General features: G+C 40.6%; 2 protein-coding genes across 5 annotated transcripts in view; one reads left to right on the forward strand and one right to left on the reverse strand.

Moving 5' to 3' along the window:
- Positions 1-10001: 10001 nt before the first annotated feature.
- LOC112263447 (actin filament-associated protein 1-like 2) lies at positions 10002-50016 on the forward strand. Of its 2 annotated transcripts, XM_024439689.2 has the most exons (17): positions 10002-10196; positions 12413-12512; positions 16546-16674; positions 23839-23922; positions 24062-24144; positions 28898-28994; positions 29543-29754; positions 30055-30231; positions 30963-31055; positions 31195-31285; positions 44234-44445; positions 44986-45107; positions 45856-45976; positions 46473-46563; positions 47632-47798; positions 48500-48610; positions 48786-50016. In XM_024439689.2, coding segments are annotated over exons 2-17 (1818 nt in total). In that variant the 5' UTR covers positions 10002-10196; positions 12413-12511; the 3' UTR covers positions 48813-50016. The 2 variants fall into 2 exon arrangements, with proteins under 2 accessions (XP_024295457.1, XP_024295456.1); XM_024439688.2 differs by lacking the exon at positions 12413-12512.
- Positions 50017-67289: 17273 nt separating this feature from the next.
- ranbp3b (RAN binding protein 3b) overlaps positions 67290-72089 on the reverse strand; it is a 14204-nt gene continuing 9404 nt past the window's right edge. For all 3 annotated transcript variants that reach the window (XM_024439687.2, XM_024439686.2, XM_024439685.2), the window contains exons 14-16: positions 70637-70779; positions 69851-70031; positions 67290-69505 (exon numbers count right to left, since the gene is read on the reverse strand). In XM_024439687.2, the coding sequence (XP_024295455.1) occupies positions 69462-69505; positions 69851-70031; positions 70637-70779 (368 nt within the window). In that variant the 3' untranslated portion in view covers positions 67290-69461. The remainder of the gene's footprint in view (positions 69506-69850; positions 70032-70636; positions 70780-72089) is intronic.

Consider the following 72089-nt stretch of genomic DNA (forward strand, 5'->3'; position numbering starts at 1 on the left):
GTTTAGTTGGAATAGGGTCCAGTATGCAGCTTGAAGGTTTAGAGGCCATGATTATTTTCATCATTGGCAGGTCCTGGCAGAGTTGTGCAGGCTCAGGACAACAGAGCTTTGAAGGAATACGCAGATTTAAAGAGGAGTCCGTAATTTGCTTTCTAATAATCATAATCCTTTCCTCAAAGAAGTTCATGAATTTATCACTGCTAAAGTGAAAGTCATCCTCTCTTGGGGAATGCTGATTTTTAGTTAGCTTTGCGACAGTATCAAAAAGGAATTTTGGATTGTTCTTATTTTCCTCAATTAAGTTAGAAAAATAGGATGATCGAGCAGCAGTAAGGGCTCTTCGGGTACTGCACGGTACTGTCTTTCCAAGCTAGTCGGAAGACTTCCAGTTTGGTGTGGCGCCATTTCCGTTCCAATTTTCTGGAAGCTTGCTTCAGAGCTCGAGTATTTTCTGTGTACCAGGGAGCTAGTTTCTTATGAGAAATGTTTTTAGGTTTTAGGGGTGCAACTGCATCTAGGGTATTGCGCAAGGTTAAATTGAGTTCCTCAGTGAGGTGGTTAACTGATTTTTGTCCTCTGGCGTCCTTGGGTAGACAGAGGGAATCTGGAAGGACATCAAGGAATCTTTGTGTTGTCTGTGAATTTATAGCACGACTTTTGATGTTCCTTGGTTGGGGTCTGAGCAGATTATTTGTTGCAATTGCAAACGTAATAAAATGGTGGTCCGATAGTCCAGGATTATGAGGAAAAACATTAAGATCCACAACACTTATTCCATGGGACAAAACTAGGTCCAGAGTATGACTGTGACAGTGAGTAGGTCCAGAGACATGTTGGACAAAACCCACTGAGTCGATGATGGCTCCGAAAGCCTTTTGGAGTGGGTCTGTGGACTTTTCCATGTGAATATTAAAGTCACCAAAGATTAGAATATTATCTGCTATGACTACAAGGTCCGATAGGAATTCAGGGAACTCAATGAGGAACGCTGTATATGGCCCAGGAGGCCTGTAAACAGTAGCTATAAAAAGTGATTGAGTAGGCTGCATAGATTTCATGACTAGAAGCTCAAAAGACAAAAGTCATATGGTCACTAGTGTAGCCAGGAGGTGAGGCCTCATTTAACACAGTAAATTCATCAGGCTTAAGCCATGTTTTAGTCAGGCCAATCACATCAAGATTATGATCAGTGACTAGTTCATTGACTATAATTGCCTTTGAAGTAAGGGATCTAACATTAAGTAGCCCTATTTTGAGATGTGAGGTATATTGATCTCTTTTAATAATGACAGGAATGGAGGAGGTCTTTATCCTAGTGAGATTGCTTAGGCGAACACCGCCATGTTTAGTTTTGCCCAACCTAGGTCGAGGCACAGACACGGTCTCAATGGTGATAGCTGAGCTGACTACACTGACTGTGCTAGTGGCAGACTCCACTATGCTGGCAGGCTGGCTAACAGCCTGCTGCCTGGCCTGCACCCTATTTCATTGTGGAGCTAGAGGACTTATAGCCCTGTCTATGTTGGTAGATAAGATGAGACCACCCCTCCAGCTAGGATGGAGTCCGTCACTCCTCAGCAGGTCAGGCTTGGTCCTGTTTGTGGGTGAGTCCCAGAAAGAGGGCTAATTATCTACAAATTCTATCTTTTGGGAGGGGCAGAAAACAGTTTTCAACCAGTGATTGAGTTGTGAGTGTTACGGTTTTCTTCTATCTCCTCCTCTGACGAGGAGGTGTAGCAAGGATCGGACCAAAATGCAGCGTGGTAATTTTGATACTTGTTTAATAAAGCGAATAAACACGAACAATACAAAACAATAAACGTAACGCGAAAACCTAAACAGCCTATCTGGTGCAAACTAACACAGAGACAGGAACAATCACCCACGAAACACTCAAAGAATATGGCTGCCTAAATATGGTTCCCAATCAGAGACAACGATAAACACCTGCCTCTGATTGAGAACCACTCCAGACAGCCATAGACTATACTAGATAACCCCACTATACCACAATCCCAATACCTACAAAAAAAAACAAGACTAAACACACCACATAATAAACCCATGTCACACCCTGGCCTGACCAAAATAATAAAGAAAACACAAAATACTAAGACCAGGGCGTGACAGTGAGAATCTGCTGTAGAGCTCATCACTCCCCCTAACTGGGAGGGGGCCAGAGACAATTACTCGATGCCGACACATCTTTCTAGCTGATTTACACGCAGAAGCTATGTTGGTGATCTCTGACTGTTTCATCCTAACATCGTTGGTGCTGACGTGGATAACAATATCTCTATACTCTCTACACTCGCCAGTTTTAGCTTTAGCCAGCACCATCTTCAGATTAGCCTTAACGTCGGTAGCCCTGCCCCCTGGTAAACAGTGTATGATCGCTGGATGATTCGTTTTAAGTCTAATACTGCGTAATGGAGTCGCCAATGACTAGAGTTTTCAATTTGTCAGAGCTAATGGTGGGAAGCTTCGGCGTCTCAGACCCCGTAACGGGAGGAGTAGAGACCAGAGAAGACTCGGCCTCTGACTCCGAGTCGCTGCTTAATGGGGAAAACCGGTTGAAAGTTTCTGTCGGCTGAATGAGCGACACCGGTTGAGCGTTCCTACAGCATTTCCTTCCAGAAACCTTGAGAAAGTTGTCCGGCTGCGGGGACTGTGCCAGGGGATTTATACTACTATCTGTACTTACTGGTGGCACAGACGCAGTTTCATCCTTTCCTACACTGAAATTACCCTTGCCTAACGATTGCGTCTGAAGCTGGGCTTGCAGCACAGCTATCCTCGCCGTAAGGCGATCGTTCTCCTGTATATTATGAGTACAGCGACTGCAATTTGAAGGCATCATGTTAATGTTACTACTTAGCTTCAGGTGTTGGAGGTCCTGACGAACCGTGTCCAGATAAAGCGTCCGGAGTGAAAAAGTTGAGGGAAAAAAACAAAAATATAAACGGTAATTAAAAAGTAAAAACCGTAAAATTGTCAGGTAGCAAAATAGGTTGGCAACAAAACGCACAGCAACTCGTCAACAAGTCTGCAAGTTGTGACCGGAAATGACGTCTTGGATTGAAATGATGAATGCACTGATAGCAAGTCACTCTGGATAGTAGACAAAACACCTGTTTGAGAGGTATAGGAAACATATATGTTAAACAACTTCTTTGGGACTGGGGGGCAGTATTGAGTAGCTTCGATAATAAGGTGCCCAGAGTAAACTGCCTGCTACTCAGGCCCAAAAGCTGGTGTTGTTTCAACTTTGTTGACGGACATTCCCCTGGCTGTTTTGGGCTCTGATGTCACGCCCTGGTCTTAGTATTTTGTGTTTTCTTTATTTATTTGGTCAGGCCAGGGTGTGACATGGGTTTATTTTGTGTTGTGTTATGTTATGTATGGGGGTTTTTCATAGGTTTTGGGATTGTGGCTTAGTGGGGTTTTCTAGCATAGTCTATGGTTGCCTGAGGCGGTTCTCAATCAGAGGCAGGTGATTCTCGTTGTCTCTGATTGGGAACCATATTTAGGCAGCCATATTCTTTGAGTGTTTCGTGGGTGATTGTTCATGTCTCTGTGTGTGTTAGCACAAGATAGACTGTTTAGGTTTTCACGTTACGTTTATTGTTTTTGTATTGTTCGTGGTTTTTTCGTCTATTAAAGATGTATCGAACTAACCACGCTGCATTTTGGTCCGACTCTCTTTCGACGGAAGAAAACCGTAACATCTGAGCGCCGTTCTCAGATTATGCTTTTTCCGTAAAGAATATTTTGAAATCTGACACAGCGGTTGCATTAAGGAGAAGTCTATCTTTAATTCTGTGAATAACACTAGTATCTTTTATCAATGTTTATTATGAGTATTTCTGTCATTTGATGTGGCTCTCTGCACTTTCACCGGATGTTTGTATGAGACAATGCATTTCTGATCATAACACACCAATTTCAATTGAGGTTTTTGGACATGTAGATTAACTTTATTGAACAAAACACACATTTATTGTGTAACATGATGTCCTGTGAGTGCCATCTGATGAAGATCAAAGGGTAGTGATTAATTTAATCGCTATATCTGATTTTTGTGAGCCCTCTCCTTGGCTGGAAAATGGCTGTATGGTTTTCTGTGACTAGGTGCTGACCTAACATAATCATTTGGTGTGCTTTCGCCGTAAAGCCTATTTGAAATCGGACACTGTGGCTGAATTTACAAGAAGTTTATCTTTAAAATTGTGTAAAATACTTGAATGTTTGAGGAATTTTAATTATGGGATTTCTGTTGTTTTGATTTTGGCGCCATGCAATTTCACTGGCTGTTGGCGAAGTGGGACGTACCATCCCACATATCCCAGAGAGGTTTTAACACATTGTTATCATTTATTGTGTCGTAAAGAACATACACACTACCAGTCAAAAGTCTGGACACACCTAATCATTCAAGGGTTTTTCTTTATAATACTCTTTTCTACATTGTAAAATAATTGTGACTACATCAGAACTATGAAATAACACATATGGAATAATGTAGTAACCAGAAAAGTGTTACATCTAAATATATTTTATATTCTTCAAAGTAGCCACCATTTGTCTTGACAACAGCTTGCACACTCTTGGCATTTTCTAAACCAGCTTCATGTGGTAGTCACCAGGAATGCATTTCAATTAACATGTGTGCCTTGTTAACTGTGAACTTATGGAATTTCTTTCCTTCTTAATGCGTTTTAGTCAATCAGTTGTGTTGTGACAAGGTAGGGGTGGTATACAGAAGATAGCCCTATTTGGTAAAAGGCTAAGTTCATATTATAGCAAGAACAACTCAAATAAGCAAAGAGAAATGACAGTCCATCATTACTCCTCTACGGGATCGGTGTCCCCCCGCTGGGTGGTTGACCTATCATAGGATAATGTGATTAGCATGAGATTGTAAGTAACAAGAACATTTCCTAAGACATAGACATATCTGATATATAGAAAGCTTAAATTATTGCTAATCTAACTGCACTGTCCAATTTACAGTAGCTATTGCAGTGAAAGAATGCCATGCTATTGTTTGAGGAGATTGCCACAGTTATGAAATTGAAAATTACAGTGCCTTGCGAAAGTATTCGGCACCCTTGAACTTTGCGACCTTTTGCCACATTTCAGGCTTCAAACATAAAGATATAAAACTGTATTTTTTTGTGAAGAATCAACAAGTGGGACACAATCATGAAGTGGATTTTGTATCCAAATCCGGCTTCACAACAGTATCTCGGATCTGCCTGGTGTGTTCCTTGTTTTTCATGATGCTCTCTGCTCTTTTAACGGACCTCTGAGACTATCACAGTGCAGGTGCATTTAAACGGAGACTTGATTACACACAGGTGGATTGTATTTATCATCATTAGTCATTTAGGTCATCATTGGATCATTCAGAGATCCTCACTGAACTCCTGGAGAGAGTTTGCTGCACTGAAAGTAAAGGGGCTGAATAATTTTGCACGCCCAATTTTTCAGTTTTTGATTTGTTAAAAAAGTTTGAAATATCCAATAAATATCGTTCCACTTCATGATTGTGTCCCACTTGTTGTTGATTCTTCACAAAAAAATACAGTTTTATATCTTTATGTTTGAAGCCTGAAATGTGGCAAAAGGTCGCAAAGTTCAAGGGGGCCGAATACTTTCGCAAGGCACTGTAATTAAATAAACCATTTAGGCGCATTTGAGCAGTCTTAATACATTCTGAACAGATAAGCAATGGTTCAGTCTAAAGTTTTGCACATACACTGCTGCCATCTAGTAGACACAATATAATTTGCACCTAGGCTGGAATAATACATTGTGGCAATTCTCTTGCATTTCAAAGATGATGATACAAAAAAATATGTTTTTTTCTATGTATTATCTTTGCTAGGTCTAATGTGTTATATTCTCCAACATTAATTTAACATTTCCACAAAGTTCAAAGTGTTTCCTTTCAAATGGTATCAAGAATATGCTTGCTTCAGGTCCTGAGCTACAGGCAGTTAGATTTGAGCAGGTCAATTTAGGCAAAAATTGAAAAAAAGGGTCAGATCCTTCAGGTTTTAAGAGTCTTTTAAGAGTTTAACAGTTCATAAACATTTTAATACCACATGTGTCATACATTGTCACGACTTCTGCCGAAGTCGAAGCCTCTCCTTGTTTGGATGGTGCTCGGCGGTCGACGTCACCGGTCTTCTAGCCATCATTGATCCATTTTTCATTTTCCATTGGTTTTGTCTTGTCTTCCTACACACCTGGTTTCAATCCTATTGTGTATTTAACCCTCTGGTTCCCCTCATGTCTTTGTCAGAGATTGTTTGTTATTCAGTGTTGTGTTGTTTTGTATTGGTGTGCGACGGGTCCTCATACCCACATTGTTTATTGTTTAAGAGTTACGCCTCGTCTCGTGCCTCACCGGGAAAGCCCTGGAGTGGGCCAGCGCTGTGTGTGGAGAAGACGATGCGGCGTTGGACCATTTTGAGGAGTTCATCTGCCATTTCAGGACAGTATTCGACCACCCACCCGAAGGCAGAGCGGCTGGTGAGCGCCTTTACCATCTGAGGCAGGAGATGAGGAGCGCACAGGAGTTTGCTCTGGAGTTTAGGACCCTGGCTGCCGGCGCTGGATGGAGAGACAGGGCCCTGATCGACCATTACCGCTGTAGTCTACGCGAGGATGCCTGTCGGGAGCTGGCCTGTAAGAGACACCTCCCTCACCTTCGACCAGCTGGTGGACATGTCCATCAGGCTGGACAACATGCTGGCTACTCTAGATCGGGGTCTGGTTGTTCTATCCTCCCGCACCCTCTCTCCTGTACCCATGGAGTTGGGAGGGATGGTGCGCAGGGAGACCGGAGGGGGTTCCCGCTCAAGCACCATATGTGGTCGCAGAGGTCACACTGCTGGTCGGTGCCAGGTTGGTTCCTCTCGGAATCAAGGCAGCAGGTAGGGCACTCTGGCATCACCCCAGGTGAGTAGGCACCATTCTCATCCAGAGCCCTCTGAGCACATATGTTTGTCTCTGTCACTTTTCCTGAATATTCCCCGTGTTCCCAGTATAAGGCGCTAGTAGATTCAGGCGCGGCTGGGAATTTCATTAATAAAAGTTTAGCTCATAGTTTAGTGATCCCCATTGTTCCTGTGGATATGCCTTTCCCCGTTCATGCCTTAGATGGTCGACCATTAGGGTCAGGGTTTATCAGGGAGGCCACAGATCCTTTGTGTATGGTAACGCAGGGGGGGGTCACAAGGAAAAGATTAGTCTTTTCCTTATTGATTCTCCTGCGTATTCTGTGGTGCTAGGCCTACCCTGGTTAGCTTGTCATAACCCCACTGTTTCTTGACCACAGAGGGCTCTCACAGGGTGGTCGCTAGAGTGCTCAGGTAGTTTTTTAGGGGTTTCCGTTGGTGCTACTACGGTGGAAAGTCCAGACCAGGTCTCCACTGTGAGCATTCCCCCAGAATATGCCGATTTGGCTCTCGCCTTCTGTAAAAAGGAAGGCGACTCAATTACCATTCCATCGACGAGGGGATTGTGCGATAGATCTCCTGGTAGACGCTGCATTTCCCAGGAGTCACGTGTATCCCCTGTCGCAAGCGGAGACGGTAGCTATGGAGACATATGTCTCCGAATCCCTGCGTCAAGGGTACATTCAGCCCTCCATTTCACCCGTCTCCTCGAGTTTCGTTTTTGTGAAGAAGAAGGGTGGCGGTTTGCGCCCGTGCATTGATTATCGAGGTCTCAATAAAATCACGGTGAGATACAGTGGGGCAAAAAAGTATTTAGTCAGCCACCAATTGTGCACGTTCTCCCACTTAAAAAGATGAGAGAGGCCTGTAATTTTTATCATAGGTACACTTCAACTATGACTGACAAAATAAGGGGGAAAAATCCAGATAATCACATTGTAGGATTTTTTTATGAATTTATTTGCAAATTATGGTGGAAAATAAGTATTTGGTCAATAACAAAAGTTTATCTCAATACTTTGTTATATACCCTTTTTTTGGCAATGACAGGGGTCAAACATTTTCTTGTAAGTCTTCACAAGGTTTTCACACACTGTTGCTGGTATTTTGGCCCATTCCTCCATGCAGATCTCCTCTAGAGCAGTGATGTTTTGGGGCTGTTGCTGGGCAACACAGACTTTCAACTCCCTCCAAAGATTTTCTATGGGGTTGAGATCTGGAGACTGGCTAGGCCACTCCAGGACCTTGAAATGCTTCTTACGAAGCCACTCCTTCGTTGCCTGGGCGGTGTGTTTGGGATCATTGTCATGCTGAAAGACCCAGTCATGTTTCATCTTCAATGCCCTTGCTGATGGAAGGAGGTTTTCACTCAAAATCTCACGATACATGGCCCCATTCATTCTTTCCTTTACACGGATCAGTCGTCCTGGTCCCTTTGCAGAAAAACAGCCCCAAAGCATGAGGTTTCCAACCCCATGCTTCACAGTAGGTATGGTTCTTTGGATGCAACTCAGCATTCTTTGTCCTCCAAACACGACAAGTTGAGTTTTTACCAAAATGTTATATTTTGGTTTCATCTGACCATATGACATTCTCCCAATCTTCTTCTGGATCATCCAAATGCTCTCTAGCAAACTTCAGACAGGCCTGAACATGTACTGGCTTAAGCAGGGGGACATGTCTGTCACTGCAGGATTTGAGTCCCTGGCGGCATAGTGTGTTACTGATGATAGGCTTTGTTACTTTGGTCCCAGCTCTCTGCAGGTCATTCACTTAGGTCCCCCCGTGTGGTTCTGGGATTTTTGCTCACCGTTCTTGTGATCATTTTGACCCCACGGGGTGAGATCTTGCGTGGAGCCCCAGATCGAGGGAGATTATCAGTGGTCTTGTATGTCTTCCATTCCCTAATAATTGCTCCTACAGTTGATTTCTTCAAACCAAGCTGCTTACCTATTGCAGATTCAGTCTTCCCAGCCTGCTGCAGGTCTACAATTTTGTTTCTGGTGTCCAGAAGAGTGTTTGAGGTTGTGGACAGGTGTCTTTTATACTGATAACAAGTTCAAAACAGGTGCCATTAATACAGGTAACGAGTGGAGGACAGAGGAGCCTCTTAAAGAAGAGGTTACAGGTCTGTGAGAGCCAGATATCTTGCTTGTTTGTAGGTGACCAAATACTTATTTTCCACCATAATTTGCAAATAAATTCATAAAAAATCCTTCAATGTGAATTTCTGGAGAAAAAAAATCTAATTTTGTCTGTCATAGTTGAAGTGTACCTATGATGAAAATTACAGGCCTCATCTTTTTAAGTGGGAGAACTTGCACAATTGGTGGCTGACTAAATACATTTTTGCCCCACTGTATGGTTACCCGCTACCTCTTATCACTAGAGCGATTGAGTCAATGCACGGGGCGCGCTTCTTCACTAAACTGGATCTCAGGAGTGCGTACAATCTGGTGCGTATTTGGAAGGGAGACGAGTGGAAGACGGCATTTAGCACCACCTCAGGTCATTATGAGTACCTCGTCATGCCATATGGGTTGTTGAATACTCCATCATACTCCGTCTTCCAATCATTTGTAGACAAGATTTTCAGAGACCTGCACGGGCAAGGTGTAGTGGTGTATATCTGTAGATGCTCTACAAATGGTAATGCCAATAACAAACTATCTGCTGATAAGTGACTGCTTGTTGAGGTTAAGTTAGGGTTTGGGTTAGGTTTAGAATAAGGGTTAGGGTAATGGTTAGGGTTGGGTTAGTAAATAGTTGAACTGTTAATGATACTGTGTAGATAGTATGTAGAGCATCTATAGATGGACTATCCAAATAAAGTATTACTAAATATTTTTGTTTGAGGAAAATGCATCTTCTATATTTGTGTAGGCTATATCTATAGAGCAAAAGTTTTTCTGTCTGGTCTTTACTTACTACCACACACCACAAACACCACTTCCCCACCAGTGGCCCCCGTCCCTAGGGGTCGCTTTATGTTGATTTTTGTAATTGTGCAAAGGGGAGTGAGTTTTCTTATGGTCCGTACTGGACATCGAGTTGAGTTGAATGTTGACTAGACTACTCTCACCACCTCAACCTACAGAACCTCAAGCTGAGATTGTTGTCATCAGAGAGAAGAACTGCAGCTCATATTGGACAACTATATGACATTAGGAAAATAAATAAACTTCTCAGTGACGCTTTGAGCATTGCCAGGGATGGACAAACAAAAAGGTAAGCTGAAGGAACATCAGTGGGATAGCAAGGCAAGACTACTTTCAAGCAAAATAATGTTTCAGCAATACCTAGACATGGTCATTTGCTGCTCCGATTTTTTTGTAAGATCACTAGGCTCCTAGCAAAGCGTCTCACGTCATAATTTATTTTATGTGGCTTAAACTTTCTAGTAAATTCTCTACAAGTTTTATCCATTTTTACTAACATCTAGCCTACCTTACATGATGTTTAGGATTTAAATAAATGTATAATATTTTGTGTTAATTAATCAATTAGGCTAACTAATTGGGATATAATGTACTAGCCTATTATGTATTATTGACATATCACTTATATTAGATAAATGTAGAAATATTTTCCAGGTTGTGCATTTTCAGTTGTGCGCGAACGGTACAACTGCAAAGCTACAAAATGTTGCAAATAGTAATGTGATAGAGCTCCTTTCTTCTTGTTCAACATCAGTGCGCAGCACTAGGCCTGTTTTACTAGGCCATCAGTTAATAATCTATCAGTCCATCAATCTATCTATTTTGTCTTCTATCGATTTAGTGCCACTTTACTCACTGGCTAATGCAGGAAGTTTTATTGACACCATGGAAGTCCAAAAAAAAGACCTCCTGCAAGTTCCACTGAATCGATGTGTTTTCCGTGAGGCTTTATGACTTTGTGGCTTTTATCATGCAATGTAGCCTATTTAATAGCGGAAGAAAATCAATAGGAAATAATACCCTCCTCTCTTTTCCCACCACTATGAAATCTACAGAGATTTTAAGGTTAAAGTCTGTCCCATTTCACTTCTCAGCGAGTTCCTGAGAAGTATTAAAGCAATTTGTTTTAACAGTCCTTTTCTTTAGCTTCCAATGCCCCAAAACGTGATTGGAAATAAAATGACACCATGGATAATATTACATACCGACCAGGCACATGGCCTGCCTCTCTTTCACCACTCACCCAATGCTATTAGAGCAGATTTTTCTTCCACACTTTCCTTCTTCCATCTCATTGCTGCCATTATCTAGTCACCACTGGATAAAAAGGAAAACAAGCCTCTCCACGACAGACAGACAGACAGACAGACAGACAGACAGACAGACAGACAGACAGACAGACAGACAGACAGACAGACAGACAGACAGACAGACAGACAGACAGACAGACAGACAGACAGACAGACAGACAGACAGACAGACAGACAGACAGACAGACAGACAGACAGACAGACAGACAGACAGACAGACAGACAGACAGACAGACAGAACAGACAGACAGACAGACAGACAGACAGACAGACAGACAGACAGACAGACAGACAGACAGACAGACAGACAGACAGACAGACAGACAGACAGACAGACAGACAGACAGACAGACAGACAGACAGACAGACAGACAGACAGACAGACAGACAGACAGACAGACAGACAGACAGACAGACAGACAGACAGACAGACAGACAGACAGACAGACAGACAGACAGACAGACAGACAGACAGACAGACAGACAGACAGACAGACAGACAGACAGACAGACAGACACCTTCCTTCAAGAGCACACACACAACCCCAACACAGAGGAGAGTCATTTACATACTAGGCACAACAGATCAGGAACTCTTCTGTCACCAGTGAAGTCTTTTGATAGCTTTACATCAACAACATGTTCAGTATCCTACCATAGCTTTAGCCACTTCCTTCACATTTTGGAGTTGGTGTCTCAAGCATTTTTGAAATGTGGAAAATGCTACTGGTTTAAGCAAATTTAGTTTTGCTAATAAATAGTTGAAAAGTTCCCTCTTGAAAAACTTTACTTCTGTATAATGAGTCCACTGATTTAGCACATCTGATTTAACATATCTGTCAATGGTCTCTCTGTTTGGTTAGAAATGAATGGTCACCTACTTTGAACATTCTTTGAATATTCTTTGTTTGCCATCACAGCTTAACATTGCCATCAGGTTAACAGACAGTATTTGTTTAGTGACTAGGTTTTAGCGCTTTCTTGTCAAATCTGTCGAGTCTGAAGGTTGCTATGTGCAGTCCAAACAAGTGAGGTAACAATAGAAGTCCTTTATCTCAAAGGGTTAGTAGTAATACCACATTGAAGGGTCAATTTGTCTCCTTTTAATTAAAGACTATTACTATATTATGCAGGTATATTCTTTCAATAACAATGTTTTTCTTATGTGAAAAAAAACAATGTTTTTTGACTAAAGGGTTGCTGGCAAAGTTGGGAGACATGAAGTGAAGCATCATTGTAAATCATTTATTCCTAAAAGAAGACAAGCACATAGAAGAGGTGAAGAGAGTGAGCGAGTGAGTAAACAGGGGGGAAAGGCTGATTGCCCTGCATGTCTTTGGTCTCTATGTAATTCCCACTGTGTTTTTCTGTGTACCTGCCTGGAGTGATGAATTAATAAAAATCAACTGAGCTCGTGAGTGAGAGGGCTTCATTCAAGACAAGTCCTCAATGCCGCCCAGGCACTAAAGAGTTATTTTCATGGCGCCATTTAGAGACCATTGAGGACATCACATGTTTTATGTGGTCAATGTTGCAGTGGCATTACAGAGTAGAAAGGCCCCCAAGTCCCTCCCATAATTTTCTCTTTTTGGTAACAAGTAGAGATAATGGGATACTGCAGCACAAAAGGCCTCTGATTGCAAGTGCCCACATACTGCAGGCTGCAGAACTGGGCCCTCACTGTGGGGCTAGAACAGTAGCACTGATCTATTCCCTTTGATGCTCTTCTACATATAAAAAAAAGTCATCACACATACATGATTGTTGCATATTCACATAGCTCTTATATTGACATCTTCTTGAGTCTATTTGTGTTTGGCCACATATGGTATGCCTATACTATGAGGGTCAGTTTCCCCAGTCACAGAATAAGCCTAGTCCTTGACTAAAAAGCATTTTCAATGTAGTCTACTGTCTGTACTGAAAGGTATTTTGTTGAATGTCATAAGAGGTTAATTGGTTAAGCTTTGCTTCTCTATTTGGAATCATGAATCTGCACTAACCTCATTAAGGGAGTCGTTCCTTCTCTAGTAAAGGATGTTTAGCAAATTAGGAGGGAACATGAAATTCAGGGAATGCCAAAACAACTCTTCAAATCAAACCACTTTCTGTGTAGACACATTCACAAGCTCTGACCTTGACGTAACAGAAGCGAGGATATGAGAAAAAAAATTCTCTGTTCATATGGATTTTGGTTTTCCAGGATCCATATTCATAAAACAGAGAGCTGATCTATGACCACTTTTTCCTTAAGATTACATGGACAGGAAAGACCTGATCCTAGATCAGCACTGCTACTCTGAGGCTTTATGAATACGGCCCTGGCTTTCAGAAGGTTTAGAAGGTTCTAGTCCTTGTTGACGTCCGGGGGTGTAGAAGACTTGGAACCAAAAAGAAGCATACGGCCGAAATGGGCAGGGACTAACCAACAAAAAGGCTAGTTTTCATTTACCAGCAAACTCCTTTTTTTCTAGTTACAACTTACGTCAGCTATGTTGCACTACGGATCCCTTGGGAAATGCAACTACCAATCCAGCCAATGATGGAATTTATAAATAAATTATCTGGGCTCCCGAAAGGACTGATCTGAAAAAAATATATAAATGCAGCATGTAGTGTTGTAATACATTTAGCTAGCTTGCTTGAAGGTGCAGTCTGGGATCTTAAAGGGATGCTTCGGGGTTTATGCTTTTATGATTTAGGCCTTTTAGGGTTTTATTTTACACATTTCTATGTTTCATGAGCTGAAATTAAAGATTCCAGAAATTTTACATAAGCACAAAAACCGTATTTATCTCTAATTTTGTCCACAAATTTGTTTGCATCCCAGTTAGTGAGCATTTCTCATGTTCCAAGATAATCCATCCACTTGAAAGGTGTGACATATCAAGAAGCCGATTAAACAGCATGATCATTACACAGGTGCACTTTGTGCTGGAGACAATAAAAGACCAGTCTAAAATGTGCAGTTTTGTCACACAACGCAATACCACATGTGTATTACCAGTCATGTGAAATCCAATTTTTTTTTTTTCAATTGACTGATTTCCTTATATGTGATACGTTTCAGGAAACTAGGCCTACGTCGCAGGTAACCATTTCACAGTAGAGCCTTTTGAACATAAACTTTTTTTTAATAAATTTTTGGGGGGGCAGAAATGCCTTCTCGAACATGTGAATTTCATGTGCCTTCATAACAAACGTGTATGCCATCTGTAAATACGAATAAAATCGTTAAATTACGATCAACAGAAAAAACCAGCAACCTTCCCTCTAGCCATGATTGGCTGAGAAAATGAGTGGGCTGGAGATGAGTTTGGATTGGTCTGCCATATAGCACACTTCTGTCTATTTGAGCTGGTCACTATGTCTAGTAATCATGTCTAATGCAGCTTTTTTTGAAAGGATATCGAAAGGTGTCGTGGAGTAAAACGGCATAAGTGTTTCTCTCCACTTTCTGGAGGACCGAGTTTTGAAATCAGTGGAATTCAAGTATGATAGCTTTTTTGTATTTTTTATTTAACTAGGCAAGTCAGTTGAGAAGAAATTCTTATTGACAATGACGGCCTACCCCAGCCAACACTGGGCCAATTGTGTGTCACCCTATTGGACTCCCAATCACGGCCGGATGTGGTGCAGCCTGGATTAGAACCAGAGACTGCAATGAGATGCAGTGCCTTAGACCGCTGCCCCACTCGGGAGCCCTAGTTATGGACGTGGATGGACGTGTCTCCGAATTACATCTTCAAACTAAGGGAAACCAAGGCATCCGTCCATGATGTATACGGGTATTACACATTTCTAATTTTGACAGAAAGTGGTTTAATTTCAAGTTAAAGTGTACTGCTGGCTCACTAGCTAACGTTATGTGTATGATCTTATTATTCGTATCTCAGAGCCATTTACTTGGCTAGTTATAACCTATTGTTGCCATCAGCATAGTTACATTCACCAACACTCTTGATAACATGAAAACAGCCTAACCAGCTCTGCTTTGGCAAGTAAAATGGTGGGGTGTTTTCTCAATTCTAACTGTAAGTAGCTAACGGTAGCTACAGAAGTTTTGTACTTCACACTGTTCTATACAATTGACCTTATTTTAGCGGCCAGGTCAAGTGTAATATGAATACAATTATAAAGCACTATTTCTCCCCTTTCCAGCAAAATCAATGATGAGACCTTCATGCTGCTTGTCTCTGCATGATTGAAGAAGGCAATGAAGAAGGCTCCGTTGGGTCTTTTTAAAAATTGAGTGTGGGGAAGCGAAACCTACTGTGTGATAGTGAAAGGGAGAGATATGCTGTGTGGGGAAATGGCTTTTTTCACCCGACCTGTCCAACTTATTGCCTCTAAAATGTAAATAAAACACTACAGAGTTTATATAATGTGTCATTACATACCTATTTGACGGTGTGTGTCGAATTTGAATTAGGTTTTTAGGGTGGCGCTAAAGTTATCTTCAGAAGTAAACAGCGGCTGTCACGGCTTTTGAGAGGCATGATGGCTTGCAGTGATGACGCAAAAAATGAATGCATTCAATTGTACAATTGACTAGGTATCCCCCTTACCCTGTCCCTATCCCTTTCTTGTTTTTAATTTGTGAGAGAAGTTCTAAACCTGGTGGAGAGAATCTAAATTACACATAATGAGTTGCATGCTGTATGTTACGTCATGACACGTCACAATTTAACGTACAGCGTCAGAGATAACATAACAGCCTAACCAGCTCTGCGTGGGCAAGTAATGTTTAGTGAGCTGTTCTCTCATTTCTGTCCGGAAGTAGCTGGCAAGTTAGCTTGGGTGCTTAACTGATGTTAGTACGGAAAGCTTGGATCAACCCATAAAGAGATGGGTGGGGATATAGCTTAAGAGGGTGTGAAAGATGCTGAATGGGTGTAGACAAAGAAGGGCTCTCCAGTAGTAGTACCAAAACATTCAAAGGTCATTTTATCAAAAGTAAGTTTCCAAGTTAATCAGCTTTCAAAGCATAATTACTTTCCCATTGTTCCTCAACTGTAGTGTGTGATATAACATTTTATAGCTTTGAGTCTCTACTTTTATCCAATGTAAAAAACATAATTTAAAATGTTGCTACATAAGACCGATTTGAGCCAGGCAGTCACATATGAACTGCAACTCAGCAGAATCTTTGAAATTGTTGCATGTTTTGTTTATATTTTTATTCAGTATATATAAACAACTTTTGGGCTAGCTCATATTCTGAGCTAGCCATTAAAAAATATGGTCCATAGATCTACTTGAATCTAAAAAAAATATGCTTGTTGTTGCAAAATGTTTACGAATGAGTAATGAATGTTGTGTCAACAGTGCTGAACCGGCTGATTACAGCCTTGCATTCATTCCTGGTGGTGCTGGACAGTGAGAACCTCAGCTATATCGCTCAAGCCCAGAAGATGTCCATCTCAGAACTGCTGTCAAAGCTGAAAGACACCCCTGGTAGGTCACTGTTGTTACTTACTTACTTCGGCACATTTCCCAATGAAGAGGATTGGCCATCAAAAATGCCTGTAATGATGTATGTAGAGATTCGGGAAGCAAGTTCAGGGAGTGAATAGATTTTAAAAATAAATTAACAAAACAGGAACATAAACAGCGCACCGACATGAAACAGCAACAATGACGACTGGGGAAGAATCCAAAGGGAGTGACATATAAAGGGTAGGTAAATCAGGGAAGTGATGGAGTCCAGGTGAGTGTCATTATGCGCGTAACGCTGGTGACAGGTGTGCGCCCTAACGAGCAGTCTGATGACCTAGAGGCTGAGAGCACACGTGACAATGCCTCTCCAGCAAACTTGGCAAAAGATGTGGAATTGCGGGAAATTTGCTTTAAAACAAACATTTTCTCTCAGGCTCATGGCAAAATGTAGAATAGCAGGATATTTGCATTAATACTGCAAAATGTTATATCATCCGCATAGCAAAATGTGAAGAATAGCATGAGAAGAGCTACAGGGGGGAAATAGGATTGCCCCCCCCCCATTCTCATTTGGTCAGAGAGCTGTTTATCTGGTTTAGATTGTGTTGGTTTTCCTGTTGGCTGTAATAATTGTTTGGGCTGCTCCATCGAGTTTAACAAGATGAAAATGGTGCTGCCACTGGAGCTGACATGGGACCCCTGGCAACCTGAAACAAACACACCAAAACAGTACTCCGTCGTTGTCTGTGTTTCTGTTGTTGGAACATAAACATTCAACAACACAAGTGTCAGTCTTTGTCCATGGTAGGTTCACACTCTATATATATATATGTATATAGTATGTGGACACTTGCTCATTGAACATCTCATTCCAAAATCATGGGTTTAATATGGAGTTGGTCCCCCCTTTGCTGCTATAACAGCCTCCACTCTTCTGGGAAGGCTTTCCACTAGAGGTTGAAACATTGCTGTGAGGACTTGCTTCCATTCAGCCACAAGAGCGTTAGTGAATTCTGGCCCTTTTTTTAAAGCTTTTTTTTGTACATTTAAACACAATCTACTTGTAGTGAAGCCGTTCAACATTTAAATTACATTCAGTCATATAACAGACACTCATGCAGAGCGACACACAGAAGCAACCAGGGTGAACGCCCTGCTAAAGGGCACTTCGACAGATTTCCCACAAGGTCAAAAATGGAGACCCGAACCTTATCAGTCACTGGCCCAAGCTCCCAACTGCCAGGCCACTAGCCATCCAAGACCCCCTCACACGTTTCCCTCAGAGCTGCCGCTCAATCATCCAAATGAGTTCATTTTTTTACTTTTATCTTTGACTGTCATTTTATCCCCCGCCCAGCAACTCCACTCCCTCTTGTCTCCATTTCCACATCCCCACCCTCAGTTTATCTCAGCCCATCCCATCTACTGTATCTCTGCTGGGCACATTCTTCAGATTTCTTTGCCCCATATATCTTTCAACTATGCTGTGATGTTTAACAAACATTTTGAATCTATCTAATCGAATAGAATCCACAGATTGCGAGTTTAATATAAATAATTTTACTAAGAGTATTAGTAATTGACTTACCGTGTCTCTCTAGATCGCTGAACAATGCTATTTCTAGGGTCAATTTTAGATTAATGTTATGCTTTTTCAGCCATTCCTGAACCTGAGACCAGAAACATACTACCTGAGGGCAATACCAAAACAATTGGTCTATTGATTCTGTATGCTCACAACAAAATGTGCAGAGCTGTGTCATGACTCTCCTGACAGTGGATCAAAAGACCCATCAGCTAGGCAAATGTTTGAAGAGATTGCCAGACCTCCTCTCTCCAACAGAAGAGGAGCAGGGGGCTGTGCCTGTCTTGACACCTTAACACTGGGTCATAAATCTCTTTCTTGCCCTGCAGTATTGGGAAAGGAATCCCTTTGTCTACTTAAGACCTTTGCAGCCAAAAACTCTAACGGCCAAAGAATGAAGGTTGGAACAATATTCATGAGATAGGAATATTAAGAATGGTCCATGGGGATCTAAAGAATGTTTATTATTTTGTGATGTCATTAACCTGTTGCGACTCTAGGGGCAGTATTTTCATTTTTGGATAAAAAACGTTCCCGTTTTAAACGGGATATTTTGTCACGACAAGATGCTCGATTATGCATATAATTGACAGCTTTGGTTAGAAAACACTCGGACGTTTCCAAAACTGCAAAGATATTGTCTGTGAGTGCAACAGAACTGATGTTACAGGCGAAACCTAGATAAAAATCCAATCAGGAAGTGCCGCATTTTTTGAAAGCGCTTCATGCCAATGACTCCTTATATGGCTGTGAATGGGCTACGAATGAGCTTACGCTTTCTACGTATTCCCCAAGGTGTCTACAGCATTCTGACGTCTTTTTACGCATTTATGTTGAAGAATAGCCGTAAGGGACCACATTGAGCAAGTGGTCACATGATGGCTCCCGCAGAAAATCTTGCGTAAAGTACTGAGGTAGCCATTATTCCAATCGCTTCTAATGAGAAACCAATTGTCCCAACGGATATATTATCGAATAGATATGTGAAAAACACCTTGAGGATTGATTCTAAACAACGTTTGCCATGTTTCTGTCGATATTATGGAGCTAATTTGGAAAAAAGTTTGGCGTTGTAGTGACCGCATTTTCCGGTCGATTTCTCAGCCAAACGTGAAGAACAAACGGGAGCTATTTCGCCTCCAAAAATAATATTTTTGCAAAAAAGGAACATTTGCTATCTAACTGGGAGTCTCCTGAGTGAAAACATCCGAAGTTCTTCAAAGGTAAATGATTTAATTTGATTGCTTTTCTTATTTTCGTGAAAATGTTGCCTGCTGCTAGCAGAGCCTAGCATAGCATTATGCCATGATAAACTTACAAATGCTTGTCTAGCGTTGGCTGTAAAGCATATTTTGAAAATCTGAGATGACAGTGTGATTAACAAAAGTCTAAACTGTGTCTCAATATATTTCATTTGTGATTTTCATGAATAGGAAGATTTTCTAAGAAGATTTATGTCCGCTGCATTATGCTAATTAGTTTGAGGCTATGATTACGCTCCCGGATCCGGGTTTGAGAGTCACAAGAAGATGGTATATCCAAGTAAAACCGTAACTCTGAAAGTGTACGCAGCCTATGCATCAAGTTTACATCTAAATGTTGTATAAAATATATCATTAAATATGAAAATACTTTGAAGATGGCAATGTGATTTTAGCCTTCTAAATGAGATAATTGCTTTTCATATAAGTGTGCCCAGTCAGTAACCATGCCCAAGTGAGCACAGACATTGTGTTGGCATGATGGAACACCCCTTTTGGCCAGAGTGCTTAAAAGGAATCGGTAACAAAATTTACATTACACCAGCTTGACGGAAAAATTCTACAGACCAGCCGACGTATAGCATGAGCTAAACGTTACAAATGGTTAAAACTACCAGACCTGAAAGCGTGGCTACAAAGCCGAAAATGGTGAGACCTGTACACCTGTACATTACGTTACTGCTGGCGTGTAAAGTGGTTGGGAGCAGAACCCTGAATAATCAATCATTGAGACCACTACGAGTCCAAAAGACTTGAGACTGTGGTCCACACGTTGAAATTGTTAGAAACTCTGAAGATCTCAACCTCTACACGAGAAGATAACCTTACCTAAGGAGACCAGAAACATTCACAGTCTGCAGCTGTGCATGTAAAAGTGGTCCTAGAATTTGACCAAAGACATGAGGGGAAAGAAAGATCCCTCTTAGACAACCATTGGTGATGTATCTGTATGTTGGTAGATAAGATGAGAGCACCCCTCCAGCTAGGATGGAGTCCGTCACTCCTCAGCAGGTCAGGCTTGGTCCTGTTTGTGGGTGAGTCCCAGAAAGAGGGCCAATTATCTACAAATTCTATCTTTTGGGAGGGGCAGAAAACAGTTTTCAACCAGCGATTGAGTTGTGAGACTCTGCTGTAGAGCTCATCACTCCCCCTAACTGGGAGGGGGCCAGAGACAATTACTCGATGCCGACACTTCTTTCTAGCTGATATGCACGCAGAAGCTATGTTGCGCTTGGTGATCTCTGACTGTTTCATCCTAACATCGTTGGTGCCGACGTGGATAACAATATCTCTATACTCTCTACACTCGCCAGTTTTAGCTTTAGCCAGCACCATCTTCAGATTAGCCTTAACATCGGTAGCCCTGCCCCGGGTAAACAGTGTATGATCGCTGGATGATTCGCTTTAAGTCTAATACTGCGGGTAATGGAGTCGCCAATGACTAGAGTTTTCAATTTGTCAGAGCTAATGGTGGGAAGCTTCGGCGTCTCAGACCCCGTAACGGGAGGAGTAGAGACCAGAGAAGAATCGGCCTCTGACTCCGACCCGCTGCTTAATGGGGAAAACCGGTTAAAAGTTTCTGTCGGCTGAATGAGCGACACCGGTTGAGCGTTCCTACAGCATTTCCTTCCAGAAACCGTGAGAAAGTTGTCCGGCTGCAGGGACTGTGCCAGGGGATTTATACTACTATCTGTACTTACTGGTGGCACAGACGTTGTTTCATCCTTTCCTACACTGAAATTACCCTTGCCTAACGATTGCGTCTGAAGCTGGGCTTGCAGCACAGCTATCCTCGCCGTAAGGCGAGTACAGCGGCTGCAATTAGAAGGCATCATGTTAATGTTACTACTTAGCTTCGGCTGTTGGAGGTCCTGACGAATCGTGTCCAGATAAAGCGTCCGGAGTGAAAAAGTTGAGGAAAAAATAAATAAATATATGAACGGTAATTAAAAAGTGAAAACCGTAAAGTTGTCAGGTAGCAAAACAGGTTGGCAACAAAACGCACAGCAACTCGAAAACAAGCCTGCAAGTTGTGACCGGAAATGACGAAGGCACACCTGTTAATTGAAATGCATTCCAGGTAAGTACCTCATGAAGCTGGTTGAGAGATTGCCAAGAGTGTGCAAAGCTGTCACCAAGGCAAAGGGTGGCTATTTGAAGAATCTCAAATTTAAAATATATTTTGATTTGTTTTACACTTTTTTGGTTCCTACATGATTCCATATGTGTTATTTCATAGTTTTGATTTATTCACTACTATGTTACAATGTAGAAAATAGTAGAAATGAACAAAACCCCTTGAATGAGTAGGTGTTCGAAAACTTTAGACTGGTAGTGTATGTATAGTCTTCTTAATAATAATAAATACATACGCATGTCGGCATCACTATAACACAACTCAGTCTTCATCGTTTGTGTATACTTAATATTTGCCTTGGAACAGTCTAAGCCCCGTCTAAACCGGGGCTGGGGGAGGGTACTACTAAGCTATATGGAATTGTTTTAAGAAGGTCATACCAAGGATCATTTAGCTACTTAATTTTGAATTGTCGAAGTTTCTCAAAAATATATTTAAACAAATGACTGCTATTAGCCCATTCAAACACATGGAATAACAGACACGAGTCTTGTGAGACCTGTGGGCATCCTAGAGCAAATAAACCAATATGTATGTGTTTGTGATAGTCTCACCTTTACATAGAGGGGTGTATTGTGTGTTTTGTGCATAGAGTGTAGCCCAAACTGTAAGGACGCTACAAACAGAAGATGGCAGATTGGCTAGACCGACTTAAGACAAGTCCCAAGACAATTGTGGGATCTTAGAGAAAGAACACCATCGTGTTTGTGAGAGTTTCATCTTCCATAAAGGTTTGATGTCCCTTAATAGTTCTGTAGGCCAAACAGTTCGGATGCTACAGACGATTTTGTGAGAAGACCGATTTTCGGAATGTCTCATGGTCTGACAAACACCTCTCTGTCACCTTTCACTGCCGATGTGGAAGTGTCACATAGGTGGATGTGTTGGATTGAGATGCATCCAAAGCAAAAAACTGAGCAAATTTTATGGAGATTTCTTTTATTATTCTCATTATATTTCCACGGGTGCCCGGATATCGACCATAGGGGCTTAATGATGGTGACAACTTATCCTTCCACCTATCCTTCTACTTTATATTGTGTTTTTAAAATACCCTTCAAAAGAGGCATAATAAGTAATGTCAAACTGTGCAGAATTGCAGGAAATGAAATTTAAATCTATCAAAACAATTCCAGAGGGAAGACCCCGGGACCCCCGTCTACATACATAAAAGAGCAAAATTGTGATGTGGATATTGGTGGGAGGGACAAACAGTAGATGGGGGGGCCCGGGGGGTCCTCCCTCTGGAATTGTTTTGACAAATTCAAAATGCATTTCTTGCCATTCTGCACAGTTTGACATGACTTATTATGCCTCTCTTGAAAACAATATGTTTACTACCATGGCTATACTTACTTATCTACTAACCACGTACTCTACTGTTGTTACCAATCTTGCCACCTTTACCACCTCTAATGCCAATGAAAATTCAGTCATCATGCATCTGACCATTGAATAAACACACTGCTGTGTATCTGGAAGTGGCTGTAATGACAACATAGTGCCGGGTCCTTGTCTGCATTTCTGTCATTAGAAGAAAAACTTTCAGAATGACTGAGTTTATGCTGACAGAATAGTCGAGAGACATACTTGGAATCAACCTTCGGGATCAACATTCTACTGCACTTTATAGAAGATTCCCCTGTCCTTGTAAAGTCCTTCTGTGTCCCTGTTATCCTGCTGGCCACTGTATCAGCGTGGAAGGAAAATCTGGGCCATGGATGACAGAGCACGCTTCTTGGAGCTGAACCAGGAGGATTCTTCTCCAGCTCTCATGCAGATTCAAGGGAAGTGTGTCTGGGACTGATCCTCTAATCTCTGTCCAGGAGATGAATCTGCCTGAGTGCATCATTCAACCTCCATGGGCCCTGATCAAAAGTAGAGCACTATAAATGGTATGGGGTGCCATTTAGGCACATGTATTTTTTTTTTTCATTTTAAGAGACAGGCCAATGTTTGCCTGAGGAAACAAATATATGTGGATGATTTAGCACATCATGCTACACGAGGTTAATAAGGAAGAATCTATGCACCATACTGTTGTTCAGTATATGGTCCAAATAATTTACAAACTGTAAAATCTAATCTTGAATAGCTGGAATTCAGGATCCTGACACAATTTGGAAATATCTGAACAGAGATAGGGACCTTGAAAAATTCATTGAGACATTTTGTTTGTCTGTGTTCTTGTGTTCCAGTTGAGGATGCTGAGTATATGTTCATGAGCTGTCCATCAGGGACCCCAAGCATCGATCTCAGGGAAACCCAGCTGTCAGGCACAGGTACATGACTGCATTTCTCTCATCAGTATCATGTACATTTGATTTTGTCACTAATGTATTGAGGTGGAGGTTATACAGGTGTTTTTTCCTGTAACCTCTGACATTTAACCTGTAACCTAGCTGTGACCTTTACCGCCAGATGGCCTTTTCCAGTCAGGACCAGACCCGGACTCAGCCAAGGAACCCTCGTCCTCTGCATCCCCCGAATGGCTACGGAAAGGGGTTAGTGCTTATCACAACACTTGCCATAGTTGTTGATAACTTTAGTTCAGGTCATTTGGTGTGCATTCCTCCACTTACACCCTGTATTGAACAATGTTAAACCCCATAGATTAAATTCTTAACCTATTTGGGTAACACTTTATTTTTAGAGGTTTTTATTACAGTGTAATTACATGTGTAATTATACGATAAGTAGTATTGTAGTTAATTGTAGTAACTCATAGTTATACTGTAATAACAACATAACTGGTGGTAATTGCAGTCTGTAATTATAGAGCTACTGCAAAAAATACTTGTTGCCATGCTTGTCATAAATGGACAAGTTTCCACTAAATTCACCAATTTAGTGTTAAGTTTCTACTCAGCTGCATCAAATTCAATAAGAATTGTCATGAGTTTGTAAACTCTTGTGGACAGATGCGCAGGGTGTCTGGGATAACAAAGGTTGGTGGCTTAATAAGCTAACTAGTCTTTGTCAGGATGTTTTGGGTATATGTGATTCATTATAGCTGATGATGTGTATCTTTGGTTTCGTGATCTTTGTTCCCAGTGCCTATGAAATCAATTGAATATCTTACATTTGGGTTGTGTCCATTGACAGTAGTACTGTAAGCAAAATGTTCAACAGTGTTGGGACTTAATTGTGAAAAGGGGTGTCTTGTTGTTGGAGTCCTGAGATGTTTAAAATAGCAGCCTCAAGTCCAAGTTAGTGTGCTTTTATCACACAATAATGTGAGGTGAACATTCACAGGACTAATTCGGCCTGCATTATAAAATGTTCCAACTAAAAGGGAAACATACCTGAGTGATGTAAGAATAGGTTTGCTTTCTAAATTCAGAGCCAACTTTGTTATTGTGTCACAAAAAATATCTGCAGCACCCAACCTGTTTTAATTATGTGATGCAGCAGACATTTTGGAAGGTTGGGAGTACATTCTAGTGGGCTACAGAGTAAGTGGCTAGTGCTCCTCTTCAGATGACTGGGAGAGAAAGTTACAGCAAGGAGGTGAAGATTCAGTGACAGCATTTATTTTCAGGTCCTTCGCCAGAGCATGTGACTATAATGACAAGGAAAAGCGCTGGGCCGTGCAGCACATGAGGTGCCATTGGGGCAGCGAGGGGGAGGAGGGCAGGGGGTCTGTGATGTGGGCCGCTAATGAGAGGCCCTGCTGAGGTTTGTGGAGGTCCAACCACATGTCTCGCCAAGTGTTTTTTATTTTTTTTAACCTTTATTTAACTAGGCAAGTCAGTTAAGAACAAATTCTTATTTTCAATGACAGCCTGGGAACAGTAGGTTAACAGAAGGGGCAGAACGACAGATTTGTACCTTGTCAGCTCGGGGGTTTGAACTTGCAACCTTCCGGTTACTAGTCCAACACTCTAACCACTAGGCTACCCTGTCGCCAAGTGTTGAGGAGTGCAAGAGGTCAGAGGGCACTCTCCTGCCTCGATCACAGGCCTTTTCAAATGGCCAGTGGGAGAGACCCAAAATAAACAACATAAAGGGGGGTAGCCTAACTATTAATCTTCATAGATGATCAACTGCAACCACTGTAAACTAAGCCTCTTCTCTGCTGCATGGAACTCTGTTCTTCCATCCTCCTCAAGGCTTTTGTCAGGGCCAGAGAGAATCCCAGCATGGGGATTCGTAATAAGGGTTTATGCTGAGAATCAAAGTGGGAATGAACGGTTGAGGGGAAAGAGGGTCAGTTTCAACAAGAGAGGAAATGCTCTGTTTATGCGAGAGGCCATCTCCTCCTCTGATGCCATTGGTGGAGATGGAGCCACGGTAGAGGAAGTGGATGTTAATGCCACAATTACATCTGTCTATGTGATGGAGTGATAGAACACCCACACAGGAGGAGGAAGTCCAATGGCCAGAGTCAAAACTCCCCAGAGACCATGAGCTCAGTGGCAGCCTTCCGTTCTGTGGGCACACATGCGCACACAGACACTTAAATGGCAGGCTACATACACATTCATACACACACTCATGCAGGTATGCTCACACACACACACACACAATAAGTAGGTCCAGAACCCCAAGAGAAGGAGCACTTTTGAAGACCACATAGGAGGCTGCTCTGTTTACCGTCTGAAACTCAAGACTCACTCAAGACTCTCATCCAGTGCCGTAGTACTACTATGAATCTAAATTACCTTTATTCGCCAAGAACATTTACACATACTCAGAATTTTACTCTGTGATATGGTGCTGCCAGTGATAGACAACATTTAGAGACATACAGTCAATGAAGTTAAAACTAAGTTTACATACATTATATACACGTACAACTAGGTAAAGTGAACATAAAGCTACAGTACAAGAGAATGAGCAGCTATACCAATGTACAGTGGGTATACGGTTGATATACAGTGTATTTACACATTTACAGTATCAGTATGAATATATCTAAATGCAGAGAGATGGACAGAGTGCAATACTGTATAGTGCAGTTATTTTATGTACAGTTCAGAGATGCCTGATGCAGTGTGCAGCATAGAGTGCATAGTCATTTAGTCTCTGTGGGCCAGATGGTCAGTTGGTGAGGGTCATAGAATGGGTGAAGAAACTTTTCAGGTGGAGGGAGGTTTTGGTCATGAGTGACCTGAACCACCTGTCAGAGGTGAATTTTTAGAGGAGGGGGTGACTGAGATGGGAGGGGTCGGGGATGATATTTCCTACTCGCTTCCTTGCCCTGAAATCGTGCAGGACCTCTCTGCAGACTGTACAATGCGTTGCAGACGCAGATCCAAACCAGACGGTGATGGAGGCGGTGAGGATGGACTCAAAGATTGATGCGCAAAACCGGATGAGGATTGACTGGGAGATTTAGAGTTTTTTCAGCTGACTCAAGTAATACATGCTGTGACAAGAATGGAAGTACTCTATGTCTAGTCTCATTAAGATAGCATTACCAAAGATCTACATTGTGGAAGTAAAGTCAGCTCAGATGTTTGCAAGGCCATTGCAATTCTGTGTGTCTAAATGGAGATATGGTCTGAGTCCAAAACGGCACCGTATTCCTAGTCAGAAGTAGTGCACTATATAGGGAATAGGGTGCCATTTCAGATGCAACTGTAGTGAGAGAGAGTAAAAAGTCGACTTTGTTGGTGAAATACATGAGCCACAGTCAGTGAAGAGGGGGTGTCTCTGTGTTGTCCCTGTTCTAATGGTCAGTGGCTGTGGGGACTGGGCACTGGGCTTACACAGCTGCAATCACGCTCCACTTTACCACTAATTGCGCAAAACAAAGGCTGTGGCACAGTGATGGTGATGTTCCAAACAGTGGAAGCAATTATGTGAAGCAAGAAACATACAGAATGTATGTATTCCGTTAGTTGGCAAAAGCATTGAAGCACAGATATATCTGGGTTGTGTCTCAAATGGCACTACATAGTGCACTACCTTTGAGCATGGATCCTTGTTAAAAGGAGTGCAATATATACGGAGTAGGGTGCCATTTGGGCGTAGAAATAGATTGGGTCATGTCTCACGAAGATAAATAACAGACAGTATTCCCAAACTAATCCAATCGGTTGGATTTATTGCATACTGAGATGATTGTTCCAGTTTAGATGACTGAGGTAGTCTCAGTATTCAGTCATTCTGAATGCAGGTTGCCGGGGTGATTGACAATTCCACTTGTTGGATATCCTAACTCTGGTGGAATTCCAATAGGATTTACACATCACTTTGCAAGCCAGCATAATGTGATTTGCAAGTCTGATGTTACCTGTAAACCAGAATATTTCTTACACCACTGTGTTAGTGTAATGCTCCGGGTGTCGTGGGTGTGGCGTCAGAGGAAACAAAGAGTGCAATGCTGTGCTTTTTAATGCACAAACGCACCACAGGGTGCTCACAACAATAACGGCCCCAAACACGGGGGCCGAAAAATGTACAACTGAAATATACGACCAGGAACAAACACGCTCCTCTACTACAGAACCGAAGGTCACAATAATTAATCCCGCACAAAAAACAGGCGGGCCGGCTGTCTAATAAAGCCCAACTAATCATTCACAAACAGGTGCTAACAATAAACATACAAGGAGGGGGAGGAAAGACAATCAGTGGCAGCTAATAGGCCGGTGACGACGACCGCCGAGCACCACCCGACCGGGAAGGGAAGCCACCCTCGGTCGGACTCGTGACAGTTGGGGTATAACTAGACCCTCAAAGAAATGCCTTGCGATATTTGTTTTGTTATAAATAATAACGTAAGGCGGTTCTAGGAAAAACCTTTAGATAATAAAATGGTAGAACCCTTCAGAGAGTTTTTAGGCAAAACCCTTCATAGAGGGTTCTGGTAAGAACCATATGCACAGGGTTCTTTGAAGATCCCGACATAGAACCCTCTACAAAGGGCTCTAAACAGCACCATCAAAGCTGAAGAACTTGTATTTATTTATTTTACCTTTATTTAACTAGGCAAGTCAGATAAGAACAAATTCTTATTTTCAATGATGGCCTAGGAACAGTGGGTTACATCCTACACATGTAAATATGGCATTGGAACTGATCCTGGGACTGACCGTGTATATACAGTAGCTTGCTTACTTTCTCTGGTTCTTCTTATTTCTTTTTCTCAGGTGTTTTTGTTCTACCTAACTTTATAGTACTACTTATATTGATTAACTGTTGGGAAATAACTTGCATGAAAGATATTTAACTGTACTTTTGAATTTGATAATAAAACTTGAAACTTGAATGCCCCCTCTCATGACCACTTCCTGTGTTCCCCCTCAGAGCCAGGGGCCGGCTGTACCCCTTCATCCGCCAGAAGGTTTAGATGAGGACTGCTACGAGGAGGCTGAGCCCTTTGTTTCAGTCAATCACCCCACAGGTATGCTCAACAAGTCATTAAATACATCAGTCTCTCCCGCCCTCTCTCTCTCCCACTGTCTTTCTCTCTCTGTCAAGAGCCATTGCAAGCAACTTGAGTTACTTTCACAATGGGATACATGTGACTTTGTGCTGTTTCTACAGTCAAATAATTTACTTGAAAATTCCAGTCGTGTGATATGTATATGGCCAATATACCACGGCTGGATGCCTGGATACAGCCCTTAGTCGTGGTATATTGGCCACATACCACAAACCCCCGAGGTGCCTTATTGCTATTATAAACTGGTTATCAACGTAATTAGAGCAGTAAAAACAAAGGTTTTGTCATACCCCTGATATACCACGGCTGTCAGTGCTCGAACCACCCAGTTTATAATTGTGCTATTTTTCATCCTCAAACCTTTGAACTTCCACAGTTGTATACTATGTATTTTACTCTAAATAAAAACCCTGCATGTCTCACTTTTTACAGTAGTATCAAAAATAATACAGAAATGCATCCCCTGTGTGTGTGTGTGTGTGTGTTCATGCGTGCATGTCCTCCAGACAAAGGTGACTCAGACAGCAGTCACTACGAGTCATACGGGGAGGAAGATGAGGAGTTTGTGAAAGACCGGGCCCCCTACATCCAAAGGAGTGCCTCCCAGCCCTGTCTGCGGCCCACTCCCGAGTCACGCATCTGTGGCTACCTGTGGAGGAAGAAATGGCTGGGCCAATGGACCAAACAGCTCTTTCTCGTCCACAACAATATGCTCTTGGTAAGCACATTCCTAATGACAGAATACACAGTGAAGTCACCTGCTGGGTGTCGGTGAACGTGTTTCGAACATTTTTCATCCAGGTAGGCAATTGCCTTTTTTAAAGGCATTAATCTCTAAATAGCCCAGAAATTGTTAGTCATATTTGCCTGTTTCATGTAGCTTCTAGATCTACAAATGATAGACAAAGTCATATTGGCAAGAGCAGTTAGTGGGTTTTGCCTTTCTTTTAAGGTCAAATTATTCCCACGCACATGCAACAAGCAAACTCAGATGTGATTTTCCTATTTTGAATAACAGTGCTACAAATGTGCCAAGGACCTCTACCCTCTGCTGGAGTTGAACCTGCAGGGCTGCCAAGTGGTGTACAAGTACAAGCATAACAAGAAGATGCAGCACGAGCTTAAGGTGGTGGCTGGCTCTGACATGGTGGTGATTGGTTTCCAGAGCTGCCAGCAGGCGGAGGAATGGAGGAAGGTTTGGTTGTGTTTATCATTACAACATAGTCCCACAGAGTGAGAACCAGGAAGAAAGATAAAACATTTTTTTGTAATAAGATAGCCTACTGTAACGAGTGTGCTGAGAGTCCGGAAGCAAGTTCAGGGAGTGTGTTTTAATAAATAAATGAAACACGTAACACAAACAACGCACTGACATGAAAACAGTGTCAATAACAACTGAGGAAAGAACCGAAGGGAGTGACAGATAAGGAAGGTAATCAGGGAGGTGATGGAGTCCAGGTGAGTCTGAGGATGTGCAGGTGCAGGTGCGAGTAACGATGGTGACAGGTGTGCGCCATAACAAGCAGCCTGGTGACCTAGAAGCCGGAGTGGAGCACACAATGACACCTACAGAAGAAGTAGCCAGCAATGTAGAGCAAAGGGAGGAGTCAAAGGAAATGGCTTTTTGGATGGGTAAGCACATGATTGTCCGAACAGGCCTGTCTAGCCTATCTGAAATTAATTGCTGTATTATCAGGTTATTATCAGACTGGGACAATTTTATAGTTATGACAGTATTTGGAACTTGGGAGATATAGGGCATGGCTGGATAAGTGTCAGCATTAAGGCAGATTCCTGGACACATATTAAGCCTGGTCCTTGACATAAAATCAAGATCAGTGAAGAATCTCCACAGAAAATTCTGCCCCTAAAGATTTTGTGTGTGTTCTGTTATGAATTCGTACTTGATGTTTGGCTGGCACCTAGATCATTGAGGAGGTGAGTGGAACCTCCTACTATGAGCCAGAGTCCCAGAGTTCCTCATCGTTACTCAAGTGTGACAGACTAGACTCTTGCAGGGTAAGTAATCTGCCACTACAAGAATTAAAAATACTCCTGACCTTAGTTCACATTCAAATAACTTCCTCTCGACTTGAATGAATTAGGTAGCTCAGATTTTATCTAAATGCAGCACTTTCATGTGTTGTTTTCCTCACAGTCAAACACAGTCATACACACTTCCGACTCTGATGAAGAGAAACTGTCCAAGCTGCCCTCTGCTCTCAGCAGTGGGGAAATGAAGGATAAAGGTAAGCACGAGCGGCAATAATTCTGTCCCTCTCAGCCTATTCCTGTGTTTTGTCAACATAAACAAATGCCTCTGGTCGGAACAGGACTGGAGCAACCTCTGTTTCAGAGGCTAAATATACAGTTGGTCGGCAGTTTACATTCACTTAGGTTGGAGTCATTAAAACTAGTTTTTCAACCACTCCACACATTTCTTGTTTAACAAACTATAGTTTTGGCAAGTCGGTTAGGACATCTACTTCGTGCATGACACAACTAATTTTTACAACAATTGCTTACAGACAGATTATTTCACTTATTATTCACTGTATCACAATTCCAGTGGGTCAGAAGTTTACATACACTAAGTTGACTGTGCCTTTAAACAGCTTGGACAATTCCAGAAAATTATGTAATGGCTTTAGAAGCTTCTGATAGGCTAATTAACATCATTTGAGTCAATTGGAGGTGTACCTGTGAATGTATTTCAAGGCCTACCTTCAAACTCAGTCCCTCTTTGCTTGACATCATGGGAAAATCAAAAGAAATTAGCCAAGACCTCAGAAAAAAAATTGTAAGATGTCCACCAGTCAGTCTGGTTCATCCTTGGGAGCAATTTCCAAACGCCTGAAGGTACCATGTTCATCGGTACAAACAATAGTACGCAAGTATAAACACCATGGAACCATGCAGCCATCATACTGTTCTGGAAGGATACGCCTTTTGTCTCCTAGAGATGAATGTACTTTGGTGCGAAAAGTGCAAATCAATCCCTGGACAACAGCAAAGGAACTTGTGAAGATGCTGGCGGAAACATGTACAAACGTATTTGTATCCACAGTAAAACGAGTCCTATGTCAACATAACCTGAAAGGCCGCTCAGCAAGGAAGAAGCCACTGCTCCAAAACCGGCTTAACTTCTTGGTGACAGGGGGCAGTATTTTCATGTCCGGATGAAATGCATGCCCAAATTCAACTGCCTGCTACTCATCCCCAGAAGATAAGATATGCATATTATTAGTAAATATGGATAGAAAACACTCGGAAGTTTCTAAAACTGTTTGAATCATGTCTGAGTATAACAGAACTTATTTAGCAGGCGAAACCCCGAGGACAAACCATTGAGATTTTTTTTTTTAGGTCACTTTTCAATGTGTTTTCATTGGGAATCCAGATTTCTAAGGGACCTTCTTGCAGTTCCGATCGCTTCCACTGGATGTCAACAGTCTTTAGAAATTGTTTTTCCTTTGTGTAATGAAGAAGTATGGCCATCTTGAACAAGGATAACTTGAAGTGTACTGTTAGAGGCGCGACCAGAATGCTAGCTACAGTTTGTTTTCCTCTTGTATTGAACACAGAGCATCCAGTCTTCAATTTTATCGATTATTTACGTTAAAAAATACCTAAAGTTGTATTACAAAAGTAGTTTGAAATGTTTTGGCAAAGTTTACACGTAACTTTTGAGATATTTTGTAGTCACGTTGCGCAAGTTGGAACCAGTGTTTTTCTGGATCAAACACGCCAAATAAATTGACATTTTGGATATATATCAACGGATTTAATCAAACAAAGGACCTTTTGTGGTGTTTATGGGAAATATTGGAGTGCCAACAAAAGACGCTCGTCAAAGGTAAGGCATGAATTATATTTTTATATCAGAGTTGTGTCGCGCCTGCAGGGTTGAAATATGCTTCTCTCTCTTTGTTTACTATGGTGCTATCCTTAGATAATAGCATCGTTTGCTTTCGCTGAAAAGCCTTCTTGTAATCTGACATGTTGGCTGAATTCACAACAAGTGTAGCTTTAATTTGGGATCTTGCATGTGTGATTTCATGAAAGTTTGATTTTTATAGTAATTTATTTGAATTTGGCGCTCTGCATTTTCTCTGGCTTTTGGCCAGGTGGGACGCTACCATCGCACATATCCCAGAGAGGTTAAAAAAGCCAGACTACGGTTTGCAACGGCACATAGGGACGAGATGCACAAGATGGTACTTTTTGGAGTAATCCCTCTGGTCTGATGAAACAAAAATAGAACTGGTTGGCCATAATGACCATTGTTGTGTTTGGAGGAAAAAGGGGGAGGCTTGCCAGCCGTCGAACACCATCCCAACCGTGAAGCACGGGGGTGGCATCATCAGGTTGTGGGGGTGTTTTACTGCAGGAGGGACTGGTGCACTTCACAAAATAGATGGCATCATGAGGACGGGAAATTATGTGGATATATTGAAGCAACATTTCAAGACATCAGTCAGGAAATTAAAGCTTGGTTGCAAATGGGTCTTCCAAATGGACAATGACCCCAAGGATACTTCCAGAGTTGTGGCAAAATGGCTTAAGGACAACAAATTCAAGGTATTGGATTGGCCATCATAAAGCCCAGACCTCAATCCCACATACATTTTGTGGGCAGAAAAACTGAAAAAGCGTGTGCAAGCAAGGAGGCCTACAAACCTGACTCAGTTACACCAGCTCTGTCAGGAGGAAGGGACAAAATTCACCCAACTTATTGTGGGAAGCTTGTGGAAGGCTACCCGAAAAGTTTGATCCAAGTTAAACAATGTAAAGGCAGTGCTACCAAATACTAATTGAGTGTATGTAAACTTCTGACCCACTGGGAATGGGATGAAAGAAATAAAAGCTGAAATAAATAATTCTCTCTCCTATTATTCTGACATTTCACATTCTTAAAAGAAAGTGGTGATCCTAACTGACCTTAGACAGAGAGTTTTTACTCTGATTAAAACTCAGTTTTTCACAATTCCTGACATTAAATGTATTTGGCTAAGGTGTATGTAAACTTCCGACTTCAACTGTAGTTCCGTCTTAAGTTGGTCCGTAGGGACTGGTTGCATCACTGAGGACTCTGTGAAGACAGTGTGGTATTGTTTGCCTCGTTTGATTGTTAATAGAAGTCTACTTTTAAGTCAAAACAGGCACGTTGTTGGTGTAATACTGGCTCCTTATGAACAGGAGATTCCTGGGGAATTGATTTGTCACCATTAGAGTCTGGAGAGAGACATGAATGTGGTGGTTTTAGGCTGTGTCCAAAGTAGCATACTTTTGACCAGGCCCCATAGGGCTATACTGTATATATAGGGACCAGGGACTGTATATATAGGGACCAGGGTCCCATTTCAGACGGAGTCATATACCCTGCCCAGCTTCTTTGTAGCCCTGATTGTGTAATTAGTGTTGTGGCGTGACTGTTATTTATTGAATAATAACCTACTATGTTTAATTGTTACTGGATTAAATTAATCATGTAACAATGAACTCTTTAGGAAATTGGGGCACCATGGGAGAAGTTTTTTACTGAGACACTGTCTCCCGATTTAACTCAATAATATATATATTGATAAGTCACTAATCATTTCCTCATATCACTCTCATTCTGAACATCACAGACTTCATGAATCTGCACAAACTCGAGTCTTACTAATCATTCCATACCACACAAATTGATTTGATTATTTATTTACTAACAAACTAAATGATAACACAGGATACACACACGCGGTATAGGTTATTGATTTGAAACTTAATATGGCGACAACAGCGGACAGCATAATATCACACTTGTTACACAAGATGTTAACCTCTCTGGGATATGTGAACTAGCGTCCCAACTGGCAAAAAGCCAGTGAAAATGCAGAGCGCCAAATTCAAATAAATTACTATGAAAATCAAACTTTCATGAAATCACATATGTAAGATACCAAATTAAAGCTACACTTGTTGTAAATCCAGCCAACATGTCAGATTTCAAAAACGCTTTTTGCCGAAAGCAAACGATGCTATTATCTGAGGATAGCACCTCCGTAAACAAAGAGAGAAAAGCATATTTCAACCCTGCAGGCACGACACAAAACGTAGAAATAAAAATATAATTAATGTCTTACCTTTGACGAGCTTCTTCTGTTGGCACTCAATGTGTCCCATAAACATCACAAATGGTCCTTTTGTTCGATTAATCTGTCGACATATATCCAAAATGTCCATTTATTTGGAGCGTTTGATCCAGAAAAACACCGGTTCCAACTTGCGCAACGTGATTACAAAATATCTCAAAAGTTACCTGTAAACTTTGCTAAAACATTTCAAACTACTTTTGTAATGCAACTTTAGGTATTTTTTTAATGTAAATAAATCGACAAAATTGAAGACGTGATGATCTGTGTTCAATACAGGAGGAAAACAAACTGTAGCATGCTTTCTGGTCACGCGCTTCTAACAAACAGTACACTACAAGTTATCCTCGTTCTGAACAGGGCTATTTCTTCATTTCTCAAAGGAAAAACCTCAACCAATTTCTAAAGACTGTTGACATCCAGGGGAAGCGGTAGGAACTGCAAGACGGCCCCTTAGAAATCTGGATTGCCAATGAAAACTCATTGAAAAGAGTGACCTCAAAACAAAAATCTGAATGGTTTGTCCTCTGGGTTTTGCCTGCTAAATAAGTTCTGTTATACTCACAGACATGATTCAAACAGTTTTAGAAACTTCAGAGTGTTCTCTATCCAAATCTACTAATAATATGCATATCTTATCTTCTGGGGATGAGTAGCAGGTAGTTGAATTTGGGCATGCATGTATTTACGTGTTGAAGGTCTTCATCTGGTATCTCTGTTGGGCCCAGACCTTTGTGGAAAGGTTTCCGCTTTGTGAGAAGTGTTCGATAGGGCCTTCTTCTTCGGATAACCTTCCCCTTTGTTCTCAGGTGTAAGTCTCTGATTTTCCACAAGAGGTCACAATGTCCTTCTTCTTAGTTGCCTGTTGACTTGCACTGGTTCTGGAAGAGAGGTCTTCTGAGGACAGCTAATCAGCCATGTCGATGATCCCCAGATTTATGATGAGAGCAGTGTAGCCGACGATGAATTGAAGAGAATAAACTACTTAAATTCAATTTCTTAGATACAGTACTTAGAACAGCTACTCAACCGCAGCATTGATTGTTAGAGGTTCCTTTGTCTTCTTCCAGGGTCATGACTAATATAGACCAAGCCGTAGCTTGTGGTCCTTTTAGTCTGGTATGTTAATTCTTAACTCAATCTTTTTCACACTCGGGTTAAAAGGGGGCATTTTTGGCATGCTGACACGCTCTCTGTGCTCCCTGGGTTGTGGCTAGTTACGAGGCAAAGTATTCTAATTACTATGATCTCATTAGAGAACTAAAATCACAGGTCCTATCATCACAAAAACATTCTCTTCATCATTGATATTTTCTACAACACGTAATGGATGTAAACCTGATATACACCGTGTAAAAGCTCCTTAAGTTACAATGTTTTGTTCTAATTTCTTTATACAATTTTTAATGACATCACAAAATAGACAATCATTTTATATATTCCATCTCTCATCCTTCCCAACATTCGGATGTTGAAATATATTGTCCCACGTTCAATGTTGAAGTTTTGGGAGGCACACTCTTCCGTAACAAAAAGACATTCCATTCACCCATACTAAAGACCAGAAAAGAACCATCTGCTGCATTACAATTAACGATTGAGGTGAGGTGTTATAAACCCACACATCAATCCCCCACCCCCTCTATTTCACACAGAAAATAGTATGTTCAATATGAAAGGCAAATTCCCGCGTCCTCTCCTTCTCGAGCCGAAAGTCCCATTTGCTTCAGGTGGTAACCTAACAAACGCACCAAATACTTGTTTGTTTTTCAAAAAAGAAGCCTGAAACCTTGAATAAAGACTGTTGACATCTAGTGGGAGCCATAGGAATTGCAATCTGGGTGACGGACATGCATAGAAATAATAGGTTTACATAATAAGAGCCTGGGAGCTCAAAAACAAAACAATATTCTTCCGCCTGCCATATCAATTATTTTATAGTCTCAGACATTATTTTAACAGTTTTAGAAACGTCAAAGTGTTTTATACCCACTGCTACCAATTATACGCATATCCTGGCTTCTGGGCCTGAGTAATAGGCAGTTTCTATTTTATTTATTTTATTTCACCTTTATTTAACCAGGTAAGCTAGTTGAGAACAAGTTCTCATTTACAACTGTGACCTTGCCAAGATAAAGCAAAGCAGTATGACACAAACAACACAGAGTTACACATGGAATAAACAAGCGTAAAGTCAATAACACTATAGAAAAAAAGAAAGTCTATATACAGTGTGTGCAAAGGGCGTGAGGAGGTAGGCAATAAATAGACCATAGTAGTGAAGTAATTACAATTTAGCAGATGAACTTCATATGGCTGCAGGGGCAGTATTGAGTAGCTTGGATGAAAAGCTGCCCATTGTAAACGGCCAGCTCCTCAGTCTCAGTTGCTAATATATGCATATTATTATTAGTATTGGATAGAAAACACTCTAAAGTTTCCAAAACTGTCAAAATATTGTCTTTGAGTATAACAGAACTGATATTGCTGGCGAAAAACCCTGAGGAAAATCAAAACAGGAAGTGGCTTCTATTTTGAAAACTCCATGTTCCATAGCCTCCCTTTGCTCGATTTAAAGAGATATGAACCAGATTCCTTTTCCTATCGCTTCCTCAAGGTGTCAACAGTCTTCAGACATAGTTTCAGGCTTTTATTTTGAAAAATAACATCGCGTCAAGTGGTCACATGAGTTTTGCTTGCGCAACAGAATTTGGACAGCCATTGTTTTCCCCTCTCCTACTGTGAAAGACATTTGCAGTTGATATATTATCGATTATATATTTTAAAAACAACCTGAGGATTGATTAAAAAAACGTTTGACATGTTTCTGTGGACATAATGGAAACTATTTGGAATTTTCGTCTGCGTTGTCATGACCGCTCTTTCCTGTGGATTTCTGAACATAAACGCGACAAACAAACAGAGGTATTTTGAATATAAAAATCATCTTTATGGAACAAACAGAACATTTGTTGTGTAACTGGGAGTCTTGTTAGTGAAATCATCCGAAGATCATCAATGGTAAACAATTAATTTGATTGCTTTTCAGATTTTCGTGACCGAGCTACCTGATGCTAAGTGTACTTAATGTTTATGGTGCGATCGATAAATTTACACAAACGGTTGGATTGCTTTCACTGTAAAGTATAATTTCAAAATCTGACACGACAGGTGGATTAACAAAAGGCTAAGCTGTGTTTTCCTATATTGCACTTGTGATTTCATGAATATAAATATTTATAGTAATATTTATTGTATGTAGCGCTATGCTATTCAGCGGCTGTTGATGACAATTATCCCGATAGGGGGATTGTAGCCATAACAGGTCAACACTGGAGTGATAAATGAGCAGATGATGATGTGCAAGTGAAGATACTGGTGTGCAAAAGAGCAGAAAGTAAATAAAAAACAATATGGGGATGAGGTAGGTAGTTTGGGTGGGCTATTTACAGATGGACTATGTACAGCTGTAGCGATCAGTTAGCTGCTCAGAGAGCTGGTGTTTAAAGTTAGTGAGGGAAATATAAGTTTCCAGCTTCAGCGATTTTTGCAATTCGTTCCAGTCACTGGCAGCAGAGAACTGGAAGGAAAGGCGGCCAAAGGAGGTGTTGGCTTTGGGGATGACCAGTGAGATATACCTGCTGGAGCGTGTGCTATGTGTGTGAGTTGTTATCGTGACCAGTGAGCTGAGATAAGGCGGAGCTTTACCTAGCATAGACTTATAGATGACCTGGAGGCAGTGGGTCTGGCGATGAATATGTAGCGAGGGCCAGCCGACTAGAGCACACAGGTCGCAGTGGTGGGTGGTATAAGGGGCTTTAGTAACAAAACGGATGGCACTGTGATAAGACTGCATCCAGTTTGCTGAGTAGAGTTTTGGAAGCTATTTTGTAGATGAAATCCCCGAAGTCGAGGATCGGTAGGATAATCAGTTTTACTAGGGTAAGATTGGCGGCATGAGTGAAGGAGGCTTTTTTGCGAAATAGAAAGCCAATTCTAGATTTGATTTGGATTGGAGATGTTTATTAAGAGTCTGGAAGGAGAATTTATAGTCTAGCCAGACACCTAGATATTTGTAGTTGTCCACATATTCTAGGTCAGAACCGTCCAGAGTAGTGATACTAGTCTTCCACACCTTCCATGGTCGGGTGCGGCAGCGAACGTTTGAAAAGCATACATTTGGTTTTACTAGCATTTAAGAGCAGTTGGGCCATGGAAGGTGTGTTGTGTGGCATTGAAGCTCGTTTGGAGGTTAGTTAACACAGTGTTCAAAGAAGGGACAGATGTATACAGAATGGTCTTGTCTGCGTAGAGGTGGATCAAGGAATCACCCGCAGCAAGAGCGACATCATTGATATATACAGAGAAAAGAGTCGGCCCGAGAATTGAACCCTGTGGTATCCCCAAAGAGACTGCCAGAGGTCCGGACAACAGGCCTTCCGATTTGACACACTGAACTCTGTCTGCAAAGTAGTTGGTGAACCAGCTGAAGCAGTCGTTTGAGAAACCGAGGCTATTGAGTCTGCCGATAAGAATACCGTGATTGACAGAGTCGAAAGCCTTGGCCAGGTCGATTAAGACGGCTGCACAGTACTGTTTTTTATCGATGGCACTTATGATATCGTTTAGTACCTTGAGCATGGCTGAGGTGCACCCGTGACCAGCTCGGAAACCGTAATGCACAGCGGAGAAGGTACGGTGGGATTCGAAATGGTCAGTGATCTGTTTGTTAACTTGGCTTTCGAAGACTTTAGAGAGGCAGGGCAGGATAGATATAGGTCTATAACAGTTTGGGTCTAGAGTGTCACCCCCTTTGAAGATGGGGATGACCGCGGCAGATTTCCAACCTTTAGGGATCTCGGACGATACGAAAGAGAGGTTGAACAGACTGGTAATAGGGATTGCAACAAAGGCGGCGGATAGTTTTAGAAAGAGTGGGTCCAGATTGTCTAGCTCAGATGATTTGTACGGGTCCAGGTTTTGCAGCTCTTTCAGAACATCTGCAACCTGAATGACAAAGCTTATATTGGGGACACTACAGGGCTGACCTAACGAAATCTGGAGAAAAAGCTGGGGGTTTTATTTTATTTTATTAGGATCTCTTTTAGTCCTCATTTGGACGAATCTTCCAAGAGTCCTTAAACATTAAAATACAATTTATTATATGATCCCATTTTCACATATAACACAAGGATACAAACAGACATGATACACTGACATATTGACCAGATAAATACTCTTAACAGTCTAAAAAGATTGATTATTCTAGCATAGTCCAGCACAAATTCCCTATGTATCATATTTAATCTGTTTAAAAATGTTGTTGGAATATATATATTGAAATGTTTCTGGTTTGCTCAGATACATTTTTCCACTTCTTTATTGCTTTGAATTAAAAAGTTATTTTGCCTATATCTCTTTTCTGTCTGGATAACACATAGGTGGACAAGCTATTCCTGGGAATTACTGAATGTCTGTCCGTTTATTCCGAGCTTGTCTGACATTGTTAGCCAGCGAGCTGTCGTGTTTGCAAGTCACAGAACCACTGAATTCCATTTTCAGTTTAGCATAGTCGTTTTTTACGTGTTGCTGTTGTAGACGGATTAACCTTGGATGTTCGCTTCAACGGGTAAAGCCTGTCAGTATTCATAGCGTTAGGGTAGCCATCCAAGGCATCCTCTATGTCTGCTAAGAATGTCTCAGTGTCATTTGGCTTACCTGGAATGGGGTCAAAGGTGCGGACGTTTTTAACAATTTTGTCAAGCTGTTCCTCTCCAAGTGCGCGGGGAGCATCTTATTGTCTAGCCAACTCCTGACCGTAAGAGTTGGAAAGAAAGTCATGACTAAGGCTGTGGTGGTCATGAAATTTTGTCTGCCGGTGATTGTCAAGCAAATAACTGCCGGTCTCACGGTAATTGACCGTTAATAAACATAAACACATTTAGCATCTCCTGGCTTCCATGCATAGTTAACAAGCCACTGATGCAGACCTTTGGAGCATCTACATTTTGAAAGTATAATAAGTCCCAGGTAATATAGCCTACACCATCACAATAAATCCATTATTTATCTTAGACAGGTCTAAAGAAACATGATATGAAGAAAATACAGTCTATTTCAGAAGAACATAATGGAATACTCTGAGTGGTCCTTGTGTGTGACCCTGATCTGGCTATGCCTTGGCTGTGGGCTACATTAGTTAATTTATCAGACATTTGTTTAGAATTCCATGGCATTATTTTATATTATTTTATTGAATGAATAATACAATTGAACATAGCTGAATAAAATAGAAAGGATGTTTTCTCTAAACGATTTGAGGCAGTGTGCAGTGGTGTAAAGTAAAAAATACTTTAAACTACTACTCCAGCAGATTTTTTGTGTATCTGTACTTTAATTATTTTCTGTATTTTTGACTGCTTTGACTTTCACTTCACTACATTCCTTATTAAGAAAATATTGTACCTTTTACTCCATGCATTTTCCTCGACACCTAAAATTAGTAGTTACATTTTGAATGCTTAGCAGGACAGGAAAATAGTCAAATTTACACACTTATCAACCGAACATCCCTGGTCATCCCTACTGCCTCTGATCTGGGGGACTCACTAAACACACATGCTTTGTTTGTAAAATATGTCTGAATGTTGGTGTGCCAGTGGCTTTCCGTAAATTAAAAAAACAAGAAAATTATGCCATCTGGTTTGCTTAATATAAGGAATTTGAAATTATTTATACTTTTACTGTTGACATACTTAAGTATATTTTAAACTAAATACATTTAGACTTTTACTCAAGCAGTATTTTACTGGGTGACTTTTCCTTTTACTTGAGTCATTTTCTGTTAAAGGTATCTTTACTTTTATTCAAGTATGACAGTTGGGTACTTTTGCCACCACTGGCAGTATGCACATACTGTCACGTCCTGACCTTAGTCCTTTTTTATGTCTCTGTTTTAGTTTGGTCAGGCCGTGAGTTGAGGTGGGAATTCTATGTTTTGTAGTCTAGGTTTTGTATTTCTATGTGTTTGGCCTGGTATGGTTTCCAATAAAAGGCAGCTGGCAATCGTTGTCTCTGATTGAGAATCATACTTAGGTAGCCTGTTTTCCCCATTTTGGTTGTGGGTGTTTGTTTTCAGTCTTTGTTTGTCTGCACCAGACAGAACGGTTTCGTTTGTTCCGCGTTGTTGTTTTTTTTGTTCTAGTGTTCAGTTTCTTTATTAAATCTACCATGAACACGTAAAAGGCTGCACCTTGGTCCTCTTCACCTTCTTCCACCTATGACAACTGTTACACATGCAGCTATTCTGTGTTGAGGGTTAACAAAGAAACAGGTACTCCTATATGCTTAATTTAGAGTGATTATGTAACTGTAGTTGTGATACAAATGTTGGGCTATATGTTTTGATTTTTAATACATTATAAGGCTGCATGATGCGACTCTAATGACGATTTGAAAAAAATTGCATGAAAGGCATGAGGTCTGCATGTTTTTTTTCTACAGGCTGTACACATTTCATCAGTCTCTCGTTCACAAGTTGACACGAAGCATTTGATAATGCCTCGGATTTCCCGGCTGCATCCCCTTTTGTGTGGCCGTAATGCCCCCTTTTGCGGACAGTGGTCGTTGTGTCCTTGGGCTGAATATAATAATTATTACAAGTGAAGACAGACATATCAGGGACGCAACTGCGGCATCCTTATCCAATTCCAAGGTGCATATTGAAGATATTGGGAGAACTGTCCACATTCTTTCTCATCAGCCAACAAGATGAGTAGGCCTAACGAACAGCAAAACCACTAGCCTATGTCAATCTACTACCACCCATAGTACAAAAGTTGACTTATTATATTCTGTGCGACAAATAAATATTCCAAACATGGCCTGGGACAGTTGTAGGATGTGATAGATCCCAAATGAATACAAACACTAGCATCAAAAAACCTGTTTAAGCAATGAGCCTGACGCAACAGATAAGAACGTTTAGCTTAAATTATTTATAAACTATTCGGCTATTTCTTCACATTAAATGCGCAGCAATGCACACACAGCAGTAGGCTATAAGCGTGAATGTTCCATTAGCAGGAAAACACCATGCTCAAAAGTGACCACAAATGCGATTATGCATGTAATGCTTTTATTAAAGAGGTGTATTTTTATGGTGAAAATGTTCTACCCCAAGCTTGAAACTCACAAGCTGCATATATATGCGAGTTAGGCTCTACACCTGTTGTAAAGCAGATGAATGTGCTTTAGTTGTGATACAACTCTTATAAAAAACATATAGGCCTATGGTCTAGGCTACATGAGGTGTATGACTATGATTTTAAAAAGTCACAAAAGTATGTGCTGTTTGCATTAAATTGGGCATCATTTACAAGTGATAATATATCATTCACAAGTGATAGGCTAACATTGTCACCCATCAGATTATTCCTGATTTAATCTTGTCTTTACATATACTAAATAATATATGTGTGACATTTGGTTTGATTTAGAATGGAGCATTATTATGCACCTGTCTCGAAATAGGGGCAGCGGAAAAAAACACATTTCATCTATGCAGTTATATAGCGAATCGAGGACACTTTTCCTGTGGTTCATTTTCATGCCAGCCAGGTAGGCTATACGCCTGTTTTAAAGAGAAGCAATGTGCTTAATATTAGGAAAGTTGAGAAATAAATATAGTAGGCCTGGCCTATAGAAAGTTGATGGGATTATACGATTTTTAATAGAGGCATCACTGTTTTCTCACGCAATTGCATAGCCTATAGCAAAGTTGTGCAACATGAGCTCATGGGCTCTCATGAAGTGTTTGATTTGATTTTTGATTACGTTTGTATTGATGTTAGAGTGATTAGAGGAACACCGTGACCGTTACCGTGACTAAACAGTCACGTGGAATTTGACTGTCTTCATGACTCGTGACCGCCGGTATGGCGGTATTACGGTCACCCGAACAGCCCTAGTCATAACCATAGCCTGGTCTTGCACTAACTCCTATCTCATCTACCCTAAGGCTCTCGTGCCCTTTGACCCTGTTTCCTGTTTGGGCTGCAGGGTTTCTAAATGTGCTGATGAACTGCCAGTGGCAGAGCCTGTGGTGTCAGGTTGAGGGCGGAGTCCTGAAGATGTACCGAGACAGGGGCTGTGAAAAGAGCCCTCAGTATATGGTGCCATTGAGAGGCTGCCAGGTTCGACCAGACCCCGACATGCCTCAGGCCTACCGCATCACTGTGGTCCAACACGGAGACCAGGTGGCAGTACTGGAGGTAAGAGCTCTGGGGTGAAGTTCCCCTTAGGTACATATCTAGGATCAGCTTCCCCTCCCCCAATCTTAATTATTGGGGGGAATGCAAAACTGACCCAAGATCAGCATATAGGGGGAACTTCACCCTTCTCCCTGGTAAAAAATATGTTGAAAAGGTTGGATATTCATCCAGGGCTTTTGGTGTTGTAAAGGGGGCCAGATCACTTTGAGTCACTTAACGTCATTGTGGTTCAATTTGGTCATTCTGGACAGTCATTTCACACTCATTTCACATTTCACACACACATTTTTTTAAAAGAGAAACTTGTTATGTACATGATCACTACCAAACGCAACCCAGCTATTTCCTATTTCCTTATATAAAATAATTCAAAACCCCAAAAATTAGCTGTGCAGGATAAAATAGGACCAAATTATTCCTGGAACAGTGCATGCATGGAGTGTTGTTGAACCTCTCCTTCTTCTCTCTGTCTTCCTCATTCTCTTTATCACTCTCTCACACAACCCTCCCTTGCTCTGTTCATCCATGTCTCTGTTCCAGGCCGGCTGTGCAGATGAGAAAGAACAGTGGGTGCAGCTCCTGCAGGATGGGAGTGTAAGTCACGGTCAGGCTGACTCTCTGTACCACCATGACATCATCTCAAAGCCTGCTGGAACACTGAGGTAATACATTTTCACAGTGGTCACTAGATCCTTTACTATGTCTTGATTTATAGAGGTCTTCTCGGGTCCAAAAAGTTGGCCTGGACCCGAACGGATACAATGTTTTTTTTTAAAGGGTGACCCAGACCTGAATGGACTGAGAATAATCCGACCTGAACACGGATGGACCCGACAATAACCAGACCTAGACCTGATCCATACCCTTATGGGTCCGGGTCTAGACCAGACCCGACTGTACCCGAGTGAACAAAAAATAAAGTTTATCGACCAAGTTGGTCTTCTGGTTAACAAATAGGTCTTTTTATTGGCTAGGCCTTCTATAAGTCAATAAATTCCCCTTAGTACCGTAAAATAAATATGCTGCATGCTATGCAGACCGTGGTCGGGTCCATTCAGGTCCACTCGGGTCTATCAGCCGTAGTTGCATAGACCCGATGACAATCAATCAGGATCCAACACGGACCCGAGGGAAAAGTTCAAATTTTGGGCCCGTATCAGGTCTCTGGTATTTCTTGTTCAGTCAGACCCGTGACGACCTCTAGTGTGATGATCTACAATGAAAATCTACAGAACAGGGTCAATATCCACAAAGTGTGTCTGAGTAGGATTGCTGATCTAAAATCAGATTTGCTAGATTTAATATACAAATCCTAGATCAGTACGCCTACTCTAAGACAAGTTGTGAACACAGGCCCTGAACTATGTTTATAAATGCATACTTGATTAACATTTTTTTTCTTATTATCAGTGGTTTAAAGGAACTAAGGTTCCCAACCTCAAACATGTACATCGACGACCCCTTTCACCAGCTCTGTGGAAGTGGCAAATCGCAACCCATCTACTCCAACACAGCCATACTGGAGCACATGGTACGTCCATTCTGGGGGGGAGAAACCGGAGCTGTAAATTAGTTGTATAGGGAGATATTATAGAGGGATATTCCGATTTCACTCCTTTGCTACTATTTTCTTGGGTTCTGTGAGAGAAAGACTGGGATTCAAACCAATAATGCACATGGACTTCTAAAGGCAACTCATGTTTGAGCTGACATCCATGTCGTGTACGGTGAATACAATCTCCAGGAATGTCTGTAAAATTGCCTTTAAAAGTCTCTCTTTGCGCAGGTATTTAATATGAGTTGGTTTGAATCACTGCCTAAAACACTGTACAGCGTTGTGTGTCCAGGGTTCCGAGAGACTATGACTTCAGAGACTTTGACTTCAGGCTTGAATAAGGGCACAGTCAGGTGATAGTCAGAGGCGTACATACATTTATTTAATTAACAGCAAAAAACTGTAAACCGAAAACAGTACAAAGAAGTCAGTGTGATATTTCAATAGATTTCCTTTGTTTTGCTCTCATCAGTTCCAGAATTCCCAAAATGTTGCCAGGGGAGAGTTGGTGTCATCCAAGGATTCAGTCGACTACAGCAACACTGAAATCTTTAACAACCACAGTGAGTCGGATTCGACTTTGAAGTAAAACAATTCCTTTACATTTAGCTTGAATTAGAAAAATGTCTACATAATTGTATGTTATAACAGATTCTCTGCACAGAATTTTCCATCATCATCCCATAGTTTATGTTGAAGTTGCATTCTGTTGCGTCAATGTAAAACACTACAGACACAAAGGCATAGTGCTTTATAGTGGTGGAAACCCGTTTACGCTGGTCTCTACCCCACTGTTTTTGAGGAGATTAGATAAAATATAAACGTCTGGGACTACTTCATATAATGCCCCCAAGCTTTGGGTTATTTAAGCGCTAAGGGCTGAAGATAGAGTCTGATCCCAGACCTGTTTGTGCTATCATGCCAAACATGAAATTGAGTGACGGTAGCACAAATACATCTGGGACCAGGCTACTGAACACAGCTAAAAATAGTGTGCAGGCCATGAGGGCATGTAAGGCCACGGTTCCTCCAGGTCTTTACTCACCATTAAGCAGTGAGCTATGATTCCTTCTCAAAATTGTGGAGGGATGTCAATGTTCTAGGTGAATGGAATAATGCGTAGTCAGGCGCAGGACACAGGTATGAGTAAAAGCCACGATATTTACTCAAATTCAACAATAATCCAACAAGAATAAACATAAACAATCCAGATCACGTACACAGAACCACTTGACAAAAACAATCACACACAAAACAACAGGGGAAGCCATAAATAAGGAACACCTGGAATGGAAACCAGGTGAGTATAATGAAGACAAAACCAAATGAAAATTAAACATGGATCGGTGGTGACTAGAAAGCCGGTGAGGTGGAAGTCCTGACAAGGGAAATGTGCCTATGTGCTCTGATCTGTCGTTTCTGGTGTTTTGGTATTTTTTTCTCTGCCTTTTTGCTGAATGTTTTCCTGTCAACAAAACTCATTTGAGACTTTAGAATAGAGTTGAGTTCCATCTTTAAATGTCAATTTGGTGCTATTGCTATTACAATATTACTTAGTGTTAATTTATTTTGTACAAGTATTTCATGTAAGTATTTACTGCACATTTGTGACAGTTACGGCTCTTTAACAGGTAGAAAATTGTGTGAGGTGGAGCTGGGGGTTCAGGAACTGGACTTGACCGGGAAGAGGTGGTTGCATCTAAGAGCTGGATCAAAGATTAACCTCATCACTGCACAGAAGACAACCAAACGCACCTCTTTCAGGCAGTCTCTGGCCTTCTGTACAGAATGGGCACAGGTAAGGCCATTATACGCTGCCACCCACAACCCTGTTATGCCACCCATAGAATTCTCATCCCTGAAAATATCCAGGGCCCGTATACATGAAGTGTTTCAGAGCAGAAGTGCTGATCTGGGATCCGGTCCCCCATGTCCATATAATCATATTCATAATGCTCTAAAATGCAACACTGATCTTAAAGCAGCACTCCTTCCCTGAGAAGCCTTATAAATATGGGTTCAGATAGCCTACAGTGATGTTTTGTGGCACAATACTGTCACTTGGTGTTTTGAATACTCAACACAACCACTAGTGTGTTATACAGAAAAAACAAATGGATTCATAGTGTGACATGGGTTGACCAAACAGAATTGGTCAAATTCCTAAGGTGACTCATTAATAAATCAGGGACAAAACATCATGTGCCGACCAAAGTTGCTTGACACATTGTAAACTCTCCTTACCAGTACGTCACTGTATTGGAGTTTGTGTTTTATCTACTCTTGGCAGGGTCACTGTGACATTGTGGTAAAGTTGGAGCACCTTTAAAAAAACATGAGCTGGCGCACAACCAGAAAAAAATATTTTATGTGGAGGTGCTGACTAAAGAGAGTCGCACACTCCGTATTTAAACTCCCAGTAATTTATTGGGTTGGAGCTCCTGACAGCATGGGTCTACTCTAAGGTCTGTGCTCATTTTAATGGCCTTGTCTCCACAGGGTGGGTTATTCAATCCGCTACTGCGACGAACAACCTCCGCTAAAAACTCACTGAAAAGAGCCCCTTCCACCCTATTTATTGAGCATGGCAAGGTGTTTCAGAGAAATAAGGTAAGTTTTGGCCTAAATATGGTCTGATAATCTGATGAGTAATATATTCTGAACATCACTCTGCCCCATTAAGACAACCATATGAAGACAATTAAATTGAGGAATGTAAGTCAAATTGCTAAATATAATTGTTACATTTAATGTACCGTGTGTTCTTTTTGTTTGTATTTTTTAGGAGTGGGAGACAAAGGCCTTTAATTGATACTGGTCATTCTGGTGACAATTACCTTGTACAGTACACATTCCCTGACTTATATGAAGAGTTTAATTTGCAAATGTTGTACTGTATATCCATTTTCAGAAATGTTGGTAAATTAGCTTTTATTGTTATGAAATTATGAAAGCGACTGGTTTGTTTTTTCACTATCTAATCATGGCATTGGGTGACAGAAATGGATTTGTTTCAAATCTATCACTTCATGGTTTCATTTCAGAGAGACAAATAATCATATTATTTTGCTAAATGTTATATATCCACCTTACTCTCAGAGAAATAAGTAGCATTGCTAGGTGACAGTAGTATTGCTTTGTGACGGGATCCCAATCCAAGATGGCAGCATGTCAAGTCATTTGTCTGTGACTAATAGTTTTTAACCTACTAATAACCTATTCATTTATGGTGGAGCAAATCTACACTTTCCTTGTTGTGTAGTGCAAATTATTAGTTTTGCTGGTGTAAAGATCACAGGTCTCCCTCAACTCGGATAATTTTTTATTGCTATTGGCACTTCCCTACTCAAAGTTTACCAAAGTAAACCTCTCTCTGCCTGGCCTGGGTTCTATCCTCTGCTTTCCCACAGCGAAGTGTCTCGTCCAAGCTGCTTCTATTTGCTCTCCACCTGGCTGTCAGTGGCAGCTCAACAATCCCCAACCCGTTCTCTCAATCGACCCCCACACCCAATTGGCTGTTATAGACCCCCCTCTGCTCTCTGTGATGCATTTTCCTCTCTGATGAACCTTATGTCTAAACTTATTTACAGTTAAATGATCTTGATTGGTGATCTCAACTGGTGTTGGTTAAAGCCGGTGTCTGATGTTTTTAAAATGTATTGTAATTCTATGAATCTTACCCAGTTGATTAACTCACCCACCCGTCGAAATCTCAAATGTCCACAGAAATCTACCCTGATTGATTTGATATTGACAAATGTTCCACATAAATATTCTGTGGTTGGTGTTTTCTGTAATGATTTAAGTTACCATTGTCCTGTTGTTGCTGTTAGAAATACTAAGGTTCATAAGACAAACCCATGCTTTATTTGTAAGATCAATTTTAAGAGTTTTAATGAGCAGGATTTCTTTCATGATTTGTTTGATTTTGACTGGAGCTTATTCCTGATGTGAAAACTGCCTGAATATTCTTTCATTGTGTTTTTTTCCAAATAGTAAACAAGTGTGCCCCATTCCGCAGGTTCAGAGTTAAAGGGCGAAATAATCCATGGTTTTCTTCTGAGCTGTCTTGTATTATTCACAAACATAATCTAGCCTGGTCTAAAGCAAGGAAATCATGTTCTGATGCTGATTGGCCTCTTTTTAGGCAGCTATGAAACAAGTGTTCTTCTCTTCTCAGGAAGGCCAAGTCTGAATATTTTATGTCTGTTACCACTGATAACCTGAATGACTGTCACGCCCTGACCTTAGAGATCCTTTTTATGTCTCTGTTTTGGTTTGGTCAGGGCGTGAGTTGGGGTGGGCATTCTGTTTTATGTTTTCTATTTATTTGTGTTTGGCCGGGTATGGTTCTCAATCAGGGACAGCTGTCTATCGTTGTCTCTGATTGGGAACCATACTTAGGTACCCTTTTCCCACCTGTGTGTGTGGGAGGTTGACTCTGTTTAGAGCACTTTGCTTGTGAGCTTCACGGTTTGTTTTGTTTGGCGTCATTTTGCTTAAAATAAAGAAAATGTACGTTCACTGAGCTGCACCTTGGTCCTCATCCTTTAACAGCCGTGACAATGACCCTAGAAAGTTTTGGAAGGCTATTAGGTGTAAGGTCTGGTAATGTTAATAAATTACTGTCATGTGTATTGAAGAACTCTGTTGCTGTATTTGACAAAACTGAAATGCTGAATCATTTCAATGAGCACTTTGTGTAATCTGGTAGGCTGTTTGATTCAGTATCCTCTTTCTCTGCACAAACCTATGTGGATGAAACGGTGAGAGCTGGTCAAACCTTTAGCTTTTTGCTATTCTCAGTGCAGTAGGTACATAAAGACCTCAAATCCTTAGATCCGAGAAAGCCTGCAGGTCCTGATCTTCTTGATCACTGCTTTTTAACTGGCAGCTGATTTCTGAACCACTGAACCATCTGTTAAATTTAACCCTGGAATATAATGAAATTCCAAAGAACTGGAAATCAGAATTTGTCCTACCACTTTTAAAAGGGGGAGATCCAACTCTTATACAATTATAGGCCCATCTCAAAGCTGTCACCCCTGGCGAAAATACTTGAAACCCTTGTTAGTGAACAGCTAAACTAGCTTTCATATACTAACTCTATTTTATCAATTTATCAATGCACAATTACAGCAGCCATGAAGGTTTTAAATGATATCTGTAACGGTTTTCTTGAGTCGAAGGAGAGGCGGACCAAAACGCAGCGTGGTGATTTCATGTTTGTTTTGAACAAACTACAAAACAATGAAATGTGAAAAACCAAAACAGCCCTATCTGGTGCAATCACAGAGACAGGAACAATCACCCACAAAACTCAACACCAAACAGGCTACCTAAATATGGTTCCCAATCAGAGACATTGACTAACACCTGCCTCTGATTGAGAACTATATCAGGCCAAACACAGAAACAGACAAACTAGACACACAACAGAATGCCCACTCAGATCACACCCTGACCAAACAAAACATAGAAACATACAAAGCAAACTACGGTCAGTCAGGGTGTGACAATATCACTGAAGCCCTTGACAAAAAACAGCACTGTGTCTAACTTTTTATTGATCTCTCCAAGGCTTTTGATACAGTTGATCATGCTATACCGAGGCAAAGATTGTCGAACGTAGGTCTTTCGGAGCATGCAGTTGCATGGTTTGCTAACTGTTTGTCTGATAGAACTCAGTGCACTCAAGTTGATGGGCTTATTTCTGTTAACTTGTCTGTCTGTAATGGTTTACCCCAGGGCTCTGTACTTGGTCCCCTTTTATTCACTTTTTATATAAATCATTTAGACAAAAATTAGCAACTTCACTTTTATGCTGATTATTATGTGATATACATCGTCTCTCACAAAAACTTTCCAGAACTTGCAAACTGCTTTTTATACTGTTCAACACACCTTGTGTTAATTGAAGCTTATCCTCAATGCTGACAAAACTAAACTAATGGTGTTTTCTAAAGCAAGAAATAGACTTCTGAACCTTTTACCTATTACTACCTGTCAGGGCAATGAGATTGAAGCTGTAACCTCATATACATATACTATTGTTCAAACGTTTGGGGTCACTTAAAAATGGCCTTGTTTTTGAAAGAAAAGTACATTTTTGGTCCATTAAAATAACATCAAATTGATCAGAAATACAGTGTAGACTTTGTTAATGTTGTAAATGACTATTGTAGCTGAAGACAGCCGATTAAAAAAAAAATGTTTTATCAGCAACCATCGCTCCTGTGTTCCAATAGCAAATTGGGTTAGTTAATCCAAGTTTATAATTTTAAAAGGGTAATTGATCATTAGAATACCCTTTTTCAATTATGCTAGCACAGCTGAAAACTGTTGTCCTGATTAAAGAAGCAATAAAACTGGCCTTCTTTAGAGTAGTTGAGTATCTGGAGCATCAGCATTTGTGGGTTCGATTACAGGCTCAAAATGGCCAGAAACAAATAACTTTCATCTGAAACTCATCAATCTATTCTTGTTCTGAGAAATGAAGGCTATTGCATGCGAGAAATTGCCAAGAAACGGAGGATCTCGTACAACGCTGTGTACTTCTCCCTTTCACAGAACAGCGCAAACTGGCCCTAACCAGAATAGAAAGAGGAGTGGGAGGCCCCAGTGCACAACTGAGCAAGAGTGATGGTTGCTGATAATGGACCTCTGAACGCCTATGTAGATATTCCATTAAAAATCAGGAGTTTCCAGTCAATGACAACATTAACAATGCCTACGCTGTATTTATGATCAATTTGATGTTATTTTAATGGACAAAAAATTAGCTTTTCTTTCAAAAACAAGGACATTTCTAAGTGACCCCACATTTTTGAATGGTAGTGTATATTGGAAATGTAATTGATGACAACCTATCTTTTAAATTGTATATTAAACAACTTCCAAAATTGAAGCTGAAGTTGGGATATTATTTTAGTTGGGATATTATTTTAAGGCCTGTTTTTTCTTTTGAAACCAGGAGGAGGCTAGTAAATCAGCTATATTTAGGCCTGTACTAGACTATGGTAATATTTTATATGTGAATGCTTCTGCTCAGTGTTTGAGATCAGTTGGCCCTCTTTACCACGGAGCATTGAGATTTATTTTAACCTGCAAAACCCTTACGCACCATTGCACTTTTATGTTCCAGGGTTGTCTGGCCTTCTCTAGTTAATCGTAGGCTCAGTCACTGGTATACTTTTATTTACAATGCCATTTTTGGGGTTACTACCATTTTTATGAGGGCATTTTTATTGATCAGAAATGGGATGGGTACTCTCTTCGTTCGCAGGACTAGCTGTTCCAAATGTCTGAACTGAATTTGGTAAAAGGGCTTTTATGTACTCTGCGCCATCGACTTGGAATGCCTTACAAAATCCTTTTAAACTGGAAGAACTTGTCCCGATTGGTGTTTTTAAATCATAGATAAAAAAAAAAAATTAAATTCACCTTTATTTAACCAGGTAGGCTAGTTGAGAACAAGTTCTCATTTGCAACTGCGACCTGGCCAAGATAAAGCATAATAAGTAAGGTTGATTGAGGTTGTTTCCTTGACCTGTCAATGTTTTTAATTTGCTGTTTTATGATTTTGTTAGACTCCTGTGAATTCTATGTTTTTTTTACTAGATTACTTTTAGTTTTTCATGTTGTCTGTCAGAATTTGTGTAATGACTTGGTGCTGCCTATCTTGGCCAGGACGCTCTTGAAAAAGAGATTTCAAATCTCAATGAGCCCTTCCTGGTTAAATAAAGGTTAAATAAAAAATCAAATGAAAATATTATTTTTTGTTTACAAATAATAATTCAATACAGTAATATGCGATCTGTGTGTAAATCACTTACATTTGAGTCATTTAGCAGATGTTCTTATCCAGAGTGACTTACAGTAAGTACATCCAACTTAAGATACAGTAGCTAGGTGAGACAACCACATATCACAGAGAAATATGCAGGATATGAATGTTCCATTCCAGCTAAATCATGGATATATAGCTTCTTACAAAAAATACAACGAATTCTAAAATCTATGAACAAATAATCTGAGAACAGTAATATTTTACACACAGATGAAGTGTGTGTGTCTCCAGATGAAGTGTGTGAGTCTCCAATTATCCACAAGGAATCATTTCTGATAAAAAAAACACAAATGTGAAAAATGTGTGGATATAGCATTTTGGAAATAAACTCTTCATACAGTATATTGCACTGAACATATGATTTATGTGCATGTAGATCATATACCAGGTTTAGTCTTTTATCATTTTTTTGGTGGGGGGTACTTTTTAATTGAATACATTGCTTGTTTGGGATCTTTCCCTATATGTTCCTCTTTTCTACCAAGCATGTTTGTCATCAGAAATGTCATCTCTCCTGATGATAATAAAATAACTGCCAAATATATCTGCCAAATCCCAAATGGAACCATATTCCCTATTTAGTGCACTACTTTTAAACCATGGCCCTTAGAGCTCTAGTAAAAAGTGGTACACTATATATATGGAATAGGGTGCCATTTGGGACAAGCGCTAAGATAAACAGGTTTGTTTATCCATTTAAGAGATGAAGTGTTTTTACCAATACACTTTGCTGTTTTACATTTCTGAAATATTTTGCGATACAGTGACATTTATTTTAATGTTGTCATGTTTCTTTAGAGAAGTTGTGTATTAAATGTTTGGTTAGCCTACAATTAGCTGTAAACTGATAACTGTGGTAATAAAACACAAATTAAAACATTTGTATGTGTTCGATAAAGTATTGCTGTGGTAATGTTTTCATTTTGGACAAATTTAGGATAGATATACATTATGGAAGTGTAGTTTGTTATTTATCTCAAAGTGTTGACAGATGGTTAAACACACAATAATGCTTTGAATCAAATTAGCAGTTTGCTGTCAGATGAGATTGTGTATAAACCATATGTCAACACTGTACATTATGCTTCTGCTTAACAATGTGTTGGACATGAAAAAGGCCAGGTAAAAGAAAGTGTGGATTATCTGGAAAGTCTGGAAAAGAATTCTGAGGCTGTACGGAGTCAAAGCCGATTCAAAAGTCAAGCGGGCACGAGATGACACACATGAGCAAGATGAGATATCATTGTGCGAGTAAAACACGAGTCGAGAGAGAAGAAATGTGGTCGAGTCAGCACAGGGCAGGTCCCACGAGGGCAGGACAGCATGGTGAGTGCAAATTAAACTTGAGAACTTGTTAGTGTGACTTTGAGCGAGCAGAACTGCATTCCCGCAAGCAGTAAATACATTTGAGAGTGGAGATTTTTTTTCCCCTGAAGATATACTTATTACATGACAAGGCAAACATGTCTGCACTCACAAATATGCCATGTCCCCACACAGATGTCTCCTCTCCCTCTTCAAGTAGGTTACCTTGGCTCTCCTCTATGCACAGCATTCTGGAGACTTCTTACAGGTAACCATGGCATCCACCAATCAACCTCCATCACTTTAGTGATGTGTTGTGTTGGATTTGTCTCAAACATAACTCTTATTCAGTTAACATATGTACAACATTAATATGTTCTCCCTATAATTGTTAGCTGGGTATCCATAATTGGCTCTTTTGATAAAGCCACAGCAGTCTTAAAATTAAAGATGTTAAAACAGTTCAACTCCAATTGAACTCCTGACTTCTTATTTTCCTCTTTCTCTCTCACTCAAGTTGTTTTCAGGAGACAGGTCAGTGTGTGTAGAGAGAACACGTTTGTCCAGGTGGAGTCAGGTTTGGCTGGAAGTGATGTCCTTGTTCCGTCGTGCTCTATCAACTCCTCTGGCGGGATTGCCAGTTGTGCGGTGTTTCTTCTGACACATCGGTGCGGCTGGCTTCTGGGTTAAGCGAGCAGAGCAGAGCGATACTAATTTAATCACCTGTATAGTTCTGCCCTCTCTATAGATTATGCTGATGCAGCACTGTAAGATCTTCACTGGTTCTGAGGCAGGTGTTGTGGCCGCAAACAGCCTCGGAACACATCTAGTACTACTGCTGTCTTGAGAACAGCCAGGGTGGTCAAGATATCTACCGCAACTTCATCTTTAGTGTGTCAGCACTGCTGCACCTGGGAGCTAAAGGTATGACACAGCACTATCAAAAGTAATGTACGGTTAAATATACTTGTATGGTCACTACTGTTTTTCTTAAAGTGGCATTTAGCAGTTGAAACAATAAGAATGTGTTCTACCCGCCCCTGTTTTGGTAAAAAGCTGAGGGATGGCGCTGGAGAAATGTAATCACACTACAATTGACAATGGTAGTTCCTAATCAGACAATCACTATAAAACAAATCTGTTTTCCTCAGTTTAATGTTTGGTGAATGAATGGATTTTTTTTGTCCTCAGTCCTCTTTTGAATGCTATGTGTAATTCAATCCTAAACGACCATCAGCTTGATCACCGCAACAGATTGTCCGGTCTGCTGAAAGGGTCATTGGCTGCCACCTGCCCTCCATCAAGGTCATGCATAACACCAAGGCTAGGAAGCATGCAGGAAAGATCATCGCTACCCCCTCTTGAACAACTTCTTCCCCCGCAACGTGCCCATCACCAACCGGCCACCTGGTCGACGATGATCCTCTCATCCATGGTGTCATGATGTGGCCCTTTCTGGGTGTAGATTGTGGCTTCCCCCTCTCTCACTCTCTGCTATACCCAGATTATGTTATCTCAGTTCGTAAATTCCTGGCCGAGACTCTCTTCCCCTGTTCATACAGAGAGAGAGACCACAGAGAGAACAAGAGATTTCACTTGGCAAAACTCCCAAATCGCCAAAATAGGAGTTTTAAACAATATGTCCACCTACAAGAGTGTGGGAATGGTCCGTTAACACTTCATTTGTGCTGAGATCCCACTAACGGGATCGATATGACAACAGCCAGTGAAAGTTCAGGGCGCCAAATTCAAACAACACAGAAATCTCATAATTAAAATTCCTCAAACATACAAGTATTTCACACCATTTTAAAGATACACTTCTTGTTAATCCCACCACAGAGTCCAATTTCAAATAGGATTTACGGCGAAAGCACCACAAACGATTATGTTAGGTCAGAGCCAAGTCACAGAAAAACACAGCCATTTTTTCCAGCCAAAGAGAGGTTACTACATATGTGTTATTTCATAGTTTTGATGTCTTCACTATTATTCTACAATGTAAACCCGTATCAGACCCGTTCATACAAAACCTACGACACAGGCAGTAAGCATGCAGGGCCGTTCATGGAAAAGACCGGTTCAGCACACTAGTAGTGTTGTTGCGCTTGGACATTACAAACTTTGGGTCAGTGTATACAGATCGACCCATACAGACCAACGGCTCACCCATGTTTTACATGTGTTGTTAGTTAGGCCCTAATTCCATCTTGATTTGTATTTTGAATATTGTGGAAGAAGGAATGGTTATCTGACCTGTTTGTGTGTATCACAGATCTGTGCATCAGCCAGGTTATAAACTATAAAAAGGGCAGGCCAGTCCTCGGGCAAGTTGTTGGGAATCCCTGCTGTAATGGATCATCTGTTGGCTCACATTAACCTCCTTTTAGGACAAGGTGATCAGACTCCCTCCCTAGGACAACCAAGTCCTGCCTCATCTGTTTGTCAGTGTGTTTGCATTGTTTATTGACATCTTTAAACAATTGTTCTGTAGAGTATTGTAGAGCATTACTGTAGAGTAATGTTGTGACGAATGCCTTTGTTTGAGTGTTAGTGCTTGTATCAAGTCCCTCTGACCATACAACTGAAAGTATAAAAAATGAGATGCTGGAGATGAAGATCAAGATGGAGGCGGGACTTCCTCCGCAAAACTGTTTACCAGTTGTATGGTAAGATAATGTTGGTAGTCTGTTTCCATATCTGCCTGGGTTTCTGCCAACCCAATTTGTCATTAAAGAGAAGTTGGCTTATATTACAGACAATCACTGATAATGACCGCCTGTTTGCTGAAATTAGCCTGAATGTTCTCTTTATTTCTCCTTTTACTTTAGGACAAGGAGGTCAGACTCTCTCCTGCCTCTTCTTATTTGCATAGTTTAATGGCATCTTTACATTTTTGTTGTAAAGTAATGGACAGAGAACTTTCACATACAATGAGAATGATAGTAATGATGATGAGATAGATAATAGCTACAAATTTGACTCTTGAGCTGTGTCTAAACCTTATTAGCTGTTAATAAATCCTCTTACAGCTACCCCCCTACTTCTTTCAATTTTTCTCACTGAAGACATACCCAAATCTAACTGCCTGTAGCTCAGGCCCAGAACCAAGGATATGCATATTATTGGTTTCATTTGAAAGAAAACACTCTGACGTTTGTGTAAATGTGAATTGAATGTAGGAGAATACAACACAATAGATATGGTTTAGATAATACAATGAAAAAACCATACGTTTCTTATTTTTATTGTTTGTATCATCATCTTTAAAATGAACAAGACAAAACAAACATTCAGATAGCATGATGGGGGCAATTTCAGTGAAAAACATAAGAGGACAACAGTACTTGTGCAAAGTTTCAGAATGATGACTTCCAAAATGAGTGTGCTGCATGACATTTATCATGAAGTCCCCCAGGTGTCCCACACAAGTAGCCCAAATGTACCCAAGTGGCCAAATTGGTGAAGTTATACATTTTGAATGGAATAACTATATACAAAATACCAAAATGGTATTCTAACGCACCCCCCCCCCCAAAAAAAATTGAGAAAAACATTTAAAAAAAATATATACATTTCCAAAATAACACTTTCAATATTTGGAAGACCCTCAGTCCTCCACACAATATTGTGCTGCTGATGCCAGGTGCCATAGCAGTCTCTTTCTGCTGTAAAGCAGAGGGTCGCCAAGCATGTGGTGCAGGTGATGGGGGACTTCATTTTGCAAAGAACACAGTGACGCCTCCATACTGTGCCCTTTTGGCCCTGAGGCACATCCATGCCTGCAGAAATAAATTTGGGCAGATATACACCACTTGTGGCAGGAGCAGAAGGGACAGAGATAGAGGCGCCAGAACGTGGTGCAGTGGTGCTGTAGCCAGCAAGCTCCTTGATGAGCAGCTCTCTGAAGGCTAGCTCTGAGATGGGGGGCTTTCCACAGCTCTTAGCCATTTCCTTGTGTAGGATGAATGCATTCACCACAGCAATGTCGGTGAAATGATAGAAGAAGGTCTTGTACCATTTCATCGTCTTATGGAGAACATTGTAATAGCCTATCAGCGCATCTAACAGGTCCACACCTCTCATGCTCTTGTTGTAAGTCCTTCATTGCAGTTGGAATGGGAAATTGTTTTGCGGTCCATGCTCCAGTAGCGCTGAGACAACAGGTGTCCGGCTGGATGAACCAGCTTCAGTGGGGGATGGACACCTTGGCACTGGGGGCTCCCATTCGGAAACAGTGTCACTGTGAAAGAAAATGTTCAGATAGAATAGTTTCACATATGAGCCCTGTATCAACAGGTATAATAAACATATATATATAGAGTACAGGGAACATAAGGTTGAATATGTTATTATAGACCTGCTAGATCTACTGTCTCATTTATATTATGACAGACCAGCTAGATCTACTGTCTTTATTATATTACAACAAACCAGCTATATCTACTGTCTCCATTTCACTTTGGCCATTGTTGTGGGCCTGCCCTCCCCTCCCCAGGCTATTTCATGTGGGGTGGGGTGGGGTGGGGTGAGGTGGAGCGGCAGACACACGCATCTCGGCCATGCTCCCTCTAATCCACAATAAGTATATATACACACACATAGGCTATGGGTCATAGACATACATACAAACATAGGCTATGGGTCATACACATACATACAAACATACCTCCACCCACAATGTATAGCCAACAATGAAATTTACACATTTCATTACATTTTTATATATTGCACCTAAAAAATTTTTTATCACAAATAATATTTTATATTATTAATTTCAAGCAACGGCATTAGCATGAGAAGAACTTACCAGTCCAAAACGATGTCCTCTCCGTTAAAAAAACATTCCTCTATTTGGGAATCAACGCTATGCTAGCTAAATGAATCGTCCTCCAACAATCTGTCTCACTTTCCCGATCAATTTCTTCTAAAATTGTGTGTACATCTGTACATCTACAGATTTAGCTTTCCCTGACTTAGTCGCCATACTGATTGATATTTAAACAGCTGAAGATGTTCTTTACCAAAATAGTGTTGTGCGTAACATGCGTGGCTCCTTCCAGTATGAATCTTCAATTGCAAATGACCCTCTTTACGCCGGAGTTTACTACATGGGTTGGTCTTCCAACACATAACCATTACATATTGCCGTTTACCTCAGCTCATTGGCTATCGACCAAGCTAGATTTCAAGACGATCAGTGGTCATTGGGTTAAATTACAGTCAATCAACGAAACAGCGGTCATATCATTGGTGCACAATGATGTCATTACTTGTTGTCTTCAAATCAGTTTCTTTCAGTCAATACGTCCTGCGAAATGACCCATCAAGTTTGGTTGTGTTACAAACAACCAGTTGATTGCAATGAAACCAAACATGACTGGATAAAGTCACGTTTAGTGTGTGTATTTACATCGAATGTGTAGTCGAAAATTGAGACTGAATTCACGACACAAGCGGTTCACAAAATGTTTCATGTTAGGCTATAAAAATGGATTTTATCAAACAAAAGACCATTCATTGTGTAACAATGAGCATTGGGATTGCAAACAGAGGAAGATCGCCAAAGGTAAACAATTTATTTTATTGCAATTTGTGATTTTGTTACGCCTGTGCTGGTTGAACTAGGTTTTTTTATGGGGCTCTGTGCTCAGATAATCGCATCGTATTCTTTCGCAGTAAATCCTTTTTTAAATCTGACAACGCAGTTGGATTAGCAATATTCTAGGCTTTCAAACCATGTGAGACACTTGTATTTTCATGAATGTTTAATATGACTATTTATGTAGCGATTACCGTGTGTTGTCGAATTTAATCCCGCTAACGGGTTCTGTGCACAGAGAGGTTAAAGAGCTCAGCCATAAGCTCCTTGTCAGTAACAACCACATCATCAACATTATGGGACATTGGCAGCTGTGAGAAGGAGGGTTTATTCTCTAGGTCTTTCATCGTTATCCAGAACTTCTTGGGGTTAGACCTACAGAGAGAGAACTGCTCCTTAAAGTAACTCACTTTTGCCTTCCGGATAGCCTGGGTGAACTTATTTCTCATTTGCCTGAATGAGAGCCAGTCAGCCTGAGAATGCATGTGCCAAGCTTTTTGCCAAATTGAATTTGTGAGGTGGATTAACCAGGGGCTGAACCAGTTTTTCATTTTCATTTTCTTTAAGGGGGCGTGTTTGTTAGCAAAATACCACTGAACATATGAAAAAAGAAGGTCCAAGCGTCTTCGACAGAGGGGATCAAGCTGATTCTAGACCAATTTAGAGGCCAGGTCATGCAGGAAGGCTTGCTCATTAAAGTTTTTTTAGCAAGAACATGTCATTAAGGACAGGTCAATGAACTGAGCATCCATTATGAACACAGGCTGTAAAATAGTGATCACTTTGGTCATTACAGAAAACACCAGACTGATACTTATCAGGATTATTTGTGAGTATAATATCAAGGAGAGTGTCCTTTTGGAGTCATACCTTGTGGCATTGGTAATAATCTGAGAAAGATTTAGGGAGTCCCATAGCTTTAGGACTTGGTCAGGTGGTTTAAACTCTACTGAGAGGTTTACAGCGTTTTGCATGAATTCCGACTCTTTCAACTTGCAACAAAACAATTTATGAAATCTAATCCACAAAATGTTGCTTAACCCGGTCAAGTTCAGTTTCAGTGCAATCCTAGACACTAGAAGGCAACCAAACTTGTTTTATCATTCTACATTCTACACACGTCAATTAGCCCATGAAGGTCAGCCATCATTACTCAAAATTTCACTTGATTGACAGTGTCTTGGTCCAATGACCACCTATCATTTTGAAACATATCTAGCTAGATAGCCAATGACCTGGGGTTTACAGTAGTATGTGAACACCCTTTGTACGACAAACAACCAATCAAGTTATAGCTGTGCGCAACAGTGTTCATTCTCAAGGGGAAAGCAAAAAGGACTCACCGTAGTTTATGTTACGCAGCGGTTCGTTCTCTTCTACAAACTTTCTCTAAACTGAAAAAGTAAAACATGTCTACAGAGTGTAAAAGCTCATTCGAAGTCCAAGTATTAAAATTTGGAAGAGATTATTGCAAAAATTGACTGGGAGAGTGACACAGAACAAATGAATGAGGACTCTGAGAGAGCACATTTTTGATTCCAGTGCGGAATAATTGTTTTTGTCAGGAAAATACTTTTAGATAAGTAAGATCACTTTTAGATCAGTATGTAAAATATGTTATTACTTCTCATGCTTATGCAGTTGTTTAAATGGTTGCATATTCATTTGAGATATTTTTCTTTGATTTCAACATATATATATATATATAGACCTGAGTCATACCATGTATTAGCATAGACTATGTGTATGTTATGTTGGCTATTGGTTAACATATTTCATTATAGTGAATTATTGTGTTCCCAATACTCTATATAATATATGTTTATAGATATGTGTTGTGTAGTTGATCTATTGATGCAGGGCTCATCTGTAAAAATATTGATGCAGGGCTCACTCCCTGCTAAAATAAAGGTTAAATGAAATAAGTAATAGTAAAATTTTAAAATTTCAACAGAGGTAGATACTCGGATGACCTCTGGGAGCCAATTCCAAAGAGACCACAATCAAGTCCTCCATCCCTCACTCATTCAAACGTAGGAACTGGTTCCTCCAGTCTGACCCCTACTGCTATCTCTGGCTCCACACCCAACCCCCGCCTGACCAAAATACATAACTGCAGACCTGAATGTGCCTCAGGGCCAAAAGAGGTAGGCATCATTGTACTCTGTGCCTCAAGACATCTCCCATCCCCTGTACTACTTGCGCTGTTACCCTCTGCTTCACAGCAGAAAGAGACTGCCATAGGACTTGGCATCAGCAGCACAATCTTGTGTAGAGGACAGTGGGTGCTCTAAATACTCTAATTGTCGATAGTGTGTAAATAATTTTTCACTTTGAGTGTGGTTTGTGCACTTATGACATTAGATAAGTGTTTGCTGCTAATTTGACCGTGATCTTAAATAGTTCACATCTGTGTTGTGAGGCATTGGATCAGCGTTCTCATCTCATGTTAGTACCTTTTATGTAGGGAAGCTACATTGTTTGTTTTATCTTTTACCAGATCTATTGTGTTATTATCCTACATTCATTTCACATTTCCACAAACTTCAAAGTGTTTCCTTTGAAATAGTATCAAGAATATGCATATCCTTGCTGTGGATCATGAAATAACCTTCACAAATCAGCAGAATGTTAATAACTTTATGTAGTGTCCTGTAATACTTAGTTTTAAATGAGACACCATCAGTCATTCATAACACGTCCATAGACTCTACATTGCGTGACGCTCTACTTAATTTAAAGTCTGCTCCCTTTGGGGCGGCAGGTAGCCTAGTGGTTAGAGTGTTGGGCCAGTAACCGAAAGGTTGCTGCATCGAATCCCTGAGCTGATAAGGTAAAAATCAGTCATTTTGCCCCTGAACAAGGCAGGTAACCCACTGTTCCCCGGGAAGGCCGTCAATGTAAATAAGAATTTGTTCTGAAGTGACTTGCCTAGTTAAATAAAATGTACTAAATGTTGTCATTTATAACACAAACATAAATGTCTTATCATATGATACTGTACTTACTATAAAGTCTGACGCCTTTAGTCATTCATAACACATGAAAACTTAATGATGTAAACACAAATGTATTACCACTTGGGGAATTATCACCAACAGCTAAAACAATTAAACATGACACTATATATACATTTCATTTTATTTGTACATTTTTAAAATAATACATTACATTTAAAAAATTCTAGCAATTAAATTACATTGAACAGGGCAGTGAATAGTGTAGCTTGTCCCTGAGCTGGCAGACAAATGGTTCTTGCCTCTCTTCCTGCTGGAGGTAATGCATATTGGTTCCAACCTTAAAAGTAAAAAATAAAGAAAGTTAGCAGGTCTGTTGGGAAATGCTTTGTCACACCATCTGGATGAGGGCATTTCTAAATCTTTCCATTTAGAAATTCTAAATGGGAAGATTGGAAACCATTCAATTTGTATTATTACAGTACCAGTCAAAAGTTTGGACACACCTACTCAGTCAAGGGTTTTTATTTTGACTATTTTCTACATTGCAGAATAATTGTAAATGAGAATTTGTTCTTAACTGACTAGCCTCCTTAAATAAAGGTAAAATAAAATGAGGAATGCTTCTCCAACAGTCTTGAGCACTTGTTGGCTGCTTTTCCTTGACTCTACGGTCCAACTCACCCCAAACCATCTCAATTGGGTTGAGGTCGGGTGATTGTGGAGGCCAGGTCTTCTGATGCAGCACTCCATCACTCTCATTGGTCAAATAGCCCTTACACAGCCTGGAGGTATGTTTTGGGTCATTGTCCTGTTGAAAAACAAATTATAGTCCCACTAAGCGTAAACCAGATGGGATGGCGTATCACTACAGAATGCTGTGGTAGCCATGCTCGTTAAGTGTGCCTTGAATTCTAAATAAATCACTGACAGTGTCACCAGCAAAGCACCCCCACACCATCACACCTCCTCCTTCATGCTTCATGGTGGGAACCACACATGCGGAGAACATCCGTTCACCTACTCTGCGTCTCACAAAGATACAGTGGTTGGAACAAAAACCTCAAATTTGGACTCTGACCAAATGACAGATTTCCACCGGTCTAAAGTCCATTGAGCGTGTTTTTTGGCCCAAGCAAGTCTCTTCTTCTTATTCATTCATCTTATTAGTAGTGGTTACTTCTACAGCAGAGAGCCAGTTTCATCAGTGTTTTTTTAAACTTGGAAGAAATTCTAAAAGTTCTTGAGATTTTCCACATTGACTGACCTTCATGTCATAAAGTAATGATGGACTGTCGTTTCTCTTTGCTTATTTGTGCTGTTATTGACATAATATGGACTTGGTCTTTTACCAAATAGGGTTATTGTCTGTATACCACCACTAACTTGTCACAACTGATTGGCTCAAACACATTAAGAAGGAAAGAAATTCCACAAATTAACTTTTAACAAGGCACACCTAATTGAAATGCATTCCAGGTGACTACCTCATGAAGGTTGAGAGAATGCCAATAGTGCGCAAAGCTGTCTTCAAGGCAAAGGGTGGCAACTTTGAAGAACCTAAAATATATTTAGATTTGTTTAACACTTTTTTGGTTACTAAATTATTACATGTTTTTTCATAGTTTTGATGTCTTCACTATTATTCTACAATGTACAATGAGTGTGTCCATACTTCTGACAGGTAGTGTATATGCATAAAAAGGGAATTACATTCTATTTACACAAGCTTAACTCGGGTCGGAATTCCCCCCTAAAATATACTAAGATTCCCTGGTGTAAACATCTCGACAGGACACAATGTGTGTGTATAGCAGTAGTCGTCCTTACAGATTATTTACTGTGTGCTAAGAACCAATTATATCTCACCAAAAGGAAGAAAACAAAACACAAACTTCTGTCAAATTAGTGGAAACTTCTCAAGCTTCCTTTCCACTGCCCATTGTGAATGAATGTCATTGCAAGTGCAGTAAATGTAATCTAGTCTCTATTTGTTATTTTAAATCTGGGAGAAATGATTGAAGAGTATTTAATGAAGGGTCAAAGGTTTCATAATGAAAAATACAAAAGTTAGTCCAAAATGTTTTATTTTGTAAAGAGGGCAAGGAGTTGATTAACATTGTGTTCCACTAAAGGATAATATATTCAAATGTACATGCAGTACAAGGTGAGTACGGTTGTTTGAATGCACACAACAAAGATCACACAAAATCAATCTTTATTCCAACATTTATCTCTCATGAAAATTGATAAAAAGTTCATATATCAAATACATTTTTTTTTAATAACAATAGTAATCCTCAAGATGTCAGAAATTAAAACAATGACATGCAGAATGTATACTGAACAAAAATATAAAAGAAACATGTAAAGTGTTGGTCCCATATTTAATGAGCTGAAATAAATTATCCCAGAAATTGTCCACACATACAAAAAAGTTTATTTCTCTCAAATTTTGTGCACAAATTTGATTACATCCATGTTAGTGAGCATTTCTCATTTGCCTAGATAATCTATCCACCTGACAGATATCAAGAAGCTGATTAAACAGTATGATCATTACACGGGTACAATTTGTGCTGGTGAAAATAAAAGGCCACCCTAAAATGTGCAGTTTTGTCCCACAATGCCTCAAGCTGAGGGAGTGTGCAATTGGCATGTTGACTGCAGGAATGTCCACCAGAGCTATTGCCAGAGAATTTAATGATAATTTCTCTACCGAAAGAGAATGTTGTTTTAGAGAATTTGTACATCCAGTACATCCAACCGGCCTCACAACTGCAGACCATGTGTACGGCGTTGTGTGGGCGAGCGGTTTGCTGATGTCAAGTTGTGAACAATGCCCCATGGCGGCGGTGTGGTTATGGTATGGGCAGAACAACGAACACAACTGCATTTTATCAATAGCCATTTGAATGCACAAAAATACCGTGACGAAATCCTGATGGCCATTTTCTTTTTTTAAGTATCTTTGACCAACAGATGCATATCTGTATTCCGTTATGTGAAATCCACAGATCAGGGCCGAATATATTTATTTCATTTGACGGATTTCCTCATATGAACTGCATGTAACTCAGTAAAATCTTTGAAATTTCTGCATGTTGCATTTAAATATTTGTTCAGTATATATTCATCAGGTTAATTTATTGAGAAACATAAAACTAACAAAAACAACGGTCAATGAGTAGACAACTCAGCCATATAAACTTTCCAGGTGTATGCTTGGCTTAGTCTCAATTCTCTTTCATCCTTTAGTGTGTAGTTGTTCACTTCCTTTCACTGATTTGAAAGGAAATAATTGGTGGAACAGACGTGGTGGAAACCCATGCCTCCAATTCATTGCTTTTAGATTTGTGGGTAGTGAATGAGTGCACACTTCAGAAGATATTGGGCGTTAAGGCCCCTTTACTGCCTGCTTCGTTGGTTATGCTTGGAGCATTAACCCATACGAGAGTTATGTATTTGTTTTAGTACTTTATGTACTAAGTCAATAGGAAAACTAAGAAACTGCTATCGAAGTCTGAGGGATGCTAACCAGCCCTAGCCATTAGAAACATATTGTTAGATACCGCATGAAATTCATGACCAAAATTTAATGTCCGGAAAATATTCAACATGGGGCAGATTCAGACTTAGGAAACGTATGAGTTTCCTACACACTTCTCAGTATTTGGTATTCAGACTTACCTTAGTCGGGTAACACATTCTGAAAAAAATTAATTCAATCACATTTGCTGGCAAACAGATTTTTCATCCAATAAGGTTCAGCACATTTATCTTAAGCCATCCCTTCCAATACGGTGTACCTTTTAGTTTGCATTTTGATGACAGACTCACTAGAATATATTGAGAACGAGTTCAGAATATTATGGATCAATGAAAGAAAGCAATCTAAACATATGCATATCTGTCTGTGTTATTCAGGTTTAGGAAAGTATTTATGAATCATTAAAAAAAACAGGTTTAGCGAGACTTTATGCACGAAAGAAAGAAAAAGGTGGTTTGATTCATTCTGAAAATTGCCACATTCAATTACCCGTGGCAATGTTGGAAGATTAGCGTATATTGAATTATAATAGGGAGAATAGTGTACAATAGTAGGCTCTACCATCGTCTATTGCATGCACTGACCATGAAACTGTGTGATGACACGGCCAAGTATTGTGTCGTGTTCAAACTGTTACAGCTTGGTTTGCACTCAACTCCATGATTTAATTAGCCTACACGTTTAAAAAATATATTACCAACTGTTACTAATGATCGTCAGCAACAACCACATAGCCATGACTGCATTTACAGAGGAAGCAAATTAAGGTAAATAAAACAATGTAATTAAATGAAATGATAAAGGGAACAGTAAATTGGCAGAACAAATATTTAAGGGATAATCAACGAGGGGCTATGCGTTCTATGGAAAATAATGAACGACATGGAAGGTGTGTCCCACGACGCAGAGTGGAACTGACCTTCCACGAGTTGCATTATTTTCCAGAGAAAGCAGAGCCCAGAGTTGATTATCCCTTTTATACCATGCCAATAATTTAACACATTTGCCTCTAGAAATGTGTTCAACATCCACTAAGGTAGCTAGGAACTTTACTAGATAACAAAACAGACTTGCTAGTTTAGCTAACCAAACCATCAGACCTAGCTTGCGATTATGAAAATCTAATTCAACAATGCCAATGTTTTCAATTCGACTTTTGCTTTCAATGCAGCTCAAACACAGAACATGTAAGGATGAACTATAGCCATTGAATTCTACCATGCTGACATACCGTGCTTTATTTCCCTATAACGCACGCTATAGAATCCCCTTCAGAAACTAGTACTTAACAACGCCATGGTATAAGTGTGGTTATTAGGCCTACTGACCGTCGATACTGATAGTGGCTAATATTTAACATGATTAGAAATAGGAAACGGAGAAAGTTGGGGGTAGCCTAAAATTAAGACTTTTGAGAGTGCCCATCCCTGCAAGTTAAAAGGCCGTACAAATTCAATTCTGCATAACGACACAGCATTTCATAAACTTTACTGTGGTACATTTCTATATACTTCAGTTTTCTGCCATATTCATGGTTTCCTCACGCGTAAAGGTGGTGGAATTATTAGTGGATTAAGTTCAAGGTCAGAGAGAAAAGTGCATAAAAAAGGGAATTACGTTCCATTTACGCCCGCTTAACTCAGGTCGGAATCAGCCCCCATGTGAAAGCTGAATGGATGGGGATGACGTAGAAACCAGTCAAATGACTGACCATAAGACAGGTCAGTATACGGTGACAGACAGGAGTTCCTCTGGAGCCTGGGGTGGTTGGTTGGGTCCCAGAGGTGTGGTGGTGGTCTGGTGAGTAAAAAAGTCCCAAGGTAGAAACTGCAGTCTTAAACATGTGCCATACCTTAAAACGTTGGGAGAGGAAAACACCCCCACACTCATCAATATGATGAGCAGCCAAGTCCCCAATTTTTTTTTGTGTCTCAGCTGCAAAAATAAGTACTTATTTTTGCAGCTGAGAAAACAAAAGATAAAAATAAAATATAACAATAAAAAATACAACTCCAGATGTTTTTATGTTGATTGAATGTAAAGAAAAAAATAACTGGAGCTAGACTTCTGAGTATCCAAAAGTACTGGTCTGAAGGACCCATGTTGGTCAGGGTAGGGTGTCCGTTGGGATGCCCTCAGTAAAATGCCAAAACAGCAGTAGCAGTCTCCTGGCAGGCAATCCTTTAGGGGGACTAACGCTATGTACTTCCAGCAGCCTGGGCCTCTCCTCCCTCTGAGTTAACTGCGGGACAGAGCAACAACAATGTTAATACCTGTATTACTGTATGATGGACAGAAAGACTAGTAGTACATAAATAGTGATTGGAAAGATACATGAAGACATGCTGCTAACTGCAGGAAGAAGACTACAACACCTAGAGCAATGGGCACAGTTGGGAATAATTATTCACAATATACCACAGAGGCAGTTGAAGAACTTTGAAGTCACACTAAGTGCTGGAATGCCACAGACACACACCAAAGTCACTCACACATGTCAATCTCTGGTCTAAACCAGAGACTGGTGCACGTGCACACAGACACACACAGTAAGCCCACTAGAGATGTATCTAGTTATTGATCAGACCTGCAGCATTGTTGACCTCATCTTCCTCATCGCTGTCCCCTTCAGAGTGGGGCAAGTCAGCCTCGGGGGCACAGTCTGCAGCCGGGGCCTCCTGGGGCTCCTGGTCCGCCCGGCTCTTCAGGGCCAGGATACGATGGTGCAGGGCTGCTGCCAGCTGACCTGTGTCCTCCCTAGAACTAGCCTGGAGATGATGACAATAACAGCAAGGACGGACAGAGCGAAGTCATTAAAAACACCACAACAATAATAGGGATAAACAACACATCAGACAGACAACTGCTGCACTGTGTCCTAAAAACTAGCCTCAATTGAACCACAATGACACGGAAGTTATCAGAAACACTTGTGCTGATGAGGCGTTGAATTCAAGCACCTGTCTACTTCCTTATCCCTGTACTCCCTCTAGTGTCTCTACTGAGTACTACACCACATTTCAAAATAATTTATTTAAATAGGGACAGGTACAAACACAGGGGTATTTTAATTTAGACACAAGATCGCAGAAAGCAGATGCAAACAGTTGCAAAAAGCTTTACTCCAAATGGAAAATGTTCTGTAATGAAATCAAGAGTCTTTTGGACAAATCCAGGTAGGTCCCTCCCCATTTCGTTCTGTTGGCTTCCGTTTGGTTCGTTTAGGTTCCCCCCCAAAGGTGTGACAGATGGAAAAAAAACTATAGAGCTGAATACAACACCCAACCCCAGATAAATTGCAAAAACTATACACAAAGCGTGTGATACGACTAACGTGAAGCAGGCTAAACGCTGGGCAATGGTGATGTCATACCGATATTAGGAAGACCTTAACCCCTTGGTCTTCTGTGTCCATGGCGGTGACACGGACACTCTTTTCGCTGGCCTTGTCCACTTGCATCTGAGGCCACAGTTTGGTGTTCAGGATCAATCTAAGGCTGCCCTGGGTCCGCATCACTTGGGGAACACACAGTTATATGGGTCAAGGAAGTTAGATAAAAAATGTAAACAGAAAAAAAAATAGGTAGACTACCGTTATAAAGTTTGGGGTCACTTAGAAATGTCCTTGTTTTTGAAAGAAAAGCACATTTTTGGTCCATTAAAATAACATGAAATTGATCAGAAATACTGTTGTTAATAGACATTGTTAATGTTGTAAATGGATTATCTACATAGGCGTACATTATCAGAAACCATCACTCCTGTGTTCCAATGGCACGTTGTGTTAGCTAATCTAAGTTGATAATTTTAAAACGCTAATTGATCATTAGAAAACCCTTTTGCAATTATGTTGGCACAGCTGAAAACTGTTGTTCTCATTAAAGAAGCAATAAAACGGGCCTTCTTTAGACAACTGAAGATCTCGTACAATGCTGTGTAATTACTCTCTTCACAGAACAGCGCAAACGGGCTCTAACCAGAATAGAAAGAGTGGGAGGCCCCGGTACACAACTGAGCAAGACGACAAGTACATTAGTGTCTAGTTTGAGAAACAGACGCCTCTCACAAGTCCTCAACTGGCAGCTTCATTATATAGTACCTGCAAAATACCAGTCTCAATGTCAACAGTGAAGAGTCGAGTCTGGGATGCTGGCCTTCTAGGCAGAGTTACAAAGAAAAAGCCATATCTCAGACTGGCCAATAAAAAAGAAAAGATTAAGATGGGCAAAAGAAAAACAGCCACTGGACAGATGAACTCTGACTAGAAGGCAAGCATCCCGGAGTCGCCTGGACAGTGTCCCATGGTGGCGTTGGAGTTATGGTATTGGCAGGCAGGCATAAGCCACGGACAACAAACACAATTTTATTGATAGCAATTTAAAGGCACAGAGATACCGTGACGAGATCCTGAGGCCCATTGTCGTGCCATTCATCTGCAGCCAATCACCTCATGTTTCAACATGCTAATTTACAGCACCATGTCGCAAGGATATGTACACAATTCCTGGAAGCTGAAAATGTCCCAGTTTGTCCCTGGCCTGCAATACTCACCAGACATGTCACCCATTGAGCATGTTTTGTGGATGGCTCTGGATTGATGTGTACGACAGGTTGTTCCAGTTCCCGCCAATATCCAGTAACTTCGCACAGCCATTGAAGCAAAGTGGTCAACAGCCATCAACTCTATGCGAAGAAAATGCTGACTGGTTCTCTGATCCATGCCCCAATTTTTTTTTTTTTTTAAAGGTACATATGACCAAAATATGCATCTCTGTATTCCAAGTCATGTGAAATCTATAGATTACAGCCTAATGAATTTATTTAAT

The sequence above is a fragment of the Oncorhynchus tshawytscha genome, linkage group LG28, assembly GCF_018296145.1.
Source record: "Oncorhynchus tshawytscha isolate Ot180627B linkage group LG28, Otsh_v2.0, whole genome shotgun sequence".
Taxonomy (NCBI): Eukaryota; Metazoa; Chordata; class Actinopteri; order Salmoniformes; family Salmonidae; genus Oncorhynchus; species Oncorhynchus tshawytscha.

Bases quoted from the DNA above. Each gene is read 5' to 3' on its own strand.
- LOC112263447 (XM_024439688.2), top strand. The intron at 31,056-31,194 runs GTAAGTAATCTG...TTTTCCTCACAG, and splicing joins ACAGACTAGACTCTTGCAGG to TCAAACACAGTCATACACAC. The intron at 45,108-45,855 runs GTAATACATTTT...TCTTATTATCAG, and splicing joins AAGCCTGCTGGAACACTGAG to TGGTTTAAAGGAACTAAGGT.